The sequence below is a fragment of the Mustela lutreola genome, chromosome 8 (assembly GCF_030435805.1).
Source record: "Mustela lutreola isolate mMusLut2 chromosome 8, mMusLut2.pri, whole genome shotgun sequence".
Lineage (NCBI taxonomy): Eukaryota > Metazoa > Chordata > Mammalia > Carnivora > Mustelidae > Mustela > Mustela lutreola.
Genome location: NC_081297.1, coordinates 12,029,681 through 12,101,769, shown reverse-complemented (window position 1 = coordinate 12,101,769; position 72,089 = coordinate 12,029,681). Strand labels below are relative to the sequence as shown.

Genomic DNA, 72,089 nt, shown 5'->3' with positions numbered 1-72,089 from the left:
TTCTGTTAAGTAGAAATAATTCAGTCATTCATTACAAGAGTACTGTATACCAATGATTTTCTGACAGTGAAGCTACAACAGTGAACAAACTAGAAAAAAAAAATCATTGTTCATGGGAGCTTTCATTTAATAGGAAAATCAGGCAAAAACTAAGGTAGGTAGTTAATGGTATGGGAAATGATGATATGCTACAAAGCAAAAAATAACAGGGATTTTGGAAGGAGGTTGCGGAGCTGCGTAGAAGGAAGTATTGGTTTTACAAAATTAAATAGAGTGGTCAGAAAAGATTTCATTGAGAAAGTGACATTTTATTAAAGATCTAAAGGCAGAAAGGAAATAAGTCATGCAAATATATGAGGAAAGAACATCTTGGGTCCAGGAAAGAGAAGTGAAAATGGCTTCAAGCCCTGAATAGTTAAGAGGTCAGAGTGAGCAAAGAGAGTAGTATTATGTATGAAAAAACAAGACAACAAGCCCGAAATGGAGTTGCTTATGCTAAACCTTATGTCACAAAGCTGCACCAATCCTTAGCTCTTGGTCAGTTTGTGGTTCCAGTCTAGGGCTTAGAAACACAATTTATATCCTAAAGCCTTTTATGCACTATTGAGTTTTTCATTAGCATAGCTCATGGCTAAAATTTTAAAAGTTTTAAGATTTCTGTGGCTGTCTATAGGTCTTTTTGTGATTATGCATATCTTCTAGATCTTTTTTTTTCCCTACCTCTGATGGTATTGCCTAAATTAATTTGAAAGAGAAATTTAGATTATGGTTAAGCTGTTTAATGCCTCATGAAATTTTTATAGTAATCTAAACATAATTGTTAAGAACTAGTAAATAGATGAAAGTAAAAGTTTGTAAAAAGTTTAAATAATAATTATGCTTTATTGTATGTCTACTTTAAAATAGTTTCTATATCTTCAGTAACTTAAAACTTTGAAGTTATACTGATAAAAGTTTAGTTACATTCATTGAATATCTACATAATTTCCAAATAAGATGCAATGTTGACATGTTATTTACTGAATATAGGTTTATCCACTTTTGGCTTGCATTTACAGAGAAACTAAAGATAATTGGGTGTATTAGTAAACATGTTTTGCACCACACTGAAAAATTTACTGAGGAAGAATATGCTTCTAGAAATTATAAAATATATTTATAGATTTGCCAATCCACATAATGTGAGTGTAACCATCCACAATTGCTTACATCTTAGTTTTCACTAGAAATAAAGCATTTTAATCAATATATTTATTTAAAGCTCCTTTAATAAGACTGAGAGGAAACAACTGTGTGTGAAAAGTAGGCAAGGAAAGACTGTTGTTCCAGAAAGAGAAGAAAAAAAAAAGAAAAAGACAAAATCTGAATGAACATAAAAAAGCTGTAGGAAGTCTATGGAAAAAGAATCTTGGAAAAGGAGTTTTATGTGTGGTCAAGCTAGCTAAGATTAGAATGGGTTTATTAAATTTTAAAAAATAATGAGTTTTAATACCTAACCAAATTAGAATTTGGTTTTCTCCCTATTAACAGGACAAAGTTTTTTTGGAGTTTTGGTCTGCTCTTGATTGGAGATTGTAAAAGGTTTTTGTCTGTTTCTTTAACCTTTTGATTAATCTACCTATAAAGCAAAGAATTTTTACCAAATAACTTATTGTGCTTCATGTTATCTCTGAGTTTTTCAAGCTGAGCAACTAGGACAATTGTCTTTAGTAGAGATGGAGAAGAAACAGATTTACAGGGTGTGAGTTGTGTGGTGGTTGATGGGGAGTGACCAGAAAGCTCAAATTTGGGTATGAGGATTTGATAATCTTACTAGACAGTCAAGGAGAGATGTCAAGAAACTAAGTTAATTACGTAAAGAAGATGAGCAGAAAACTGTGGGCTCAAGGTATCAATCTAGGAATTATCAGAATATTTAAAGCTATTTATGTGTTCACCAAAGATTTGATAGACATTAGAATGTAGATGAAAAGAAATTCAAGGAAACAAACATTAGGCACTCCAACTTTTAGAGTTTGGGGGTAAACAGAAGATTGAGAAGGAACTCCTAGAAATATAGTGGAAAACACATGACGCAATGGATAATATAGGACAGTGGAAGAAGAAAGGGAGTGGAAATGAATGATCAAAAAGGACTCACTGGGCAGGTAGAATGAGAATATAAAACTGTTTTTAAACTAAGCCTTTAGTTTAGAATGGACTGAATTCAAAGGAATCTTCTGGGGCTGAATTCAAAGGAATCTTCTGTTATTCACCCCCCCAAAAAAAGTAATATTACAAAATAGAAAGTAAGGGAAAAAGTTAGTTGTATTTTCTGATACTGACCAGATAATTACAGAATGTTGGGACCATTCTTGGACTACATCCAAGAATACTGAGTAACTAATTCTCAGTCTACTGATACAGAAATGAAATTTTTTGACATTTGGAGAAAGAGGACATTGTTCCTGGACCTTTTAAATAGCTCTGAGACAGACATATTCAATTTTTGGTAGATTTGTGCTATACTGATTACCTCATCTGCTTTTTGTGTTATTGATTTTTTTTCCTTTTACTATTTCCCTGCTTGATTTCTGACATTTGCAGTTAAACTCAGAAGTGTAGAGCCCTGTGGCATATTGAAAAATTCCCTATGCCCTCTTAATTAAATCTGAAATTCAGCCTCCTTTCAGTCATTTGACCTCCTTTATTTCTTGCTTTAGTTTTACTGAAACCATCATTTTGAAAGGTATAGCTAGTATTCATATGATTAAATCTCTAGCCAATGGGCATTTAAATCTTAAACTGCTAGGCCCATTCCTTAACTTTCTAATCTTTAACATGTTTTTGTGAAAGAAAGGATAATCCTTTTGCTACACCAAGGCTCTCTCATTGTTTAGTCTCATCATGTGACTAGTTCTGACCAATGAGTTTTTAGAAACAGTATGAACTTCAGGCTAAAGCATTTAATTGCTAATGCAAGATTGTCTGGGGCTTTCCTTATTCTTGTTCATTAATGGAACTTTGAGATGGTGGTTTCTCCATCAATCTGGATACCTGAGAAACAATGATGGGCAGAGAGTACTCTATCCCTTAGTTTGAGATAGTGTTTTTGTTTTTTGTTTCTTTAAAGAACAGCATGATCCAGTGAATCTTGGCTGAAACAGTCCTATAGGAAGTCTGCTTCCAAAATTTGTTTCCAAATTTTTTAGATTCAAAAGGATCTAGGAAATAATGATCAATTGACAGGCCATGTAGGGTTGGTTTTGTCACTTAGAATAATTGTTAAGTGTATTTTCACATCTTTAATTTTTATTTCAAAATACATGTTTATAAAAATATTTTTAATTAAAAAGTATGCAACTCTGCTTGACTTATTTCGCTAAGCATGATACGCTCTAGTTGCATCCATGTTGTCGCAAATGGCAAGATTTCATTTCTTTTGATGGCTGCATAGTATTCCATTGTGTATATATACCACGTCTACAACTATCATATGATCTCCCTGATATGAGGAAGTGGTGATGCAACATGGGGGCTTAAGTGGGTAGGAGAAGAATCAATGAAACAAGATGGGATTGGGAGGGAGACAAACCATAAGTGACTCTTAATCTCACAAAACAAACTGAGGGTTGCTGGGGGGAGGGGTTTTGGGAGAAGGGGGTGGGATTTATGGACATTGGGGAGGGTATGTGCTTTGGTGAGTGCTGTGAAGTGTGTAAATCTGGTGATTCACAGACCTGTACCCCTGGGGATAAAAATATATGTTTATAAAAAACAAAAAATTTAAAAAAAAGTATGAAACTAACAAATTTTAAATAAAAATATCACCAATAATCTCAATGTATGGTTAAGATTCATTATTTTAGTCTTTTTAATATTTCAAATTATTAGTATATTACTTTAGAGTTATAATAAAATACTCATAATAGCTCATCTTGTTTGAGCATTAATTACCTCCTACACACTATTCAAAGACTTTAATATACACTGATTCATTATGTTCACAATAATCTGTAAGGCATTCTCCATTTTAATGGCTGAGAAAATAAGAAGCAAGGAATAACTTGCTCAAGATCACTCAACTAGTGGCTTGTGGGAGATATTTTGTGGAAGCAGTTTGTAGGAAGACCCAGAAAGTCTAATAAGACTTGTACTCAACCACTAGACTAGATTCCTGTGTGATTGAATATTTCTTATTCACATCACTTTAGATGTTTCATAATGCACTTGACATTTGGCTGATACTGGACATTATATTCTTCCAATATTTTGTATGAATAATTTTGAGATAAATATTGGGCAAGCTTTCCTCCTTGTAGTTCAGAGTACTTTTATGACTTAGGTTCCTAGAAATGTCTATTTTGGCTGAAAGAACATAAACATTCTTTGGTATCTGAATAAAAATTTTATAGTAATATTTTTTTAATATATTGTATTAAACAACTGTGAGTAATACGTGAAAGAGTGCCCATTGAATGGACATGGATATAAATCCAGTCCAGAATCATGGGTAAACAATAGTGTAGGATGGACTAAGGGTCTCAACTTTGACACGAGAAGTATGGAAGGGTATAATATTGTATTATACAATTACTTTAATCTGTCTACCACGTGTCCTAAATCCACTTTCTATACCTAAATCTACTTAGATAAGATACTCATATTTTGGTTTCACATTGATTTGAGTATATGTTAAATAACAGTGTCTAGTAACAGTGTTACTTGATTAGAAAATGAGCAACATAACTGAAAAACCCTGTGCAACACTGTATCAGGGCTAAAGGAAATGTCACTGTTCAATTTTAAGAGGACAAAATAAACTCCTAATGTGGTAGATAAATCCAAAAGCATGAAGAAAATGTTTACCAGATTGAAATAACAAAGGAGAACAGATTAACCTAATCCAGGAATGAATAACAGAATTACTATGCTTCTTTTGTTAAGCATTAATGTTTCATAGGCTTTAAAAGGATTTGACTTATTTCTTGTAGTTATAGAATGTACAAAATCCATTGCCAACGACACTCATTATGCACAGTGAACCTGGTGTGTTAGCAATGAAGTGAGACATATTTAAATGTAAAGAGCAATATTTCATTTGCATTGCAAGTAGATTCTGAAAGGTAATGAGAAGTTTCCTAGAAAAAAGAATATACTACATTTTCCCCCTCCTTTTTCCAATTGTAATAGAAGAGCTCTTGTCTTCAAAGTTTTACTGTTGTTTACATGACTTCCGTCTTAGGACTCTACTATTATTATGAACAGTGGACAAAGAGAAAAAAAATAGCTGAAAGATGTTAAGATTATTTTGTAGCTTTTATCTCTAAGAAGACAGTGTGTATCAGCCAATGTCTATAATTAAGTCTGGGCTGTTTAACTGTGACAAGTCACTTAAATTTTCTGGCTTTAGGTTATATGCAAAAAGCTTGGTAGTAGTCATAACTATTCTTTTTTAATTTAATTAAATTAATTTATTTATTTGACAGAGAGAGAGAGAGAGAGAGAGATCACAAGTAAGCACAGAGCCAGGCAGAGAGAGGGGGGAAGCAGGCTCCCTGCTGAGCAGAGAGCTCGATGCAGGGCTCTGTTGGGCACAGCAAAGATGGCGCTGGCCTGCCTTCTCTTCCGGCTAGAAAAGGCGCCACCGTGGCAGTATTGGCGCCAACGTGGCGGTTTCGGTTCCGCATATCTCTGATATTTCCTCCTCTCGCCCAACACACCCTACCCAGTTCCTGACTACGTAACCAAACCCCATAGGCTCTCTCCCCGCTGACCTCATTTCCCATCCCCTACCCAATATAAGCTGCAGCCCCGCTCAATAAAGTGAGATCCTGCTTCGACAGATCCCCCGAGTCTGGTGTGGTACGTTAAGGCACCTGGACTCGCGACACTCGCCATCCCGCTCAGCCCCAAGGGGAGCTACCGGCTGGCCCAGACGCTCTCCTCGTGCCTGTCGGCCCGCAAAACCTACCGGAGTCCGACAACTGGTGCCCCGTGTGAGGACCCTCTCCTCGTTCTTCTCACTGACGGGCCAATCGGTCTTTGGGTGAGTGTACCCCCATAAATTATGGGGCAGTAATCTTCCAAAAGTGACCCTGCCCTCGAATCCCTTCGTTTCCTTTTGAGAAGCCGCGGTCTTTCCCTCACCGATTCCCAAGCCCTTAAGACATGGGAGGCCTTTGTTAAGGTGGCTCCTTGGCTTCCGGAAGGTAACGTTTTTGATTGGGACACGTGGGATCGTATTGAACAGCTAATCCATAAAGCCCACGTAAACAGGGGGGAGATACCCCCTTTGGGTACATATCCTACTCTGGCGGCACTAAAGAGTTGCTTTCCACCCAGACCCCCAAAGGGGCTTAAGGAGTCACCTTGCCCCCCGAAATCTTGCACCCCTCCCCCTTCCCAATCCGAAGCAACCAAACTCCCTTCTGGGACGCCCACTCCGACTATATCAGACAAGCCACAAGAGAAGTCCCCTACTCCCGCCTCAAACATTCCTGACGGCCCCTCCGCTAGACCCAAAAAACTCTATCCCCCTCTAAACCCTTTTTATGAAGCCCCTTGGCCCCCAGATCTCCAACCCAAACCTCGAAGTAAGAGCCCCCCTGTGCGACACCCCTCCACTACCCCTTTATTCAGCCGTCAGCGCCCACTCCTCCGCCTCCTTATTGCCCCCCCCTCCAGAACATCCCTCCCCTGAGCCCTCCAGTTGTTCCTCCCCTTCGTCCTCCCCTTCCTGGGACCCATCTTAACCCTACTCCTCCTAGTTTCCTTTGGCCCCTGCATTATAAACAAGTTGGCCCAATTCGTGCAAAAGAGGATGGAAGCCATTCAATTAATGAATGTCCAAGTACATTATCAGAGATTGGCCGCCCATGATGAAGACACCTACTAATAGCGCCAACGACCTTTATTGGCCAATGACGGGTAAGACCCCATGAAGACCGGGGCAACCTAAGACAGGCCTTAGAGGAAAGTTCCCCTTGTAGCTGCATGATATTCAATGACGGGTAAGACCAATGGGAGGGACAGAACAACCTAAGACAGAGGACATACCTTTGCTGTATGACCCTCAATGACGGGTAAGTCTGTTACCTCACCACTGGCAACCTAAGACAGAAGTCATGCCTACAAAAACAAAAGGGGGAAATGTTGGGCACAGCAAAGATGGCGCTGGCCTGCCTTCTCTTCCGGCTAGAAAAGGTGCCACCGTGGCAGTATTGGCGCCAACATGGCGGTTTCAGTTCCGCATATCTCTGATATTTCCTCCTCTCGCCCAACACACCCTACCCAGTTCCTGACTACGTAACCAAACCCCATAGGCTCTCTCCCCGCTGACCTCATTTCCCATCCCCTACCCAATATAAGCTGCAACCCCGCTCAATAAAGTGAGATCCTGCTTCGACAGATCCCCCGAGTCTGGTGTGGTTCGTTAAGGCGCCTGGACTCGCGACACTCGCCATCCCGCTCAGCCCCAAGGGGAGCTACCGGCTGGCCCAGACGCTCTCCTCGTGCCTGTCGGCCCGCAAAACCTACCGGAGTCCGACAGGGCTCGATCCCAGGACCCTGGAATCGTGACCTGAGCCGAAGGCAGAGGCTTAACCCACTGAGCCACCCAGGTGCCCCATTCATAGCTATTCTATTAAAAGGGTTGTTGTCAGGTTGTTAGCTTTGAATGAGCAAGTGTATGTGATGGGTAAACCATAATAATTATTTTAGGTACAAAAAAATGTGACATACTATAAGAAATTCATATTTCATAGATGTTTATTAACTCTTCCCCATGCTAATCTGCTGTATATTAAAATTCCATTCATAGCTTGACCAGTGGGGCTTTTTTATAATCTTTTAGGCCATATTGCTTTTGTGAATTTCTTAGTTTCTGTGACCCTAGGGGCCACCCAGTGTATGTATGTAGTAGATAGTTGAAGTAAATCGACATTCAGGATACTCACATTTGGAATCCAGTGTTATACTCAATCTTCAGTTGTAATAATTATTTGTTTTAGGTATCTAATACCTCTTACCATCGCTTCTGCTGTGCCTTTCCTAATTCAATGTACGACTATGAAAGAAAATAAAAATTTAAGATAACTCACTCTTAGTAAACCTCTAAAGTGCTTCTTTAAATGAAACCAAATGGTATTATGCTACCAAGTGGAAGGTATTACTTTTATTTCTGAACATTTTTAACATAAAATACATATTTCAGAATTTGATATTAACTATCATATTGTCTACTGAGATATGTTATTTCCTTTTCAACTCAATTGTAAGTTCTTTAGGATCAGGGGACTATATCTTACATGTGATTTTCCTTTGTAGTTTTATCATAATACCATAAAAATAATAGATGATAATAATTTATTTATTTATTATTTTTTATTAACATATAATGTATTGTTAGCCCCAGGGGTACAGGTCTGTGAATTGCCAGGTTTACACACCTCACAGCACTCACCATATCCTCCCCAATTCCATAACCCAACCACCTTCTCCCTAGCCCCCTTCCCCTGGCAACCCTAAGTTTGCTTTGTGAGATTAAGAGTCTCTTATGGTTTGTCTCCCTCCCAATCCCATCTTGTTTCAATTTTTCCTTCCCTACCCTCCAAGGCCCCCATGTTGCCTCTCTACTTCCTCATATCAGGGAGATCATATGATAATTGTCTTTCTCTGATTGACTTATTTCACTCAACATAATGCCCTCTAGTTCCATCTATATCATTGCAAATGGCAAGATTTCATTTCTTTTGATGGCTGCAAAGTATTCCATTGTGTATATATACCATTTCTTCTTTATCTTTTCATCTGATGATTGACATCTAGGTTCTTTCCATAGTTTGGCTATTGTGGACATTCCTGCTACAAACATTTGTGTGCAAGTATCCCTTCGAATCACTACATTTGTATCTTTAGGGTAAATACCCAGTAGTGCAATTGCTGGGTTGTAGGGTAGCTCTATTTTCAGCTTTTTGAGGAACCTCCATGCTGTTTTCCAGAGTGGTTGTACCAGCTTGCATTCCCACCAACAGTGTAGGAGGGTTTCCATTTCCGCATCCTTGCCAGCATCTGTCGCTTCCTGACTTGTAAATTTTTGCCATTCTGACTGGTGTGAGGTGGTATCTCATTGTGGTTTTGATTTGTATTTCCCTGATGCCAAGTGATGATGTGGAGCACTTTTTCATGTGCTTGTTGGATAATAATAATAATAATTATTATTTTTAAAGATTTTATTTATTTATTTGACAGACAGAAATCATAAGTAGGCAGAGAGACAGGCAGAGAGAGAGAAGGAACCAGGCTCCCCGCTGAGCAGAGAGCCTGATGCAGGGCTCGATCCCAGGACTCTGGGATCATGACCTGAGCTGAAGGCAGAGGCTTAACCCACTGAGCCACCCAGGCACCCCGATGATAATTATTTTTATGTATTGATTATATTAAATATTTTCTGAGCTACATGTTATCAACAACTGCCATCTCTTTCTTTACAGTGTTTTATAAACTACCTTCATTATAACTCCTTATGTTATATAACACATACTTTTAAATACAATCTGATGTAAGAAAATGGCTCTTTATAAATGGAAGAGCAATACATAGTTTTTCCTCTGAGACATTAATAGAGAACTATAGAAAGCATTCTTTGGAACTCCCAAATTAGGCAGACTGAATATATTGTAGATAGTGAAGCTGATCTCACTGTAATTCCACCAAGTTCTAATTTGAGAAATGGATCAGGGTGGGAACAGAGCAATCAGCAGGATAATTAAGATGACTATCATAGGATTTATGTATAATCTTGTTGAGGAGTCCCAAGGTATTATTTTTAAGAATTCCTTTGAAATTGAAAGGGACAACTGGGATTCTTTAGAATGAGAGAAAAAACAGATATCTGCTAGTTGGGATTAAAGATGCTGTTATATCAATGGATTCTATAAATAAATAATGATAGAAATTCACTTCTTCTTTCTAAATGACATTCAAATAGTATTTCTATTTAGGTAGCATGCATCTTCACTTCTGTTATAAAATATAAAACTTAATATATCATTAACTAGTTTGACTATATTTAGGAGTTGTTTGGAGCCAGATTTCAGCCTCCATATCTAGATCAAATGTAAGAATATACAGATTGGTGATCCTAAATCCCAAAACTGCTCCGGGAGTACACAGAGTTAAAAGCCATCGTCCAGTGCATGTCTACTGGTTCTCAGACAACTTTGTATTAGCATTTAGTAGTTATTTCTGCCATGTCATGGAAGGCCTTGTTATTTTTTTTTGAATTTTAATTTTTTTAAACTTATTTTGCTTAAATTCAATTGTTTAATATATTGTTTATCATTAGTTTCAGATGATGAATTCAGTAATTTATTAGTTTCTTATAACACCTACTGCACATTACATCAAGTGCCCTCTGTAATGTCCATTACCCAGTTACCCTGTCCCCTTCCCTCCAGCAACCCTCAGTTTCTTTCCTATAGTTAAGAGCCTCTTATGGTTTGTCTCCCTCTCTGATGTTTGTCTTGTTTTATTTTCCCCCCCTTCCCCTATGATCCTCTGTTTTGCTTCTGAAATTCCACATATGAGTGAAACCATATGATAATTGTCTTTCTTTGATTGTTGTATTTTGCTCAGCATAATACCTTCTAGTTCCATCTATATTGATGTAAATAGTAAATTTCACCACTTCTCTTTATCAATTCATCTCTCAATGGGCATCTGAACTCTTTCCATATTTTGTCTATTGTGGACACTATACATTGGTGTGAAGGTGCCTCTTTGGATCACAATTTTGTATCTTTTGGGTAAATACCTAGTGGTGCAATTGCTGGGTCGTAAGGTAGTTCTATGTTTACTTTCTTGAGGAATCTGCATATTATTTTCTAGAATGGCTGAACCGGTGTGACTTCTCATCAAAAGTGTAAGAGGGTTCCCCTTTTTCTGCACTGTTGCCAGCATTTGTTGTTTCCTGACTTGTTAATTGTAGCCATCTGACTGGTGTGAGGTGATATCTCATTGGGGTTTTGATTTGTATTTACCTGATGACAAGTGATGTTGAACATTTTTTCGTGTGTCTTTTGGTCATTTGTTTTCTTCTTTGGAGAAATGTCTGTTTATGTCTTCTTACCACTTCTTGATTGAATTATTATTTTTTTATTTTTATTTTTTTAGTTTGATAAGTTCTTAATAGATCTTGGGTACTAGCCTTTTATCTGACAAGATATTTGCTAATATCTTCTCCCATTTTGTAGGTTGTCTTTTGGTTTTGTCAGCTGTTTGCTTTGCTGTGAAAAAGCTTTTTATCTGGATGAAGTCCTGATAATTCATTTTTGCTTTTGTTTTCCTTGTCCTTGGAGACGTATCTGGCAAGAAGTTGCTATGGTCCATGTCAAAGAGGTTGCTGCCTGTGTTCTCTTCCAGGATTTTGGTGGATTCCTTTCTCACATTTAGGTCTTTCATCCATTTTCAGTCTATTTTTGTGTACAATATGAGAAAATGGTCCAGTTTCATTTTTCTGCATGTGGCTGTCCATTTTTCTCAACACAATTTGTTGAAGTGACTTTTTTCCCACTAGATATTTTTTCTGTCTTGTCAAAAATTAGTTGACCACAGGGGGAGGAGTCAAGATGGCGGAGAAGTAGCAAGCTGAGACTGCTTCAGCTAGCCGGAGATCAGCTAGATAGCTTATCTAAAGATTGCAAACACCTGAAAATCCATCGGCAGATCGAAGAGAAGAAGAACAGCAATTCTGGAAACAGAAAAACAACCACTTTCTGAAAGGTAGGACCGGCGGAGAAGTGAATCCAAAGCGACGGGAAGATAGACCCCGGGGGGAGGGGCCGGCTCCCGGCAAGCGGCGGAGCAACCGCGCACAAAATCAGGACTTTTAAAAGTCTGCTCCGCGGAGGGACATCGCTCCAGAGGCTAAACCGGAGCGAAGCCCACGCGGGGTCAGCGTGGCCTCAGGTCCCGCAGGGTCACAGAAGGATCGGGGGTGTCTGAGTGTCGCAGAGCTTGCGGGTATTGGAACGGGAAAGCCGGCTACAGAGACAGAGCCGACAGTAAGCTCGCAGCTCCGTGTTACCTTGAACCGGTCGCAGGCTCGGTGAGCTCGGAGCGCGGCCGGAGGTCAGGCAGACGGGAGTAACTGGGCGCTGTTCTCTGAGGGCGCACTGAGGAGTGGGGCCCTGGGCTCTCGGCTCCTCCGGGCCGGAGACCAGGAGGCCGCCATTTGTATTCCCGTCCTCTGGAACTCTACGGAAAGCGCTCAGGGAACAAAAGCTCCTGAAAGCAAACCCGAGCGGATTACTCACCCCGGCCCCGGGTAAGGGCGGTGTAATTCCGCCTGGGGCAAAGACACTTGAAAATCACTACAACAGGCCCCTCCCCCAGAAGATCAACAAGAAATCCAGCCGAGACCAAGATCACCTACCAAGGAGTGCGGTTTCAATACCAAGGAGAGCAGCAGAATTCCAGAGGAGGAGAAAGCCAAGCACGGAACTCATGGCTTTTTTCCTGTGATTTTTTTTAGTCTTGCAGTTAATTTAATTTTTTCTTTTTCATTTTTTTTTTTTTTTTCTCGCCTTCGGGTAAAATTTTTTTTTTTTTAACTGTTACCTTTTTCTTTTTTAACGATTTTTTACTAGTTTATCTAATATATATATATTTTTTTTTACATTTTTCTTAGGTGTTTTCTTTTTTAAAAAAAAATTCTTTTCTTTTTTTTTTTTTTTTTTTTTTTTTTCTTTTTTCTTTCTTCCTTTTTGAACCTCTTTTTATCCCCTTTCTCCCCACTCACGATTTTGGATCTCTTCTAATTTGGCTAAAGCATATTTTCCTGGGGTTGTTGCCACCCTTTTAGTATTTTACTTGCCCCTTCATTTACTCTTATCTGGACAAAATGACAAGACGTAAAAATTCACCACAAAAAAAAGAACAAGAGGCAGTACCGAAGGCTAGGGACCTAATCAATACAGACATCGGTAATATGTCAGATCTAGAGTTCAGAATGACAATTCTCAAGGTTCTAGCCGGGCTCGAAAAAGGCATGGAAGATATTAGAGAAACCCTCTCGAGAGATATAAAAGCCCTTTCTGGAGAAATAAAAGAACTAAAATCTAACCAAGTTGAAATCAAAAAAGCTATTAATGAGGTGCAATCAAAAATGGAGGCTCTCACTGCTAGGATAAATGAGGCAGAAGAAAGAATTAGTGATATAGAAGACCAAATGACAGAGAATAAAGAAGCTGATCAAAAGAGGGACAAACAGCTACTGGACCACGAGGGGAGAATTCGAGAAATAAGTGACACCATAAGACGAAACAACATTAGAATAATTGGGATTCCAGAAGAAGAAGAAAGTGAGAGGGGAGCAGAAGGTATACTGGAGAGAATTATTGGGGAGAATTTCCCCAATATGGCAAAGGGAACAAGCATCAAAATTCAGGAGGTTCAGAGAATGCCCCTCAAAATAAATAAGAATAGGCCCACACCCCGTCACATAATAGTAAAATTTACAAGTCTCAATGACAAAGAGAAAATCCTGAAAGCAGCCCGGGAAAAGAAGTCTGTAACATACAATGGTAAAAATATTAGATTGGCAGCTGACTTATCCACAGAGACCTGGCAGGCCAGAAAGAGCTGGCATGATATTTTCAGAGCACTAAACGAGAAAAACATGCAGCCAAGAATACTATATCCAGCTAGGCTATCATTGAAAATAGAAGGAGAGATTAAAAGCTTCCAGGACAAACAACAACTGAAAGAATTTGCAAATACCAAACCAGCTCTACAGGAAATATTGAAAGGGGTCCTCTAAGCAAAGAGAGAGCCTACAAGTGGTAGATCAGAAAGGAACAGAGACCATATACAGTAACAGTCACCTTACAGGCAATACAATGGCACTAAATTCATATCTCTCAATAGTTACCCTGAATGTGAATGGGCTAAATGCCCCTGTCAAAAGACACAGGGTATCAGAATGGATAAAAAAACAAAACCCATCTATATGTTGCCTCCAAGAAACACATTTTAAGCCCGAAGACACCTCCAGATTTAAAGTGAGGGGGTGGAAAAGAATTTACCATGCTAATGGACATCAGAAGAAAGCAGGAGTGGCAATCCTTATATCAGATCAATTAGATTTTAAGCCAAAGACTGTAATAAGAGATGAGGAAGGACACTATATCATACTCAAAGGGTCTGTCCAACAAGAAGATTTAACAATTTTAAATATCTATGCCCCCAACGTGGGAGCAGCCAACTATATAAACCAATTAATAACAAAATCAAAGAAACACATAAACAACAATACAATAATAGTAGGGGACTTTAATATTCCCCTCACTGAAATGGACAGGTCATCCAAGCAAAAGATCAGCAAGGAAATAAAGGCCTTAAATGACACACTGGACCAGATGGACATCACAGATATATTCAGAATATTTCATCCCAAAGCAACAGAATACACATTCTTCTCTAGTGCACATGGTACATTCTCCAGAATAGATCACATCCTCGGTCCTAAATCAGGACTCAACCGGTATCAAAAGATTGGGATCATTCCCTGCATATTTTCAGACCACAATGCTCTAAAGCTAGAACTCAACCACAAAAGGAAGTTTGGAAAGAACCCAAATACATGGAGACTAAACAGTATCCTTCTAAAGAATGAATGGGTCAACCGGGAAATTAAAGAAGAATTGAAAAAAATCATGGAAACAAATGATAATGAAAATACAACGGTTCAAAATCTGTGGGACACAACAAAGGCAGTCCTGAGAGGAAAATATATAGCGGTACAAGCCTTTCTCAAGAAACAAGAAAGGTCTCAGGTACACAACCTAACCCTACACCTAAAGGAGCTGGAGAAGGAACAAGAAAGAAACCCTAAGCTCAGCAGGAGAAGAGAAATCATAAAGATCAGAGCAGAAATCAATGAAATAGAAACCAAAAAAACAATAGAACAAATCAACGAAACTAGGAGCTGGTTCTTTGAAAGAATTAATAAAATTGATAAACCCCTGGCCCGACTTATCAAAAAGAAAAGAGAAAGGACCCAAATAAATAAAATCATGAATGAAAGAGGAGAGATCACAACTAACACCAAGGAAATACAAACTATTATAAGAACATACTATGAGCAACTCTACGGCAATAAATTTGACAATCTGGAAGAAATGGATGCATTCCTAGAAACATATAAACTACCACAACTGAACCATGAAGAAATAGAAAGCCTGAACAGACCCATAACCAGTAAGGAGATTGAAACAGTCATTAAAAATCTCCAAACAAACAAAAGCCCAGGGCCAGACGGCTTCCCGGGGGAATTCTACCAAACATTTAAAGAAGAACTAATTCCTATTCTCCTGAAACTGTTCCAAAAAATAGAAATGGAAGGAAAACTTCCAAACTCATTTTATGAGGCCAGCATCACCTTGATCCCAAAACCAGACAAGGATCCCACCAAAAAAGAGAGCTATAGACCGATATCCTTGATGAACACAGGTGCGAAAATACTCAACAAAATACTAGCCAATCGGATTCAACAGTACATTAAAAAGATTATTCACCACGACCAAGTGGGAGTTATTCCAGGGCTGCAAGGTTGGTTCAACATCCGCAAATCAGTCAATGTGATACAACACATCAATAAAAGTAAGAACAAGAACCATATGATACTCTCAATAGATGCTGAAAAAGCATTTGACAAAGTACAACATCCCTTCCTGATCAAAACTCTTCAAAGTGTAGGGATAGAGGGCACATACCTCAATATCATCAAAGCCATCTATGAAAAACCCACCGCAAATATCATTCTCAATGGAGAAAAACTGAAAGCTTTTCCGCTAAGGTCAGGAACACGGCAGGGATGTCCATTATCACCACTGCTATTCAACATCGTACTAGAGGTCCTAGCCTCAGCAATCAGACAACAAAAGGAAATTAAAGGCATCCAAATCGGCAAAGAAGAAGTCAAATTATCACTCTTCGCAGATGATATGATACTATATGTGGAAAACCCAAAAGACTCCACTCCAAAACTGCTAGAACTTATACAGGAATTCAGTAAAGTGTCAGGATATAAAATCAATGCACAGAAATCAGTTGCATTTCTCTACACCAACAGCAAGACAGAAGAAAGAGATATTAAGGAGTCAATCCCATTTACAATTGCATCCAAAACCATAAGATACCTAGGAATAAACCTAACCAAAGAGACACAGAATCTATACTCAGAAAACTATAAAGTACTCATGAAAGAAATTGAGGAAGACACAAAGAAATGGAAAAATGTTCCATGCTCCTGGATTGGAAGAATAAATATTGTGAAAATGTCTATGCTACCTAAAGCAATCTACACATTTAATGCAATTCCTATCAAAGTACCATCCATCTTTTTCAAAGAAATGGAACAAATAATTCTAAAATTTATATGGAACCAGAAAAGACCTCGAATAGCCAAAGGGATATTGAAAAAGAAAGCCAACGTTGGTGGCATCACAATTCCGGACTTCAAGCTCTATTACAAAGCTGTCATCATCAAGACAGCATGGTACTGGCACAAAAACAGATACATAGATCAATGGAACAGAATAGAGAGCCCAGAAATAGACCCTCAACTCTATGGTCAACTAATCTTCGACAAAGCAGGAAAGAATGTCCAATGGAAAAAAGACAGCCTTTTCAATAAATGGTGCTGGGAAAATTGGACAGCCACATGCAGAAAAATGAAATTGGACCATTTCCTTACACCACACACAAAAATAGACTCAAAATGGATGAAGGACCTCAATGTACGAAAGGAATCCATCAAAATCCTTGAGGAGAACACGGGCAGCAACCTCTTCGACCTCTGCCGCAGCAACATCTTCCTAGGAACAACGCAAAAGGCAAGGGAAGCAAGGGAAAAAATGAACTACTGGGATTTCATCAAGATCAAAAGCTTTTGCACAGCAAAGGAAACAGTTAACAAAATCAAAAGACAACTGACAGAATGGGAGAAGATATTTGCAAACGACATATCAGATAAAGGACTAGTGTCCAGAATCTATAAAGAACTTAGCAAACTCAACACCCAAAGAACAAATAATCCAATCAAGAAATGGGCAGAAGACATGAACAGACATTTCTGCAAAGAAGACATCCAGATGGCCAACAGACACATGAAAAAGTGCTCCATATCACTTGGCATCAGGGAAATACAAATCAAAACCACAATGAGATATCACCTCACACCAGTCAGAATGGCTAAAATCAACAAGTCAGGAAATGACAGATGCTGGCGAGGATGCGGAGAAAGGGGAACCCTCCTACACTGTTGGTGGGAATGCAAGCTGGTGCAGCCACTCTGGAAAACAGCATGGAGGTTCCTCAAAATGTTGAAAATAGAACTGCCCTATGACCCAGCAATTGCACTATTGGGTATTTACCCTAAAGATACAAATGTAGTGATCCAAAGGGACACATGCACCCGAATGTTTATAGCAGCAATGTCCACAATAGCCAAACTATGGAAAGAACCTAGATGTCCATCAACAGATGAATGGATCAAGAAGATGTGGTATATATACACAATGGAATACTATGCAGCCATCAAAAGAAATGAAATCTTGCCATTTGCAACAACATGGATGGAACTAGAGCGTATCATGCTTAGCGAAATAAGTCAAGCAGAGAAAGACAACTATCATATGATCTCCCTGATATGAGGAAGTGGTGATGCAACATGGAGGCTTAAGTGGGTAGAAGAATAAATGAAACAAGATGGGATTGGGAGGGAGACAAACCATAAGTGACTCTTAATCTCACAAAACAAACTGAGGGTTGCCGGGGGGAGGGGGTTGGGGAGAAGGGGGTGGGATTATGGACATTGGGGAGGGTATGTGATTTGGTGAGTGCTGTGAAGTGTGTAAACCTGGTGATTCACAGACCTGGGGATAAAAATATATGTATATAAAAAATATATGTTTATAAAAAATAAAAAAAAAAAAAAAAAAAAATTAGTTGACCACAGAGTTGAGGGTCCATATCTGGGTTTTTTATTCTGTTCTATTGATCGATGTGTCTGTTTTTGTGCCAACCATACTGTCTTGATGATTAATTACAGTTTTGTAATAGAGCTTGAAGTCCAGCACTGTGATGCCACCAGCTCTGGCTTTCTTTTTTGACATTCCTCTGGCTCTTCAGGCTCTTTTCTGGTTTCATATAAATTTTAGGATTATTTGTTCCAGCTCTTTGAAAAATGTTGATGGTATCTTGATAGGGATTACATTGATTTTGTAGATTTCTCTGGATAGTATACACATTTTAACAATATGTTTTTCAATGCATGAGCATGGTATGTTTTTCCATTTCTTTTTTTCCTCTTCAATTTCTTTCATATGTGTTTATAGTTTTCAGAGTACAGATCCTTTACCTCTTTGGTTAGCTTTATTCCTAGGTATCTTATAGTTGTTGGTGCAATTGTAAATTGTTAATTTCTCTTTCCTCTGTCTTACTGTTAATGTGTAGAAATGCAACTGATTCCTATGCATTGATTTTATATTCTGCCACTTTGCTGAATTCCTGTATGAGTCCTGGCAATTTTGTGGTGGAGTCTCTTGGGTTTTCCATAAGAGTATCATGTCATCTGGAAAGAGTGAGAGTTTGACTTCTTTGCTACTTTGGATGACGTTTTTTTCTTTTTCTTGTCGGATTGCTGAGCCTAGGGACTTCTAGTACTGTGTAAAACAACAGTCGTGAGAGTGGACATCCCTGTCATGTTCCTGACCTCAGCTCAGTTTTTCACATTGAGAATGACATTCACTGTGGGCTTTTGGTATATGGCTTTTATGATATTGAGGTATGTTCGTCTATCCTACACTATGGAAAATTTTAATCAAGAAAGTATGTTGTATTTTGTCAAATGATTTTTCTGCATCAATTGAGAGAATCATATGGTTCTTGTCTTTTCTTTTATTGATGTAGTGTATCACATTGATTGATTTGTGGATGTTAAACCACCCTTGCAGCCCCAAAATAAATGTCACTTAGTTATGGTGAATAATCCTTTTAATGTGGTGTTGGATCCTATTGGCTAGTATCTTAGTGAGAATTTTTGCATCCATGTTCACTGAGGATATGGGTCTGTGATTTTCTTTTTTGGTGGGGTCTTTATCTGGTTTTGAGATCAAGGTAATGCTGACCTCATAGAAAGAGTTTGGAAGTTTTCCTTCCATTTCTATTTTTTGAAACAGCTTCAGAAGATTAGGTATTAATTCTTCTTTAATTGTTTGGTAGAATTCCCCTAGGAAGCCATCTGGCCTTGGACTCTTGTTTATTGGGAGTTTCTTGATTACTGTTTCAATTTCCTTGCTGGTTTTGGGTCTGTTCTGGTTTTCTATTTCTTTCTGTTTCAGTTTTGATCATTTATATTTTAATTCCAGTTAATTGATATATGGTATAGTATTAGTTTCAAGTGTAAATATAATAATTTAACATTTCCATACATCACCCTGTATTTATCATAACAAATGTACTCCTTAATTTCCATGATGTATTAAACCCATCCCATTTCCCCACCTCCCCTCTGGTAACTATCAGTTCCTTCTATATAGTTAAGAATCTGTTTCTTGGTTTGCCTCTCTCTCACGCTCTCTTTTTTTTTTTTTCTTTGCTCATTTGTTTTGTTTCTTACATTGTGCACAGGAGTGAAATCATTGGTATTTGTCTCTCTCTGACTGACTTATTTCACTTAACCTAATACTCTCTTGGCCCATCCATATCATAGCAAATAACAAGATATTCTTTTTTTATGGCTGAGTAATATCCCACTGTTTATGTATGTGTGTGTTGTGTGTATGTCTTTTCATTATCCATTTTTCAGTTTTTGAACACTAGGGTTGTTTCCATAGTTTGGTTATTATAGATAATATTACTGAAACTTTGGGTGCATGTATCCCCTCTTTTTGACTCTTTGATTTTAGTTTTCATTATTTTTGAGTTTCACATTTTTATTTAAATTCTAGTTAATTTATAATGTAATATTAGTTTCAGATATAGAATTTAGTGATTTATTACTTACATACAACACTCAGTATTCATCACCAGTGCCCTCCTTAATCCCCAACACTCATTGAACCCATCCCCCTCCACTTGCCCTCCAGCAACCCTCAGTTTGATGTCTATAGTTAAAAGTCTTTGATGATTTACTTCTCTCTTCTTCCCACCATGTTCATTTGTTTTGTTTCTTAAATTCCACCTATGAATGAAATCCTATGGTATTTTCTTTCTCTGACTCATTTAATTAACATAGTACCTTCTATCTCCATCCATGTTGGAAATGAAAGATTTCATTCTTTTTGATGACTACTATTCCTGTGAGTGTGTGTGTGTGTGTTTGTGTGTGTTACATACACATACTGCATCTTCTTTATTCATCGGTCAGTGGACATTTGGGCTCTTTCCATAATTTGGCTATTGGTGACAATGCTTCTTACGACATCAGGGTGCATGAGTCCCTTTAAATCAGTATTTTTTTCTTTTGGGTAAATCCATATTAGTGCAATTGAAGTACTGTAGGATAATTCTATTTTTAAATTTTTGAGGAACCACCATATTGTTTTCCAGAGTGGCTGTACCAGTTTGCATTCTCACCAAAAGTATAAGAGGATTTCCCTTTTGCCACATCCTCACCAATACCTGTTATTTTTTGTGTTGTTGACTTTAGCTATTGTGACAGCTGTGAAATAGTAAAACTTATATGTAAATAGGAAATGAGTCCTGGCTGTGAATTTTATGCGGCCAGGAACCTTCTGCAGGTGGGATGTTGAATTATCCAACCACTTGGTGTGAAACTAGACATACTCAAGATAAATCTCAAATAGATGTCATTAAAATAACATTACCTGGGTCTTTGGTTTGATGTTCTATTTGACCATTTTCTAAAAGGGGGCAGTTAAATTGTTCCATACATTATGCATGTTTGGTTATTGTAAATACATTTATGTTTGTCACTGACTTGTATGTATCTAAATAATGGCAAACTAAAATTGGAAGTACAAGATTAATTTAAATTGATGAAGGCCATATATTTTTTTTAATATATAAGGTTTCAGACTTGACTGAATTTTAAAGGCTTTTTACTCAGATCAATGAATATGGGACCACAAGAGATCATTCAAAGAATATTCTGAGTACTGAGTTCTCTGCATTTATTTAGACATAGGGAGTCTGTGAATACATGTTTGTTTGTTTTTTTTTGTAGTTGTCATAATTATTTAATTTTTAAATTCTATTTTAGGAATGCATTAAAATTTAAAGACATGGAGCACTAGTCTAACAGAAAAACAAGTAGAACAAAGCAAATTGTACTGACCAGTCGCTATGTTCACAATGTGTTAAAATGAAGAAACTCCTTCCCTTTGTTATTTATAAGACTGAGGTTCCTTTGCATTGCTCTCAAATTGTGAGAGAAAATAATTCTTAAGTCACATTGAAAATGTCACCATTCTGACATGGAACAATTTTCCTCCTCTTACTCAGGAGAGCAGGGACTATGAATGATGAGATTTCATATCAAAGGTCAGGAGCTGATGTTCAGGTTTAGAACTCTCTCCAAAATTCAGGGAGAAGGTTTAATAAGGAGAAGTAAATATTAATCACCAAAACTACGAAGTCAAAATACATGGAAAGTCATGAAAGCCAAGCTTTTTAAAAGATTCACCCTAAAGCCATGGGTGAGCTGAAAAGAAGATAGATAAAAGAATAGAAACTGCATCTTGTCTTACTCACTGTAATGCTAAAGACCAAGTTGGAGACAGGCTGGTCAGGGCTTCTTATCTTGTTTAACTTAATTAAAAAGTCCAGGTAGACCAGATACAACTTGAGAAATCTATTATGGAAAAAAAGATTAGTGATGTTTTCAATATTTATTTTTTAAGATTTTATTTATTTATTGGACGGAGAGAGATTACAAGTAAGCAGAGACGCAGGCAGAGAGAGAGAGGAGGAAGCAGGCTCCCTGCTGATCAGAGAGCCCGATGTGGGACTCGATCCCAGGACCCTGAGATCATGACCTGAGCCGAAGGCAGAGGCTTAAACCACTGAGCCACCCAGGCCCCGTGTTTTCAATATTTTTTTTTTTAAATCACAACTGTAGTATCAGTAATAATGGTTAGGAGTGGGTTATCATGGGACAGAAAGGTGATCTTCCTCCTTGTTGGTCCCTCATTTCAATTATTGTTGTCAGTGGAACTGAGTCATTTATGAGCATTGTAAAAGTAACAGTGTGTCACTTTTAACACATTGTTAAATGTGATCAGTGTCATGTCATATAAAGTCAATGTGGTCATTAACTTTATACTTCTTTTTTTTGTGTATGTTAATACTATAATCATATTTCATCTAGGTAATCCCCAAAATATTTTGTGGATAATTGTCATTCGCAGCACTTGGTCACAGGGTTTTGGTTGCGGGGAAAAGGCAGGCTATCAAAATAGAATGGGCAAAAATGCTCCAGATAGTGTATTACTTTTGAAAACATACATTGAAAACAGTAGTGCAATTATAGAGACCAAAAATTCTTACATGGACTTCAGAGTGAAAAATATGGATGAAGTTAAAAAAATCAGGAAGCATTCAAGTACTGAAGATCAAGGAAAAATAATCAGAGGACAAAATGGCATAATTGAATGGGTATAGGCATAAGCTATAAAGATAGGAGATCAAAATTATTTCTACTTCTTACTAGCTGTGGTGTATAGACCTCAGTTTAATCACCTGAAAGATGGGATTTATAATGTCTAATTTACTGCTTTTTGACATATATATCAAATATAAAAGCATATAAAAAGTATGTAACAAAATATCTTACTAAATGGAGCAATTGACTGGCAAGCAGTCACTGAGATAGGGAGTGGAGGTAGATCAAGCCAATAGTCAGGCAAGAAAGTGAGATGTAAAATTCAGGTAGTTGGTATGTGTGCAAGCCATTTGCTCAGTTACAAGCAAACTCCGAAATGTATTTTTCTTTATTTTATATAGCTGTAGATAATTCTGTTAATTTTAGTATATTTCTGCAGTATTCTGTAGCCTTGAATACTTTGTCTAAAATAGAGTTGATTAATAAATGGGCTGATTGAATAAATGAATAAAATAAGATGTAATGAAACACTGGACTTTCTGATGCACTGATGTTCCTCGTTCCAGCTTTAGGTTAGTTACTAGATAGCTGTGAGAGCTTAAGCAGGTGATTTAACCTCTGGAAGCAGCATGGTCAACTAGATTAAACAGTCTATAAAAAAATGTAGCTGATTTAATTTTTCCAAGTCATAAACAAAATCTATTTTTTATTTTAGCCTTTTTTTTTTTTCTTAACTGTGAACATATTCTCCCAAACAGTTATGGCTTAGGGCCAATTGCCAATATTGGCAGTAAATCCCTATGGCATCATTAGATGTGCTATTTAAATAATATAAATTTACTACTAATTTATGTAAAAAATAATTTAAAAATGAAAACGTTACAACCAAAAGATGTGGGATCTTAAAGCAAATCTACATGCCATTAATGTTACCTATACCATGTTTTGTCCCGCCTAAAAAGGAAACTTGATAATGGATAAGTCAGTCACTGAGAGAGATTATCTTTCTGTTTTAAACAAAACAGGATTGATTACTGCTATCTGTATAATTAGCCACTGTTTGGCTGAAAACAAATGATAATCCATCTGGCAGTATTTTAAACCTTGTACATTTTATGTTGTGATTGGTGGGCTTCATCATGCTAAGAAAGATTCACCTAGTTACCAAAGAATTAGTAAATAGGAATTTAAAAACATCATACCATAGACATAGCATCATATAACTTTTTTTATTCCTTTATTCAACAGAATATTATTGAGTACATATTATGTTCCAGGTCATATTTTACATGCAAGTGTGAATGAGACACACATGGTCCCTCGAGCCTTCTTTCCAGGAAGTGATACAAGCAAGCAAGCATTAAATACATAAATAAATACTAATGACTTCCCAATAACGATGAGTACAAGCCAGTAATGATGTAATGGGGAATAACTAGTCACTTTACCAGATAAAGAACAGGTGAAAGAATAAATGGCAGAATAAAAGTGATGATAGCTGATAAAGGCTTTTGCAATGTTTAGCTGCAGGGAAGTGGTGGTTCAGAATTAGGTGTAGGTCAGTAAAAAATGGACAAAATATTGGTGACATGTTTGGGGATATTATTGACAAGTTTTGCTCATGTAGTCAATGAGGGAACTGAGAAAACAGGGATGCTAGGATCCACCCTAGCTATTTGTCTTAAGCTTCTGGGTCTATAGTTCTAATTACAGAGCTAAACTGAGGGAGAATGTAAAGGAGAAAAATAAGGGTTTTCTTGGGGAAATTAAATTAAATTTTGAGAATCTTTTATATAGCTCCTGGGGAGGTCAAGAAGACAGATGGATGTCTAGAAAAAGTACAAAACTGTGGATACAGATTTTAGTGTAGCCCGTATAGCTTTGTAGTTCTGCCTGTGTTGACCGTCGGGGTTTTGTCCTCCTCCTCCTGGTTTGGCTTTCACAATCTGAAACATCATTGATTATACATTTTTAAACTATGTATTCCATAGACTATTCCATCACTTTCATTGGCTTTGTATCATTAGCCTCAGGAAATTTACAGAACCTTTCCAATACTTAGACTGTAGTATAAAAAATAGTTTCGTGCATGAATTAAACTGAAGAACATTTATGCCTGAATCATGGGGCTCTCTCCAACCTGGAATTTTGGTCCTTTATCTGTAAAGAATACAACTTAGAAGCGTTTTAAATTTAAAAAAAAAAATCAGCTCTGTTTGGGGGGGGGGGGAAGTGTCTCAAATGGAATCACAGGAAATAGAAGAAACAAAGCAGAGATGTTCAGTTCAGCCTTCCAGGCCAACACTGTGTGCTTTCACTGGTATTGAGAGCCGTCAACTTAGGGCTCTGTTTATATGCCATAGGATTAGATTGTATCGAAGGTCCCCACTGGGACCAACTTATGATTTTATTAAGTTGTTGCCTCAGGATGGAAATATCTCCTATGGATTCTGCTGGGTCTGAATTAGTTTTAGACTGCTGCCAATTCCAGAATTTGCAGGTGGTAACCTACACATGTGGGAACACCTGGATAGGCAGAGGTTAGAGATGGAGACAGAATCTGACAGTCAGAAATGTTCTGTGTAGTGCAGAGCAGTTATTCTGTGATTTGAAACACATGGTACAGAATCCGCAGACTGGAAAAACTATACACTGAAGTTTACCTCCAAGCACAGTAAATTTTTGTGGATTTGTCAAGAATTCAAAAGACATCATTAAAAATGTTAGCTATGAACTTAAATTAAAAGCACATTTATGAGTGTACTTTTATGTATTTATTTTAAATTACACTGGTTTAATAATACATTTGCAGCCAATTTGCAACCCTGTATTAGACAACTTTAAAGAGTTCTCAGTGGGGAAAAAAAGAGTTCAAGTACATTGGTCAGGGTTAAAAAGAAACTACCTGATAAGAAGTATACCAAAACATGAAACATCTCTGGGATGAAGGGCATTATGAAAATCTAGAATTAAACTCATGACTCTCTCAGATTCCTAGATCGTTTTCTAGGACATTCTCTAGGAAGTATATAATTGTTCCAGAGTAAATGAGTGTTTTTTTGTTAGGCTTAGGATGGTCTTCGAAATTTACTGATGAAATTATTAAGACTTAATAAAATGTTTGTAAAGTTAACAGTCGTAAGTAAAGCTCTGTCCACCCCTAAGGAGAAATGCATACATATGTTCACCAAAAAACATAAGAGATATTCACAAGAGCACTCTTTAGGCCAAAACTAGAAACAACCCAATGTCTACCTAATGGAGAACACAAACTATTGTGATTCACAGAATAATCTGCAATGGGGATGAATGAAGTAAAACTTCATGTAAAAACATGGATGGATCTCATAAACATCATGTTGAATGAAAGAAGTCATATACGCTACATGTATTATGTTTATGTAAAGGTCAAATGCAGGCCAATTAATATATGTTATGAGACAGAACAATGAGACGCTTGAAGTAGGAAGAAAGGGACACTAGGAAGTTTCTGGTAACATTTCACTTCTTGAGCTGGATGCCAATAATATACTGAGTTCACTGTGTGAAAACTTACTGAGGTACAGATTTGTGATTTGTACAGTTTTGTGTGAATGCTAAACTTCAAAATTTATCTTTATAAAGAGATCTGGGGGGCTCAGTCAGTAAAGCAGCTACCTTCGGCTCAGGTCATGATCTCAGGATCCTGGGATCAAACCCTACATCAGGCTCTCTGCTCAGCAGGGAGCCTGCTCCTCCCTCTCCCTCTGCCACTCCCTCTGCTTGTGCTCTCTGGCACACACTCTCTCTTGAACAAATAAATAAAATCTTTAAAAAAAATAGCATCCCCCCAAAAAATAAAAAAAATATGTATATAAAAAGAGATCTAGCCCTTTATCCATTAAAATACATTTTTTAAATATTCAAAGATATCCATATACTGAAAGAAGGCCAATAGACATTTGGTCAAGGTAATCAATAACTTTAAACGTTTAAACAGATTAGATGTCATCTACTACTAAAGCTACATTTTCTCTGCCCAAACTTTCTGTCAAGAAAATTCCCAACTGAGGTACATAAAATCTATATAGAATGGAGTTTAGGGATCAAGACAATGAATGGAGTTATAAAAGCCCTTTTTAGTATTTTTATGGCAACTATATGTAAAATTATTCTTATAGAACCAGAAACTCTAGGCAAGGAAATGAAATTCCTATACTAGCTGTTTAAGAGTTGGTAAAACTGATCACAGGTACCACCTACTGACCCAACTATTTTGGTAAATGTTGTAAATTACATTGGTCTATATAAATTTAGATTCTATAGCGATGGTGGCAATATAAAATTGTAACATTAATTATAGTATTTGTTTAGAATAGCACAGAAAACTTCGTGATAATCTACAAACTTTGGGATGAGCCCTTTCTAATATTATCGATGTCTTCTTTAACTTCATAATCAGAATTGGATTCATTCCAAAAGTGTAGTCTATTGAGCACTGAAGTAAATACACTGCAAGGAGAAAGGAAGAACGCCTCGCTGACCATAATCTCAGCACAGTTCAATGGAGAGTAGGCTGACTGCACATCTTAAAATGGGCAGGGCCCTCTGCACTTACCAGTTTTCAAATACCACACCAACCTCTTCCTCAATTATTCTCTTTCCGCATTCCGACAGAGTTCACAGCTGTTTAAATTGGCAAGGGAGGGGAGCCTGGGTGGCTCAGTGGGTTAAAGCCTCTGCCTTTGGCTCAGGTCATGATCCCAGTGTCCTGGGATTGAGCCCCGCATTCGGCTCTCTGCTCAGCGAGGAGCCTGCTTCCCCCACTCTCTCTGCCTGCCTCTCTGCCTACTGTGATATCTCTCTTTCTCCCTCTGTCAAATAAATAAATAATATCTTTTTTAAAAATTGCCAAAGGAAGGGAAGGAGTACTTGGTATAAAATTATCATAGTGACTCCTGATACTTTATTCCCTAATAGTTGAGGTTGTGAAAAGTATTTATGCATAGATAGGGAACAGAGTGTGGAAAGAGTAGGTGCTTTCATTCTACTCCATATTGTGAGTGCTGTGAAGTGTGTAAACCTGGTGATTCACAGACCTGTACCCCTGGGGATAAAAATATATGTTTATAAAAAATAAAAAATTTAAAAAAAAAATAAATAAAATAAAATAAAATAAAATAAAATAAAAAAGTGGACTTTTGACTGGTCAAACAAGTCAGGCACATTAATTCTCAAGATCTTTGCTCTCTCTCTTCTTCTGGCTAGAAGTGTCTTTTGCTCAAATACATACATGGTTTAGGTACACCTGGCTGGCTCAGTCTATAGAGCATGTGATTCTTGATCTCAGGGTTGCACGTCTGAGCCCCATGTTGGGTGTAGCGATCACTTAAAAATAAAACCTTAAAAAAAAAACCACATGCATGGTTTACTCCATCATCTTCAAATCTTCACTCAATGTCACCTTCTCAGTCAATCAGAAACTGAATATCCCCATTTAAAATTGTGATCTTTAGGGGCGCCTGGGTGCTCAGTGGGTTAAGCCTCTGCCTTTGGCTCAGGTCATGATCTCAGGGTCCTGGGATAGAGCCCCGCATCAGGCTCTCTGCTCAGCAGGGAACATACATCCCCCTATTTCTCTCTCTGCATGCCTCTCTGCCTACTTGTGATCTTATCTGTCAAATAAATAAATAAAATCTTTAAAAATAAATAAATAAAAATTAAAATTGTGATCTTTCTCTCAAAACTCCCAGTCTTCTTCATGCCACTCCATATTTTTCCTATAATGCTTCATCACATTTGAGCATACTCTATTATTCCCTTATATGCAATATCATGGTTTAGTTTCTGTTAGAAATGACAGCAGAGATTTATTTCTTCTTTCCCAAAACCTAAAAGAGGGATGGAGACTATGCAGTGAAGCTAAAACTTCCAAGGTTCTAATCACGGCTCATTTTTTCTAGTGTCCAGCCCCACCCAGGAGCCCACCAGAGTGGCCTCGTACAAATGACAGCGCCATCACCCAGGAAATTCCTAGGGATTTAGAAGCCCTGTGTCAGATATCAGCATCAAAGACCATGCTGCAGAAGCAAAGATGCACTTAGTACTCTTGTCATTTAGGGAATTACAAGAGTTTTAGTGCCTCGACCTGGAGGTACATACCAATATATATATTTTCTATTTTATATCTTTAAAATGAAATATTGGCCTTATATAATTATATAATATTTGAAGAGTGCAGGGTAAACTTTAATTTAAATTTATTTTTTGTTTATTTTCAGCAAAGCAGTATTCATTATTTTTGCACCACACCCAGTGTTCCATGCAATCCGTGCCCTCTATAATACCCACCACCTCGTACCCCGACCTCCCACCCCCCACCCCTTCAAAACCCTCAGATTGTTTTTCAGAGTCCATAGTCTCTCATGGTTCACCTCCCCTTCCAATTTTCCCCAACTCTTCTCCTCTCTTATCTCCCCGTGTCCTCCATGCTATTTGTTATACTCCACAAATAAGTGAAACCATATGATAATTGACTCTCTCTGCTTGACTTATTTCACTCAGCTTAATCTCTTCCACTCCCGTCCATATTGCTACAAAAGTTGGGTATTCGTCCTTTCTGATGGAGGCATACTACTCCATAGTGTATATGGACCACATCTTCCTTATCCATTCGTCCACTGAAGGGCATCTTGGTTCTTTCCATAGTTTGGGGACCGTGGCCATTGCTGCTATAAACATTGGGGTACAGATCGCCCTTCTTTTCAGTACATCTGTATCTTTGGGGTAAATACCCGGGAGTGAAATTGCAGGGTCATAGGGAAGTTGTATTTTTAATTTCCTGAGGAATATCCACCCTGTTCTCCAAATTGGCTGCACCAACTTGCATTCCCACCAACAGTGGAAGAGGGTTCCCCTTTCTCCACATCCCCTCCAACACATGATGTTTCCTGTCTTGCTAAGTTTGGCCATTCTAACTGGTGTAAGGTGATATCTCAATGTGGTTTTAATTTGAATCTCCCTGTTGGCTAGTGATGATGAACATTTTTTCATGTGTCTGATAGCCATTTGTATGTCTTCATTGGAAAAGTGTCTGTTCATATCTTCTGCCCAATTTTTTATATGATTGTCTGTTTTGTGTATGTTGAGTTTGAAATTTCTTTATAGATCCTAGATATCAACCTTTTGTCTGTACTGTCATTTGCAAATATCTACTCCCATTCAGTAGGTTGCCTCTTTGTTTTCTTGACTGTTTCCTTTGCTGTGCAGAAGCTTTTGATTTTGATGAAGTCCCAAAAGTTCATTTTCGCTTTTGTTTCCTTTGCTTTTGGAGACATATCTTGAAAGAATTGCTGTGGCTGATATCGAAGAGATAACTGCCTATGTTCTCCTCTAGGTCTCTGATGGATTCCTGTCTCACATTGAGGTCTTTTATCCATTCTGAGTTTATCTTTATGTATCGTGTAAGAGAATGGTCTAGTTTCACTCTTCTACATATAGCTGCCTAGTTTTCCGAGCACCATTTATTGAAGAGACTGTCTTTTTTCCACTGTATATTTTTTTCCTGTTTTGTCGAAGATGATTTTACCATAGAGTTGAGGGTCCATAGCTGGGCTATCTACACTGTTCCACTGGTCTTTGTGTCTGTTTTTTATGCCATGTTGTCTTGGGGATCACAGCTTTGTAGTAAAGCTTGAAATCAGGTAACGTGATGCACCCCATTTTATTTTTGTTTTTCATTATTTCCTTAGTTATTCGGGGTCTCTTCTGATTCCATACAAATTTTTTGGATTAGTTGCTCCAGCTCTTTGAAGAATGCCAGTGGAATTTTGATCGGAATGGCATTAAAAGTATAGATTGATCAAGGCAGCATAGACATTTTAACAATGTTTATCCTTCCAATACAAGAGCATGGAATGGTCTTCCATATTTTTGTGTCTTCTTCGATTTCTTTCCTGAGTGTTTTGTAGTTCTTCGAGTACAGGTCCTTTACCTCTTTGGTTAGGTTTATTCCCAGGCATATTATGGTTCTTGGTGCTATAGTAAATGGAATCGATTCTCTAATTTCCCTTTCTGTATTTTCATTATTAGTGTATAAGAGAGCCACTGATTTCTGTACATTGACTTTGTATCCTGCCACATTGCTGAATTGTTGTATGACTTCTAGTAGTTTGGGGTGGAGTCTTTTGGGTTTTCCATGTAAAGAATCATGTCATCTGCGAAGAGAGAGAGTTTGACTTCTTCATTACCAATTTGGATACCTTTTATTTCTCTTTGTTGTCTGATTGCTATTACTAGGACTTCTAATACTATGTTGAACAAGAGTCGTGAGAGTGAGCATCCTTGTCGTGTTTCTGATCTCAACAGGAAGGCTGCAAGCTTTTTCCCATTGAGGATGATATTTGCTGTGGATCTTTCATAGATAGATTTGATGAAGTTCAGGAATATCCCTCTATCCCTAGACTTTGAAGCGTTTTAATCAGGAACGGGTGCTGGATTATGTCAAATGCTTTTTCTGCATCAATTGAGAGGACCATGTGGTTCTTCTCTCTTCTCTTATTAATTTGTTCTATCACATTGATTGATTTGCGAATGTTGAACCATCCTTGTAGCACAGGGATGAATCCCACCTGGTCATGGTGGATAATCTTTTTAATGTGCTGTTCGATCCTGTTGGCTAGGATTTTGTTGAGAATCTTAGCATCCATATTCATCAGTGATATTGGTCTGAAATTCTCCTTTTTGGTAGGGTCTTTGCCTGGTTTGGGGATCAAGGTAATGCTGGCTTCATAGAAAGAGTCTGGAAGTGTTCCTTCTGCTTCAATTTTTTGAAACACCTTCAAGAGAATAGGTGCTATGTCTTCTTTGAAAGTTAGGTAGAATTCCCCAGGGAATCCATCAGGTCCTGGGCTCTTGTTTTTGGGGAGGTTTTTGATCACTGCTTCAATCTCTTTACTAGATATTGGTCTCTTCAGGTTGCCAATTTCTTCCTGGTTCAATTTTGGGAGTTTATAGCTTTCCAGGAATGCATCCATTTCATCTAGGTTGCTTAGCTTATGGGCATATGACTGTTGATAATAACTTCTGATGACTGTTTCTACTTTCTTAGTGTTCATTGTGATCTCTCCCTTTTCATTCATAATTTTATGAATTTGAGCTTTCTCTCTTTTCTTTTGGATTAGTGTGGCCAGTGGTTTATCGATCTTATTGACTCTTTCAAAAAAACAGCTTCTAGTTTCATTGATACGTTCTACTGCATCTCTGGTTTCTACCTCATTGATCTCAGCTCTAATCTTGATGATTTCCCTTCTTATGTGTGGAGTTGATTTGATTTGTTGTTGATTCTCCTGTTCTTTGAGGTGTGGAGACAGCTGCTGTGTTCTGGATTTTTCAATTTTTTTGAGGGAGGCTTGGATGGCTATGTATTTCCCCCTTAGGACCTCCTTTGCTGTATCCCTTAAGTTTTGGAGCAAAGTGTCTTCATTCTCATTGGTTTCCATGAATTGTTTCAGTTCTTCTTTGATCTCCTGGTTGATCCATGCATTCTTAAGCAAGGTGGTCTTTAGCTTCCAGGTGTTTGAGTTCCTTCTGAACTTTTCCTTGTGATTGAGCTCCAGTTTCAAAGCATTGTGATCTGAGAATGTTCAGGGAATAATCTCAGTCTTTTGGTATCGGTTGAGTCCTGATTTGTGACCCAGTATGTGGTCTATTGTAGAGAAGGTTCCATGAGCACTTGAGAAGAATGAGTATTCTATTTTTTTAGGGTGAAATGTTCTGTATATATCTATGAGGTCCATATAGTCCAATGTGTCATTCAATGCTCTTGTTTCTTTATTGATTTTCTGCTTCAATGATCTGTCTATTTCTGAGCGAGGCATGTTAAGATCTCCTTAAATTCGTGTATTTGTATCAATATGACTCTTTATCTTGATTAACAGTTTTCTTACGTAATTGGCTTCTCCGATATTGGGGGCGTAGATATTTACAATTGTTAGATCATCTTGGTTGATAGTCCCTTTAAGGATTATGTAGTGTCCTTCTGTATATCTGACTACAGTCTTTAGTTTAAAATCTAATATGCCTTATATGAGAATCGCTACCCTGGCTTTCTTTTGAGGCCCATTGGCATGAAAGATGCTTCTCCATCCCTTCACTTTCAGTCTGGGTGTATCTTTAGGTTCAAAATGGGTCTCCTGTAGACAACATATGGATAGGTCCTGTCATTTTATCCAATCTGCAACCCTGTGCCATTTTATGGGCACATTTAGACCATTCACATTGAGAGTGATTATTGATATATACGTTTTTATTGACATCGTGTTACCTTTGAAGTCTTTCATTTTGTAGATTGTCTCTATATTTCTGTTCAATGCTATTCTTTTATAGAACCCCTCTTAATATTTCCTGCAGTATTGGCTTGGTGGATGCATAGTCTTTTTTTTTTTTTTTTTTTTTGGTGTATGTGTTTTGTTTTTGTTTTGTTTTGTTTGAAGTGGCATTTTTAAAATTTTTTCAATTTATTTATTTTCAGAAAAACAGTATTCATTATTTTTTCACCACACCCAGTGCTCATTGCAATCCCTGCCCTCTATAATACCCACCACCTGGTACCCCAACCTCCCCCCCACCGCCACTTCAATCCCCTCAGATTGTTTTTCAGAGTCCATAGTCTCTCATGGTTCACCTCCCCTTCCAATTTACCCCGACTCCCTTCTCCTCTCTAACACCCCTTGTCCTCCATGATATTTGTTATGCTCCACAAATAAGTGAAACCATATATTAATTGACTCTCTCTGCTTGACTTATTTCACTCAGCATAATCTATTCCAGTCCCGCCCATGTTGCTACAAAAGTTGGGTATTCACCCTTTCTGATGGAGGCATAATACTTCATAGTGCATATGGACCACATCTTCCTTATCCATTCGTCCACTGAAGGGCATCTTGGTTCTTTCCATAGTTTGGGGACCGTGGCCATTGCTGCTATAAACATTGGAGTACAGATGGCCCTTCTTTTGACAACATCTGTATCCTTGGGGTAAATACCCAGGAGTGCAATTGCAGGGTCATAGGGAAGCTCTATTTTTAATTTTTTGAGGAATCTCCACACTGTTCTCCAAAGAGGCTGCACCGACTGGCATTCCCACCAACAGTGTAAGATGGTTCCCCATTCTCCACATCCTCTCCAACACATGTTGTTTCCTGTTTTGTTAATTTTGGCCATTCTAACTGGTGTAAGGTGATATCTCAATGTGGTTTTAATTTGAATCTCCCTGAGGACTAATGATGATGAACATTTTTTCATGTGTCTGATAGCCATTTGTATGTCTTGGTTGGAGAAGTGTCTGTTCATATCTTCTTCCCATTTTTTGATATGTTTGCCTGTTTCGTGAGTGTTGAGTTTGAGGAGTTAATTATAGATCCTGCATATCAACCTTTTGTTTGTACTGTCACTTGCAAATATCTTCTCCCATTCCGTGGGTTGCCTCTTTGTTTTTTTGACTGTTTCCTTTGCTATGCAGAAGCTTTTGATTTTGATGAAGTCCCAAAAGTTCATTTTTGCTTTTGAATACAGGCTTTTCCCACTGCCTTCAGCCGCATGCGCGAGCAAGTGAGTGACAAGAAGCTGGGTAAACTGGTGCCCATTAAGCCGCTTCTAGCAGAGCCTGCCTGCACCTGCCCAGGGTGAGGCCTCCGATCAGCGAGTGAGTGGATCATGAGAGTTGGAGCTTCTACTCAGGCCTCCCTTTCTCTCTTTCCTGTACAAGCCCCTTCCAGAGGCTGTGGGGAGCAGAAGCACAGATGTTCCCTGCATCTGTATAAATAGGTACAGCCTTGCAGAAAATGGTTTGTTGATACTGGTCTGTGCGTGGAAGTGGTTTGTGTTGCAAGGAGGTGAAGCATCATACACGACTGTGAGCAAAATGAATTTTGTCATCTCAACTTTTTTTTTTTTTTCTTTTAGGATAGCAAGACTGTGTCTGGCAGACAAAGGAACTGACTGGGAGCTGAAAATAGGTTATGATAGCAGCAGGGATTTTTAATTGGCCAGAAGAGACAGCAGAGATCTGGAAGGTGAGGCTCGGGCTGAGCTCAGAAGAGGTGCAAGAGTGCAGCCTCCGACGACAGCAGGGGTGGCCCTGGTACTCATGGCGGGGACTGAGTCCAGGCTCCAGGATTAGGATGGAAGGTGAAACCGCCCATTGCCACGGGATGTAGGAACGTTGGTTTTATTTCTGCAGGTCTTGGCTCATACAATTCAATTAAAAATATCCCCATCCGCCAGAGAGTTATTTTTCTGAGGCAGAACTCAAAACATGCCCAACAAAGGTCAAGGATTTTTGGAAAAGTGTGATGTGGCTCAGAAAATAGAACAGAGGGAAGCTGACGCAGGAGGACCTGCCAGCATCCCTGGTGACGACATGGGGACAAAGAGAGTCTCATCTGGGAGGTCCTCAAAAGGGATGGCTGCCAGTCACACGTTGGAGACTCAGGAACCAAAAGAATGAAGTTGAAACTGCCCGAATGAACTCAAAGCCAGTGTGGATGCCTGGAGGGGATTCTTCCTTCACTGGGCCAGCCAGCATCCCCGCTTGCCAGGGATTCTCCAACTTGAGTGTGCCTCCGAACCACCCGGCTGGCTTGTGAACCCACTGTTGCTGCCCCTGGAGTTCTGACTCCATGGGTCTGGGGTCGAGCCTGAGAATTGATATCTCTAACAGTTTTCCAGGGGCTGTTGCTGCTGCTGTTCCGGGAACCCCACTTTGAGAACCACTGCCCCAGGGAATTAAGAATGGGCAGCATGGGAAGTCAGGCCTTTGGTGTCAGACACCCTCAAGGCTGAATCTTGCTTCCATCATTGAGCCTCTCGGATCAGGTCACCTAGACTCTCCATGCCTCATTTTTCTCCACCTATAGAAGGGAGCTGACTCCTAGGACCTCTAGTGGATAGGTGGTTCTGAGTTTTAAAAGAGACGGTGTATGTAAAGCTACATAACAAAGCTTCAGAGATGACGGTTTTCATTATGTACCTGGACACCCAATCTGAATTGACATATGAAGTGAGTCAGTGAATTTGAAGTCCCTTCTAGCATAGGGATTGAGACCTTTTCCATCATCAGCAGTTAACTCTGCCTGAAATTTCACCTCTAGATGTTCATTCACTAACTCTTGAAAATATCCACCTATCGGGGAGAGAGGAAAGTTGATCCAGCTCAGACCCGAGATGTACGGATCCATTTCTCAGTTTTGCTTTCTTCTCGAATGAGCAGAGCCAACAAATGTGGGTCAAGAGTTGTAGGAGTACCTGATTTTGTTCAATTTGCCACTGGCTAGGGGACTAGTCATTTCTTTTCTCTGGTCCTCTCTTCCTGCTTGGGTGAAATGAGAGGGCTGGACAAGCAGGCCATGTAAGGCGCCTTCCTGCACTGCATTTCACAACTGAGGTCATCTGCCTTGAGATGAGGCAGAGAGGAAGGATGGTGTCGGGCTATGAGTTCAGGTTGTAGACCCATTCGCCTGCCTTCAGATCTCAGCCATTGGTTAGCTCTGTGACTGTGGGCAAGTTACCTACCCTCTCTGTTCCTCGGTTCCTTCATTTGGCACAGATTAATAGCACTCACCTAACAGAGCTGCTGAGAAGATGGGATGAGATTTTGCACGTATGGGTCTTGGCCCAGTGCCAGCTGGCACACAGTGAATGCATGATATATGTGAGCTGTCACTGTTACATCTCACAGCCTACTCACTCACAGCTGACCCTCCTACAAGCCCCAGAGTACTGTAATCCTAGGACGCCCCTTTCCTAGAATCCTACTCCCTAGAAATCCCACTTAAAAGAGTGGCCAGGTGAAGGCACACCTGAATGTCACACAGGGACTGAGAGAACATTCCAGAGCTAGGGCCCAAAATATCATGAAGGTACTGGGTGGTATATCTTTGTGTGAAAGTCCAACTTATACGCTAATGTGACCAAGCCAAAGGGAATCTTAACATTGGACTTGTTTGCCCCACACTTAAAGTCCAGAGATCTCTACACACAGGAGCAAGTGGGTCTAAAATGTTCATTACTCTTTATTGTTAAGGAAAATCTCTTGTCTGTGTGTGTACGTGTGTAATGGTTGGGGAGACAACAGGGGAACGGGCACTGGAGAGGTGAGGGGTCAAGGCCATAAACCTAACGCCTTATCTTTTAGAAGAAACCCTCTTCCACAGAGCTGGAACAAATAATCCTAAAATTTATGGAACCAGAAAAGATCCCAAATAGCCAAAAGAATGTTGAAAAAGAAAACCAAAGCTGGGGGCATCACAATGGCAGACTTCAAGCTCTATTACAAAGCTGTTATCATCAAGACAGTATGGTGCTGGCACAAAAACAGACAATACATCAGTGGAACAGAACAGAGAGCCCAGAAAGGGACCCTCAACTCTATGGTCAACTAATATTTGAGAAAGTGGGAAAGAATATCCAATGGAAAAAAGACAGTCTCTTCAACACAGGGTGTTGGGAAAATTCGACAGCCACATGCAAAGAATGAAACTGGACCATTTCCTTACACCACACAGAAAAATAGACTAAAAATGGATGAAAGACCTAAACGTGAGTCAAGAATCCATCAAAATCCAAAGGAGAACACAAGCAGCAACCACTTTGACCTCAGCCACAGCAACTTCTTGATAGACCTATCTCCAAAGGCAAGGGAAACAAAAGCAAAAATGAACTATTGGGACTTCATCAAGGTAAAAAGCTTTTGCACAGCAAAGGAAACAGTCAACAAAGCCAAAAGATAATCGAAAGAATGGGAGAAGATATTCGCAAATGTCTTAACAGATAAAGGGATAGCATCCGAAATCTATAAAGAACTTAGCAAACTCAACACCCAAAGAAAAATAATCCAATCAAGAAATGGGCAGAGGACATGAACAGACATTTCTCCAAAGAAGACATACAAATGGCCAACAGACACATGAAAAAATGCTCAACATCATGTGACACCAGGGAAATAGAAATCAAAACCACAATGAGATGTCACCTCACACCGGTCAGAATGGTTCATGTTAACAAGTCAGGAAATGACAGATGTTGGCGAGATTGTGGAGAAAGGGGAACCCTCTTACACTGTTGGCAGGAATGCAAGCTGGTGCAGCTGCTCTGGAAAACAGTGTGGAGGTTCCTCTAAAAGTTAAAAATAGAGCTACCCTATGACCCAGCAATTGTACTACTACCCAAAGATACAAATGTAGTGACCCAAAAAGGCACCTGCACCCCAGTGTTTATAGCAGCAATGTCAACAACAGCCAAAGTGTGTAAAGAGCTCAGGTGTCCACCCACAGATGAACAGATAAAGATGTGGTATAAATAAATAAATAAATACACACACACAGAGAGAGACAATGGAATATTACTCATCTATCAAAAAAATGAAATCTCATCATTTGCAATGATGTGGATGGAACTAGAGGGTATTATGCTAAGTGAAATAAGTCAATCAGAGAAAGACAATAATATGATTTCATTCATATGTGGAATCTAAGAAACAAAACAGTTCACGGAGGAAGGGAAGAAAAAATAAAACGAGGAAATCAGAAGGGAGAAAAACCATAAGAGACTCTTAATCTCAGGAAACAAACTGAGGGCTGCTGGAGGGGTGCTGGGTGGGGGGATGGGGTAATTGGGTGATGGGCAGTAAGGAGGGCACATGATGTAGTGAGCACTGGGTGGCATATGTGACTGATGAATCGCTGAGCTCTATCTCCAAAACAAATAATACACCATATGTTAATTAACTTAATTTAAATAAAATACAATTAAATTAAAAGAAAAAAGAAGAGACCCTGTCCTTCTAACCTGCTGGGTGGTGGCAGTGTCGAGTTTTTAAAGCAGTGGAAATAAACACAGAGTCTATCCCGGCCTGCCCTGGGCCTCTTTCCACCCTCCTGCAGACTGATAAGGGCCAGCCTGGGCCCCAGCCTGCGCTCTCCTTCCTGGTGGAATTCCCCAGAAACAAAGTAACCATTCTGAGGTTACCCATGGCAGAGTAGGCAAGACATTCTCAAATAATTCCTTCCTAACCACGAAAGGCTAGCACCTCCCAGCCTGTTGAGTTGGATAGGCAATCTGTCTTCATTTCTGAATGTCCCCTCATAAGAACAAATCTGTTACACTCTGGCCAACACATTTCCAAGGAAATGAAATAATGTGATCTGACTAAAATGTCAAATTCTCTTTTTTTAAATTTTTTATTTTTTATAAACATATATTTTTATCCCCAGGGGTACAGGTCTGTGACTCACCAGGTTTACACACTTCACAGCACTCACCGAAGCACATACCCTCCCCAATGTCCATAATCGCACCCCCTTCTCCCAAACCCCTCCCCCCAGCAACCCTCAGTTTGTTTTGTGAGATTAAGAGTCACTTATGGTTTGTCTCCCTCCCAAATCCCATCTTGTTTCATTGATTCTTCTCCTACCCACTTAAGCCCCCATGTTGCATCACCACTTCCTCATATCAGGGAGATCATATGATAGTTGTCTTTCTCTGCTTGACTTATTTCGCTAAGCATGATATGCTCCAGTTCCATCCATGTTGTCCCAAATGGCAATATTTCATTTCTTTTGATGGGGGCATAGTATTCCATTGTGTATATATACCACATCTTCTTGATCCATTCATCTGTTGATGGACATCTAGGTTCTTTCCATAGTTTGGCTATTGTGGACATTGCTGCAATAAACATTCGGGTGCACGTGCCCCTTTGGATCACTACGTTTGTATCTTTAGGGTAAATACCCAATAGTGCAATTGCTGGGTCATAGGGCAGTTCTATTTTCAACATTTTGAGGAACCTCCATGCTGTTTTCCAGAGTGGCTGCACCAGCTTGCATTCCCACCAACAGTGCAGGAGGGTTCCCCTTTCTCCGCATCCTCGCCAGCATCTGTCATTTCCTGACTTGTTGATTTTAGCCATTCTGACTGGTGTGAGGTGATATCTCACTGTGGCTTTGACTTGTATTTCCCTGATGCCGAGTGATATGGAGCACTTTTTCATGTGTCTGTTGGCCATCTGGATGTCTTCTTTGCAGAAATGTCTGTTCATGTCCTCTGCCCATTTCTTGATTGGATTATTTGTTCTTTGGGTGTTGAGTTTGCTAAGTTCTTTATAGATTCTGGACACTAGTCCTTTATCTGATATGTCGTAAAATGTCAAATTCTAATATTGAACAAGAAACGGAGTAGACGCAGCAAGAGAAGGAACATCCAGGAAACCCTTCTGGCAATTCAGCCCAAAAGCTGCCCTCCGTGCACTTCCACGGAAATGACAGATACCCACACCCACCCTGCGTCTGTGATTCCCCTCAGAAAAGATAACCCAGCCCACCCCCCCTTCACTGGCCTTCAAACTGCTGAGGTGAACATTTCAGAAGGGAAATAGAGCAGAGCCAGATTCCCCAACCATGTGAAAACTGAGAGGGAGAAGCTTCCAGCACCCCAGGATCCTACCCCAGCTGATGTCTGGCTCCTCAGGCCAGGCTGCCAGGGCCCCTCTCATCTCAGCACCAGAGAAGATTTCCTCAGAGTGCAGGATGGCCCCCAAATGAGCTCCCCTCCCTCCCTAGCAAGCCCCAGCAAGTTCTTGCTGTCTGGGGAGTGGACCTGATCTCCAACCAGACCTGAGGCATCTGAGGGATCCCCCCACCGGGCCAGGGCCAGGCTGGGGAGGCATCTACCGACCTGTGCTTTCAAGTGAGAAAGATAATAATGGAAATAGCTAATATTCGTAAAGAACTGACTTAGCCTCAGTCACTGACATAAGCACTTTACATGCATTTTAAAACTGTAATTTGCATGACGTGGGTCCTATTGTCCCCATTTGACAAGCGAGGCCACAGGCCCTTTTCTCCTTTATAAAAAAAACCAAACACTTCCCAGGTAAACAGTGGAATGGACATGGCCTCTTGAGCTCAGGATGCCTCCTACTAATTCAATACACCCTGATTCAATACATTTCTTCTTGGAACGGATCTGCTAAGGAATCAGGGCATTAAGGGACGAAGAGATCAGCTTCCTAGAGCAGCAAGAGCCCGATTCCGGAGGCGACGTCACGGAATCCATGGCGCTCAGACGTAGGCCAGCAGCTGAGGTGGATTCTGCTTGGCCCCTTCTATCTTCCTTTTCTCCACAGGCCTGTAGATGGTAGGGGTCAGGGTCTCGCCCCATCCCCTCCTAGAAGCTTCCACCCTCTCCCCTTCCTGCCCAGCTACATCTCGGAGAGTGCAGTGGCCGGGGCTGTCTCAGTCTCCAACGGGATGGGTGATTTATGTCCTTTTATTCAGCAAGCAGCTTTGTACAGAATGGACGAGACATGCTGAATGTCACCAGGTGGGAGCAGAGACGCTGTGCAGAATCCCAATAAAGCCTTTTCGGCCTGGACAAAATGGCACCGGTGACTTTGTTATTATTGTGTGTGTTCTCTGGTGGGCATAAGGAAGAGGCAGCAGATGCCCAGAGGTGTTGGGAGAGCTGGCCTGAGTAGCAGGGAACCCCCCCGAACCCCAGCATCTGGCTCCCCTGTGAGTGCCTGCCCCCTTCCTGCCTCCCATCTCCCACGGACACCCTACAGGAGACAAGCCAGGCAGGCGGCAACTCGGACTTGGGTGAAGAGGTTCCCTTTTGGTGCTGTTTCCGCACAGAGGCTGGGTGTGCCGGCGAATAAAGCACAAGGGTCCGAGGCACCCACTGGGGCGGAGGGGGCTCAGCTCTACACTCCACTCTCCTGACACCCCTAGGCCTGCGGAAGTTCCGTCTCCCTGTCCACCCTCCTCTGCTCATCTCTCCCACTGACACCAGGTGTGTGAGTTCCCCTGAGGCCACGGCCACGCCTGCTCCTCCCTGCCCCCATCCTGTACTCCCAGGGATGCCCGGCACAGCCTCATTCCCAGCCCGGAGCAGGCACTGCGTGTTTGTGGCAGGAACTGTGAGCTCCCGGCTCTGGAGCCTGCGGGCTGCTCTGGGATGGCCTGGTGGCCTGACAAAGCATGGCCTTGACCTTTAGGGCAAATGATTCTGCAACCATCCCAGTGTGAGACAGTGACACTGAGGAATACGTAAGATCTCAGAGTCACCGGAGTTGAAGGGATCTTAGAGATCGCAGGGCTCGACCGTCTCGCTCGCTTTCCCGGTAAGGAAGCCGAGGCCCAGAGGAGGCCTCCCAGCAGGAGAGGAGCAGAGCCAGGCTTCAGAGCAGGCCCTGTCAGGAGCAGCTCTCTCTTGCCACCACACTGCCCCCTCATCCCTAGCCTGCTCCCCACCTCAGCGGCCAGCCTGGTCCCAGGCTCCCAGCGGCGCCCCTCCCCACGGGGGCTGCCTGTCTCCAGCCCACACACTCGGTCTCCCAGGGAGGATGGCAATTAGTTAGCATCGTGCTGCAGGGCGCCCGCACCACTGGGGCTGCCGGAAAACTGCGCGTTCCCAGTGTGCCAGGTCACTGTGGACCTCGCAGGTGAGAATTTCAGGACCAGGCCACAGGGCGACTGGGGAGGGCAGAGGAGACACAGTCAGTCAGGGCTGGGAGTGAAGCAGGAAGCCCCAGAGCGGGGAGACAAAGCAGGGTCCCCCAGGGGCACGGGGAGCCAGGAGAATGAAGCACTGAGGAGAGCACACCCCCACTCACCCTCCCACGGAAACAGGGCGGTGGGGGGTGGGGGGGCGGGAGTGGAATGGGGACAAAAGCAGATGAAAAGGCCGGAGAGATGAGCTAGATGGAGGGAAAGCCTGTGTGAAAGGAGACAGAGAAAACTTGATCTTTCTCCTCTTTCTATCATTTCCTCAGGGTCTCCCTTCAGGGCACCCTACCCAGCAGGGCTGATGCTGAGGAGAAAGGGGGGGCGAGGGAGAGGGAGAAGAGAGGAGGAGGGAGGAAGCACACTGATCCTTTCAGTTTCCTCTGCAAGACCCTCCCTCAGAGCAGCTCAAGCACTAGTGGGGGAGGGTCTGGTTGTCCAAATGGGGGGGGACTGAGTGCCGTCAACTACGGGGCATCCTGGGATTTCAAGGTCCCTCACATATGTCCAAGCCCCTGCTCTTCGGACTGTACTCAGTTAGACTGAGTGGATTCAGGAGCGTGACAGGGATTCCAGAGGACAACGGGATGACCCCTCATAATCCAGCCCCCTCCAGTCCACGGGCAGAGAACCGGAGGCCCCAGGGCAGGGACTTGTCCAAAGACACAGCACCAAGACTACTGCGTAAACAGAAGCCAGATCTCCGAGCTCCCTCTCCGGGCACAGTGACAATCTTGCCAGTCAGGCTACTCCCAAACCCTCGGGCAGGAGACCCCTGTCCCTCCTACAGCAGCCCCTTACTGCTCCAAGAGCAAGACGAAAGGGAGAGATTGTTTCAGAACCCCCGAGAAACAAGTCTGCTGACTTCCCAGGGAGAGGCTTCCGACAGCATGGTGACCTTCAAGAAGGGGGTCTGGAGCAGACTTTATGGGGCCTCAACTTCTCTCTCTGCCAGGGGCAAGGTGGCTTCGCGGCCCCAAGGATGCCACCCCAGACCTGGGGGCTCTCACCTGCCCACGCCTCCACGTGAACAGAGCCAAGAGCACTAGTGAAGCCAAGCCCACATCCTGCCCACATCTGTTGATCTTGGTGGTAAACGTATGTTTGTGGAATCACTGTATTTTCTTGCTCTGAAACCCTTCCATCTAACTCCCTTTTCCTGACTTGTGTTTGCCTCCACCAATATGAAACTGAACCCACATGGGGAGCAAGCCAGCCAGTGGGGGCTCAGGAGCTGGGCAGACGGCAGCAAGGTGGTGGGCTGAGGGTCTGTTCACCAGGCAGAGACAGTCCCCGTGTAGACCCAGTCCTCCTCTCTGGCCCCACAGGGTAGCAGGAAGGAGGCCTTTTCGTCTCCTTCGACCATTTCTATACCCCTGGTGCCTTCAGTGGGACCCAGCCTGGAGCCCGCTCAGTAAATGCAGGACCCCAGGAGGGGGAAACAAAGGCTGGTCAAGATACAGCAACGGGCCCAGACTCCAGGGGTCCTGTTCCCTCCCCTGTGTCCTGTGGGACCCTGGGCCATGCGTGGGGAGAGGGGCACTCACTCCAGCACATCGCGGTTGAACTGCTTCTTGCTGTTGCCTAGGAACTCCCCGATCATCTGCCGGCTGAGGCCCTTGCGCTGGAGCAGGAAGTGGGCCACTCCGATGGGGGTGTCGGGGATGAAGCCTCCAGAGATCAGGAACTGGATGCCTTTGTCTGGGTTTCTGGGGGTGGGAGTGGAGGTGGGAAGAAGAAGTAGAGAGTGAGCCAAGGCTGTCCACGACTTCCTTCCTCCCTTTCTTCCAACCCAGGGAAGCTACAGAAGTGCCTGGAAGCTTCTGGGAAGAATTCCATCAAAAAGTCAGGATTCCTTCTGCTGCAGACGGGCTCCTTGTCCCAGGGGCTTCACCTAGGAATTTTGTCTTCCTGAACACCCCCACCCCCCCCACCCTTATACACACACAGGAGTGAAGATAGCATGGGGAGAGAAGGAGTTAGGTCTGGCAGACGAAGAGAATTCCAGAGCAAGTGGAGAGGTTTCTTTTTGTCTTCCCTGAAAGGCCCGGAGGCTTGCCACGAAGGCCCTTCCACCCAGTCTGTGTTCTGTCGTCTGTATGCAGTACTCGCCCCAGAAGCAGGGCTCTGGGGAGCAGAGGGGAGCTCTCCTACCGCACTGGCCACAGGGACACATGAATCCTGCTCTCCATCATTCACTTTCTCAAGCTCTAGTCTCTACGTGTGGATGTAGGTACTGTGTTTTTAGGAAATGTGCTCACAGTATGGCCTGCAAATCCATGCTGTTCCCTGAACTGTATCTGACTGGTTCAGGAGAAGCTAAGTACAGAACCAGAGGGCAAGCGTTTAGAACCTTTTATAGCACTCTGACATTTTTGGGATAACCAAGCATGTGATTGTTTTTCTAGCAACTCATTTTTATTGCATTTCACAAAAGTATCAGCCACCACTTAGTCCGTGAAAACCCAGACTGGTCCTTTACTACAGAGAGTTTGAGAACCACTGTCTTGAGGGATCCCAGGGTCTGCGTGAGTGTGAGCTCACAACTCCCCTTACTTGTGTGAGCCTGCTTCTTTTCTGTAAAATGGCATAATAAGGCCATCTCTAGATATTGTTGGGAAGTTTGCAGATGTTTTATGTAAGGTGAGCCAGGAACAGTAGCTGTTCCTCCCTGGAATAGAAGTTTCTGGAGACCAGGGCATGTGTCCTCCTCATCTCCATGGTCAATGCGCCCGGCATTCAATAAGTGACAGTTGAGTGAATAAGTGAACGGACACGTGGCTGGGAGAGATGTTCAATCTCCTGGCTCGGGGCTCTGAAGGAAGGGGTGAACGCAGGGTGGAGATGGGATTTCCACGGGAGGGGTGCGTGTACACTGCTGGCCCCCGGCTCTCTACATTCTAGTTGCAAGGACAGTTCTGGCTGGGGCTCTGGCTGGGGACTCTGAACCAAAACCCTTGTTCATTTTCCTGCTTTCCTTCTCCTGTTCACTTCTGTGCCACCTCTGTGTCCTTGTCGCCGCCCCCCTTTTATCCCCGCCCCTCTCCTGCCTTTTACCTGGATTCCTTGTGCTCCTTCTCTTCCTTCTCACCCACCCAGACCCTCCCTTGCCTTTCCTCGTTTTCCTCCGTGCTCCCTCCTTGACGTCATCCCCCTGAGACGATGCTGATTCCTTGGCCTCGGGTCTGCCTGAAGGATTTCGTCTCAATCCTCATACGACCTGGACTATTAGTTAATACTGCATTTTCTTTTCAATTCCCTCACTTTTCAAGCCCTAGTAAGCAGGAATAGTGCTGAAAGCATGGGCTTGATGTGTTGTTTTGTCCCTAATCCTGAACATAAATTTGTGAACCATTAAAAAGAAAACGTGCATCCCTACCCAGCACCTCCAGGAGCAGGTGCGGCACAAATGTCACCAGGCAGGGCGCTGGGATGATGCCATTGTAGCCCCTGCCCCCTCCCCGCCGACCAAGAGATTCCTGGGTCTCCCCAGAGCTCCCGAGTCGGTGCTCACTCACATGTTGGAAAGGTTGAGGCCGATGCGGTAGAACCGTTTGCATAGGATGTCCGTTGAGAGCGTGGGCGACTTGCCGCTGGCGGGGTTCTCTCAGTGGTAGCGCGGCAGGCTCAGAATCATGGCTTGCAGGGCCTCCTGGGAGGCTGAGGCTGATGCTTCCGAGCCTGACTTGGCCGACTTGGTGGACGTGCTGCTGCTGCTCAGCGGCTCCGAGTTGTCGCAGCCTCAGCCTCAGTCCCTTTCCCCACCTCCCCAGTCCCCTCCTCCGCCACCTCTGCCTCGGCCGCCACCGTGGCCCCCTCCACCAGCGCCTCCACAGCACCCCCAGGAGGGTGGGTGCTCGGGGACCCGCTGGCTCCAGCCTCTGCGCCAGTGTTTTCGGCGGGCCCGTCCCCCTGAGCCGCGGTTGTGGCCACCGAGGCCTCCTGCCCCGGGGCCTCTCCCTGCTCGGCTTTGCCCACCGTGGGCTCCGCCAGGGCCTGGGCGGTCTGCGTGCCCAGACAGTTGGCCACTGACAGAGCCGTGGCGGAGAAAACAGAGATGTTCTGGTTGGCGATTTGCACGGTGATGTCCCGGAAAGCCATCATGAAGGTACTGCCGTGGCCCTGGGGCAGGCCGGCGGCCTCGGCGGCGGCCTCTTACCCCGGAGCGGGCGCGGGCGCGGGCGCGGGGCGGGCACTGCAGAGCTCCGGCATCTCGGCCTCTAGGCCTGGCGGCCCCGCGCCCGCGTGCAGGGCCTGGTGGAGCTGGTAGGCGCTGCTCTCCTGCGGGGAGCACATGGTCTTGAGGTTCCAGGTTCTGAGCGCGTCGTGTATGGACTTGGCCAGGGACTGCACCTGCTCAGTGAAGGAGTCCTCCAGCTCGGTGAGCGTGCCCGCGAAGGTGGGCGGCAGGGAGGGCGAGCGCACCAGTGGCAGCCCCATGAGGCCGTAGCCCTCCATGAGCGCCTTCTCGGCCGCCAGGCTCTCAGCAGTGGGCGCGCGGACTTTGCGCAGGGAGATCCGTCGCGGCAGGCGGCTCTCCAGGAGCGAGTTGCGGATCTTCTTGAAGTTCTTGTTGAGCTGGTACTGGCGGAAGGCGGTTTGGATGGTGCAAGCGGCGCGCCGGGACAGGCGGTGGCCCCCGTACTTGTGTTCTAGCATTTCCATCTGTGGCAAGAACAGGTAGGAGAAAGAGCGCGGTGAGGCCTGGGGCGGGGGAAGGGAGGGGGTGCGGGGGGACTAAAGAGCCAAAGTCTGAAACTCCTGCATGTCACGGCCTGGGATACCAGATGCTTGTCAAGACTCCTAGATGTGTAGGATATAGGACTGGCTTCCCAGCGGTTGGCGATTTCCGGGGGGCGGGGGGTGGAGCGGGTAGAGGTCAGGGCGTTGCATTTGGGGATCAGATAGCTGTTTGTTCCAAAGCGTTCATATCAGAGATCTGTATGTAAGTCCTTATGGGTGAAATACAGGGGATCTTGAGTTTGTATTAAAATACTCCATCAAAAAAACTGGAACCATTAGAGGAAACAATATTAACGAAAATTGTTAGAACTGGGGGGTGGTTATCTGAAAGTTTACTACACTATTCTTTCTACTTGTGTGCACATTTAAAACAATAACAAATTAAAAATTAAACAGGAATGTGTAAAAAATAATGCTGCTCCTCCCGTTCACCTTTCTTCCTCATCACTGAATTGCGGAAATTCCCAACCCTGGGATCATCATAAGGGGATGACTGGGGATTGATCAATGTGTTCCTGATACCCAGCCCAAGGGCTGGCACATAGTAGATGCTCAATAAATGTGAATTTAATAGATGGAGGACAGAGGAGTGGGTGGACGGATATTTTAAGAGTGGGAGTCCCTCCAGGCTACCATAATTTGGGCGCCCCATATTATGGGTGCCCCATAATTTGGGCCACCTCTGTTCCCAACAACACAATAACCTTTAGCCACATTGGCTCACCAGCCACTGCAGGTGGAGTGACTGCCTCTCACGACCTCAGCGATCCGCTGGGTTCCCTCCCCATGGGTGCCCCCCTATCCCCGGACCAACAGAGGCATCCTTCTAGCCCAGGAAAACTGACAGGCACAACCCCAACCCTTAGGGATGATCCCGGGTAAAATGGCATGACATCAATCCTATCTTCGGTTCTTCTGTCTCACCATTCAGGGCCCTTCCCCATCCCCAGACCTAGTGGCCGTATGCTTTCTATCTTCCTCAGTCTGGCTGTCCTCTCTGAAAATAGGGGGGAAGCTGAATCTCACTAAGATTTGAGTGGCCAGTAGGTATCCTAAGTTCAGCTGCTTGACATTCCACGCTGAGGCCCTTAGTCACAGCTACCTAATGTTCTCTGCCATATGATAGTTTGGCCCTTTGAGGCCAAGAGGAGAGTGACTCTGATACTTCACCTTCTTTTAAAGGGTTCACCTGATTAGGTCAAGCCGCCTGGGGTGATTTTCCTTTGATTCACTTAAGGTCAACTGAGTGGTAACCTAATCACAGGAGGGATTCCTTATTATGCCCTCTAGTCCCACAGCACTTCCCATGGAAGGGAATTATACGGATGTGTGCACTAGGGGGGCGGGAATCTCGGGCTGTCTGAGTTCTGCCTCCTGGAACGTTCAGACAGTTGCCTACAGGGTTTCATCATGTACCCAGGATCTCCAGAGAAAGAGAAACTCCTGATATCTCAGAGGCATTTCATTGTTGCTTTCACAGAAATCACATCAGAGGGGAGAGATCACTGTGGCTCAGCTCAGTGTCCCCGCAGAACTCTGGCAGGCTCCCTGAGGTCTGGAATGGCCAATCGGCCTTAACGAGGCAGGAGAGCCCTCCAAGGTGCAAACTGAGGGGAGGTGACCACTTAATTGCCTCCTTCTGTCCATTTCTGTCTGGAGGACCAGGAGAAACAGACACCAGGCAGAGATTCTTACTTCTTTCTAACCTGGCCTACTCACGCTTTGAGGGAAACGCTAGGCCCAAGAGCATTCTCTTCAGGTTATGAGATGCTATTGGCAACAGAGGGAAGTTATGAAACCCCATTGCCTGAAATGCTTCCAGAATGGGAAAGATGTCCATTTCCCTAGCACAGTATCATCCTTCCTGGAGAGAGAAGGCTGAGCTAAGCCTAGGAGACTTCTACCAGCCTGTGTCCTAGTGTCCCAAGCAGAGAAGAAAACCAGATTTTGAATATCTTTAATCTGTTCCCATCAAGTTCTCCACTAGACTGTAAGCCCCACGAATGCACAGACTCTGCCATGTTCACTCCTTTATCCCCAGTGCTTAGAGAGCACCCAGCACACAGTAGGACTACAGTGGATATTTACTGAATACATTAAAGAATTAATTGCAAAGTTATCTTTGTGACTCTCAAACCCCCCCCCCCAACCTAACCCATAACTTTCTTCTCCTGGAACTGATGTATTTCACTTGCATTTCCAAACTCTACTGTGTCACTGGCTCCTTTCCACCTGCCTACAGACCCTCCCAGATCTCCCCAGGATAAAACATAACTCCTCTTGACTTCACTGCTCTGGGGCACTGGCCCAGGCTCTTTTTCTCTGTTTGCCACCAGACCTCTTGGAAAACTAGTCTATACCCTCTGCCTCCTTCCGTGAACAAGTGCCAAACAGCCAACCCAACCCTGTGTGCGCCGACTCCTCAGGGTCTGCCTCCTGCTCCCACCAGTCTTCTAAAGTGACTCTCAGGAAGGTCACCAGAGACCTTTAATCATGAAACCTGATGGTCCGTCCTTCACTCTCCCTCTGCCCCTTTTCCACAGTTCTTGGTGTGTTTATCACCTTGAGACTCTGTCCTCAGCTCTCACCACCCAGTCTACCTTGGTCTGCCTGCTTCCATAGCCCTTTCATCCTACATTCTGACCGCGAAACCCCTACGCATGTCAGTTACGAGTCCCACGTGGGCCATCTTCCACTCTGCAGACACATCTGAGCCCTTCCGGACATTCCATAACTGCCGTGTTGGACATTGTCAGAGCAGCCTCTGGTAACTGATAATTAGGCACCAATTAAGAGGGAAGCTGTCTCAGGCAGAGCCTTTGTGGCAACATCTACAGGCTAATGTCTTCTCACCTCTTATGTGAGAACCTTGTTTCCTATCATAACTTCACTCTACTTTAATGGACCGATGAACAAGCCTTAGGAGAGATACTCAGGCCCAGATCTGCTTCTTCCCGGCTGGTTGACCTTGAGCAAGTTTCCTAACATCTCTGATTCTCCACTTTCTTATCTGTTAAATGAAACTAATCCTGCTTATCCTGTACCTTGTTATGAGATTTGAACTGTTCGTATAGTGCTTGGCACATAATAGGTATACAGTAAGTGGTAACTTGATGACAATGATGATGATGGGAATGACTCTCAAATTTCCGTTCCTAGGCTTGATCCGAGACATGGATTTCCAACAACCCACAGATCCCCCTGTACTCCTATACAAAGCCCCTGTCTTCCCCCACCTCCCTTAACCAGCTCTAGGACTTCTTTTTTTGCATACAGAGCCTTGGCTGTTACATTCTCCAGGCTGGGAAACTTGCATTTGACCATGGGTTCTCCTTCACCCTTGCCTCTGCATTTGTCAGCCTCAAAGCCTTTATTCCACACCCCCCACCCCAATACCTTTTGCATCAACCTGACCCGACTGTTGCCATGTGAGGCTGTCTTTGGCTCCCCACTTGGACCCTCTGGCAACCTCCCCACTGCCTTCCTGCTTCTTGTTCACACCTACCATCCACCCTACATGACCGTGATCAAGGGTCTTGAAGAGCCGATGTGATGCTTTGTGTTGCTTGAGAGCATCACCCAGAATAAGTAGAAGTGTTTCCTGTTGGCCTTGTGTTGCTTGAGAGCATCACCCAGAATAAGTAGAAGTGTTTCCTGCTGGCCTTCCGATCCTGATCAACCTGGCCTCAGCCTCCCTCCCATCGTCTACTCCTACGCCAAGCCTGCATACACACTGGCTGGACTCCTGCGCTTCCCCCAGCCCACGCTAGGCTTTCCTGCCCTGAGCATTGGCTCAGCCTTGTCACTCAGTCTGCTACATTCTTCCCTTTCTTCGAGACCTGCCTCCAATGTGCTTCCTCTGTGAAGCCTTCTCAGTCCCCCAACCCGACGGGGGGCTCCTCATTTCAGGTGCCCATGGAGAACGTTGTTTCTTACTTCTTTCCAACACTCAGTTCTCTCCACTCACCTTTGGGATATTTATCTAACCCACCCTTCTCTCCACCTCACTGACCCCAACTCAAACAGAGCAGAAGTAATTCGAGCCCTCTGATCCATGCCCAGCACCCAGCACAGAGCCTGGCAAGGAGCAACTGCTCATTGTGGTATTTGAATTCAATTGTTGGATCTTCTCCATTTGTTCCAGCGCATTTAACACAACCATCTCCCATTTATTCCAGCCTTGTGCCTGCTGCAACCCCAGCCTGCACTGTCCCCCACTGTTTCTTTCCCGACCTTTATGGCCCACGCTCTGTTGCCCCACAAACTGTACCTTACAGACAGGACGGTATTATGTCTCTCTATTCCTGGGGCCCAGCATCAAGCCGGAGCCATGGCTGGGGCTTGATAAATGTTTGCAGACAGGAACTCAACTGAACTCTCTCCTATATCCCAGGGAAAATAAAAATCTAGGCTCTCTTCCGGATCTGGGCTTGGAGTCAAATGCTGCATTCTCCCCTTTCCCTCCACTATCTCGCCCCCAACCAGGGCTCGGGAACTTGGCAGGGTCCCAGATCAGCTCTGTCTACCCAGCCAGGTCCTCCCAAGCGCCCTAACACTTTTCTTTTTTTAACCGGTGCCAGATTAGAGCTAAAAGAGATGGACACGGGGGTGGGGGAAAGTGGGGGGTGGGCCCAGGGAGGGAAGGTCTCTGGGCCCACCGGCCTAAGAGCAGCTCAGCTCACTTCTCTCTAAACCCCATGAATCATGGGTAATTGTAGCCTCGCCTCCTCCCAAGAGAGCAATCTCTCAGCTTCTGCCAGGAGAAGGGGTGGAGGGGAGCTTGGGGGGCTCTGTCTGTCTAATGAGCCTCTTAGTGTTAATTAGAACACGCTCCCTCTTTTCAGGTTGCTGCCGCAGCCGGGCCCGAGGAAGGCAGCAGAGAGAGGGCCGCCAAGTCAGGCTGGGAGAGGAAGAGCAGCTAGCTGCTGCCTGGGGGTGGGAGGGGCGGCAGTGCTGGGGAAGGAGGGAGCCAGCCCGAGGTGGGGGGTGGCTTTCACACGTGAGCGAGGATTTCCTCTGATCCAAGATTTCCCAGCTGAGAATGTTTAAACATTACGTGGAATGAGCCTGCAGAACTTGGCAAGGGAAGGCTTCCAGGAGGCTTAGGGGCAGACAGTAGGGGTGGGAGCGGGGAGAAGCTCGGAGATGCTAATGGCGGCCCCCAGGGGAAGCTGGCCTGCGCCTGGCACCTGTCGGGATGGGACCCCTGCGTCTTCCCTGTGTTCCCACCTCCCTGTCTGCTGTCCAAAACACAGAAAGTGCTCGACACAACAGGGTACTGAGGCCTGCCTAGGAGTAAGGATGCTCTTGGGAAACTCTCTGGGCCCCAGCCAGCTAGGGTTGGGGGCTACTAATGACTCTGCTCCTCCTCAGTCACAGAGACTGCCTCAGGGAGAGCTACTGCTATGGGGAGCCTGCTTTGAACCCCAGATTGGGCTCCTCGCTGTCACCAGTGCTCCCACAACACGCCGTCCACCGCTTCCTTGGAACCTACCCCTTTGCTGCCCTTGTGAAAGACTTGGGATAAAATCAAAGACTGTGAGTCCCAGTCTTGGCTGGACTGCAGACATACACTTAGGGACGTGTCCTTGGGTGAGTTACTTGTTACGGCTAAGCCTCAGTCCCCTCATTCCTCAAATGGGGGTAGCAGTAGTCCCTAGCTCACCGAGATATCCTGCAGATCTGGGAAGATAATGCATAAGAAATGCTTAGAACCTCATCTGGCCCAGATTAGGGCTGTTAGTGCTACTTAGTACCCACTACATGTCAGTGCCCACCCCTGGAGTGAGCTCCTTGAGGCCTGGAACTTCGTCTTTTGTAGTGCAGTGGCCCAGGCCTTGCACATAGCAGCTGTGCGGTAGTGCTCGCTGAATTGGATGCAGGTGGACAGAAGGACAACCCTTGACTGGCACTGCCTTCACCATCATCTGAAGGCTGGCCCCTGATGCCATCCAGGGCCATGGTGGGACTCTCATCTTCAGAGGAAGAACAAGTCTTAGATATTCCAGAATAATCTCTTGTTTCTTCAATGAGGAAACTGGAATGTTGGAAACATAATCAACCACCTCTCCCCTTAAGAGGGTGATCACCTCACGGATGAGGCTGGACCCCAAGGCTCGGGTAGGGGAGATCACTTGTAGAAAGTACTGCTGTCCAAAAAAGAAAACATGACTTCCACCCAGGACCTGACGTGGGGTCAAGGCCTGGCTGCTACGGACCACCGCCACATGGTCCCCTGGTTTGGATGGCACAGAGACCATGCCATTTGGATATCCCACACGGGCTCCAACAGGGTCCTCCTCAGCAGTGGCACACAACAGGATCCGAACTCCCTCGAGAGCAAGGATGAATGTGGAACTCACTCAGCTGCCCTATGCATCCTCCCCACACCACTTTCCTAAAGGACCCCCCAATAGGACCTGCATGTTCTTTGTCCTGGGAGGTTGTAACCTCAAGGACCACTGTGAGATAAAGTGACAGAGCTGAGGGCAGAGGGAATGGAGGACAGGAGAAGCCAGACTGGAGGACCTCCCCACTGTGTGAGTATGAGGAGAGGCCTTGGGGGCTGGGAAGCAGGGATGTCTGGAAGGCGGACTCATTCATTCTTTCGTTCATTCGTTCGTTCTTTCATTCATTTGTTTGTTCTTTCACTCCTGTGTTCGTCCAGTGTGAAGCATGTCTTAGGCACCAGGGACTGTGCGGGGTGCTGGGAAGCAAAGGTGGGCAAGAGCTGTATATCATCTAACACACAGCTCTGAGCAGTGCTCAGTCCCCACAGAGACTACAAAGGTGTTCTGTGCACAGTCTGCTCGACTCCGTGACAGCCCTGAGGACGACATAGCCCCTGCCTTTATGGGTGGGACAGCTCTCAGGAGGCACAGAGTCATCAGAGGGGCACTCCGTGAAAGCACACAGCCAGGCTCAGGGATACTGAGCTGAGATGCGGAGTATGAGCAGAGATCTCCCCAGTGACGTGTGCTGGAGGGACAAGTGGGGAGTATTCCCAGCAAAGGAAATAAAATCTGCCAAGGCCCAGAGGCAAACGACAGCACAGAGGTCTGGAGCAAGGCAAGTGGGAAAGGCTGGAAACCCACTTGGGAGCGGGGCAGGAGATGGAGTTGTGTCTGGTGATAGGAGACCTTGGAGAAGTCTTTGTCCTGCACACAGAGAGGAGCCATGCAAGGCTTTCAGACAGATACCGTGATCAGATGTGCTCTCCAAGAGGGCTCAGTGGCAGCGTGGAGATCAGTTTGGAGGAAGCACAGCTCCAAGTAGGGGAATGTGTGGCCTCCCCCGCCCAGGGGCTCAGGCAGGAGAGGATGGTGGCCTACCCTGGGGTGGGAGTAGTGGGGGTGGCAGGAGGGGGTGGGAATTGGAGAAATAGTTAAGATGTAGCAGCAGTGGAGGTTGGGTTGTAGCAGATGTGGAGGAGCGAGAAGCCACAGAAACTGCCTAGGATTCTGGACTGGCTGATGGAGCAAGACTAGCAGTTGGTGGACTAGGGAGATAATGACTGTCCAAGATCCTTCCAGTCCAAGTGCGACAGTATTTGTGCAACTGTTGGGACTGACAGAATCAGAATACCATATCCTAGGTCTCAAGGAAACCCAAAGCAGAGCCAGGTCCTGGCCCCAGGTCTTATGCCCCTCTCCCTCTTCAGCTCCCTTAGTATTTTCCCCTTTTCATCCCTGAGCATCTTCTTCATGCCAGGAACTGTGTCAGGCACTGGGGATATAATGATGAATAATAAGTCATGCGTCCTGCCTTCAAGGAGTGGTCAAATCAACAGGGAATGAGGATATAGGACTGAAGGGCTATGACTGGGAACGGCTGGGTGCGGGAGGGTCACAGAGAAGGGACATCCAACACAGGCTTGGGAGGGCAGGGAAAGCTGCCAGGAGGAGGAAAGAGAACCACCATTCTGTCTCAAAGTAAAATAAAGAGTAATTGAGGCCAAGTGCCAAGTGAGGAGGGGAGCATGAAAGTTAGCGGTAGAGGCAGAGGGAACAGCATGTACAAAGCCCCAAAGAGATAGGAGGCAATGGAGGCCAGAGAAGTTAAGCAGCTTGCCGGAGGTCACACAGTTCATTTGCAGAAGAGACAGAAGTTGAGTTCAGTCTCTTATGAATGTGTGCCGCATTTTTAATCACTTTTCTCTAGCCCCTCACTTTTTGCCCTCTTCCTACCTCCCTCCCATCTATGCTTGACCCAGATACTCAATCCAGGGGAGTGGGCTGTTCCCCGAGGCTGGGTTCACTCAACAAAGGCTCCTGTCACACCCTCTGCCAACCCTCCCGCACATTTCCCACCCCACTCCTGTTGGTCCGACATGCAGAACCGTCTATCAGAATGATGTGCACTATAAAAAGGTCCATGATACCGATCAGAGCAACTCTCCATCTGCCATCGTGGCTCAGAATTAAACTAATTCTCCCGCCCAAGTTGAAGCACAGATTTCTCTCAGTTTTATTGGCCCGATAATCCTTAAAATGAACTACACTCTCTTTGGGGGTCAGTAGGGACCATTTTCTTCTTGTTACCTCACTCTCTTGTTGCTTTTCACACCATAGTTATCCAAATATTATTCACTCAATGAGCTCTTCCTATGTCCAAGACCCTCTGCTAGGTGCTGGGGGAACGGTACGAAGATGGACGGTAGATGGTCTCTGTCCTCAAGGAGCACAGTCTTGTGGAACTGGGAAGATGTCTTCTCTGGGCCAACTGACCAGCCACATCATACTGTAGTGTTCCAGATGGACTGTCTGCCAACCCCTGCCTGGGCATTCCCAGGAACACAAACTCACTACCTCACAAGCAAGGCCTTCTATATTTTTAAGAGCTCTGATTGTTAGTTGAGCTAAAAGCTTCCTTTCCTGTAGCTTTCTTACGTTAGTATCACTATTTTTGTCTGGAGTGATAGAAAATATATCTAATCCCTTTTTCACATGCCAGCTCTTCCATATTTAAAAGTTGTTTTCGTGTCTACAATTTCTCCATATGGATCCAGTCAATCCTCTTTTCCTTCTTGGGAGAACCTTGGAATCCTCGGCGTTCTTACCTGCTTCTTAAACACAGCCCCAAGAATCAAGGACGGGCTCCAGATAGGCCCTGACCAGGAACCAGTGTGGGGCTCTAGCCAGCTGCTTCCTTATCCAGGGGGCTTTATCTACCCTGCTGTGCACTGCTGGACTCACTTTGGCACCTGATTTCCTGGTTATTGACTCCTTTTGAACTTACAGTCAACAGAAGCCCTAAGGTCTCTCTCCCAGGGCCAAGCCTGCCCATCTTGTACGAATTCTGTGGGCTTTTCAAAGCTAAGAGAACTTTAGATGTTTTTCCCTATTTCATTTGGACTTTTTCATTTAAATCTTTATGTCTGGATAAGATTTTTACAAAATCTTGGATTCTGTCACCGAGGTATTTTGCTGTCCCCTTTCAGCTTTGTGTCATCAGAAATTAGTGCCTTGTCAAAACCCGTCGAACAGAACAAGACCAAGGACAGCACACCACTCACCTCCCCCAGGAATTGGCCTTGATGGATAAACCAACTTTTTTTTTTTTTTTTAAGAATTCTGTTTGAAAAGAACCCGCTTGACTATATTGTCATCTACTCTGCTTCCTCTCTTGCCCATATATCAATCATGGGGGATTTTTTAAATACTTTGCTGACAGCCAGATGTTCCACCTACAGCTGACCTTGATGCAGAAGGAAAGAAGGGAGGTTAGTATGGCCTGACTCAGTCTTAGTGATCTTCCCACTAGCTTTCCTTCCCAAGACTGACTTTGCCCATTGAGTTAAATAATGCTTCTTTAGAACCTACACACTGTAGAGCTAGAAGGGACCTTGGAGATGATTCAAGGTCTAATGCCCAATTTTGCTGATGAAGAAATCAGTGCCCAGAGTGCATAACTGGCATTCCCAAAGTCACAGAGTTAACTAGAGCAATACCAAGGATTGGATCCTATGTCTCTGGCTCCAAGTTCAATGCTCTTTCTTAACAATATCTAGTCACAGGAGACCTGGGTGGCTCAGTGGGTTAAGCCTCTGTCCTGGGATGGAGCCCTGCATCGGACTCTCTGCTCAGCGGGGAGCCTGCTTCCCCTTCTCTCTCTGCCTGCCTCTCTGCCTACTTGTGGTCTCTCTCCCTGCCAAATAAATAAACAAAATCTTAAAAAAAAAAAAACCCAATCTCTAGTCATGATGTTTTTCTCTAAGTATATGCACATAAGTACACACACACACACACACACACACACACACACACATACACACACGGGATTTGTTCTCCAGGAGGGGAGCTTTGGTTAATCCAGGGAATCCTCAATCTGCTTGGAGGAGACCATTCTCTTGGTACCTCATTTTAACCTGTGTGTGCCTACACACAGAGCTTGTCCTTTGCATGGACACGTAAGCGAGGCTCTCTCTTCATTCCCAGAGAACAGTGGGCCACCTGGCTCAGGGTCTGGGGCAGTTTAAGCTTCTGGCTCACGTCGAGAGGAACAGGGTCCTGAACACAGTACCGAGGGGACTGGCATTGCAAAGGTGTGACCCCTGCCATGGAGAGGCTGGTTCCTGACAAACTGGGCTCCAAGGAAGGGCTGAAGACAGCTCCATTTGGGAGAATTCATGGTGAAAGAAGTGTGCCTACAGCAGAGGTGGGCCCAAGTGGGGAGATCCCTGGTACCCTGGATAGCCCCCGAAGGCAGGACCCCCTCATCACCCTTCCCGCCCCCATCAGAGGCCTTGGGTACCTGTTTATTCTTTAGGTCAAGGGAGAGCTCGTAATCAGAGGCGTTAGGGTCATGGGAGCAGGCTGCTGCCGGCCAGGGGAGGCCACACAGTAGGAGCCATCCCTTGGGGAGGCACTCCCCTGTCCCCGGCCGCTCCTCCTCATGCTGCAGCTCCTGGGCTTGAGCCTTCAGGGCATGGGCACTGGGTCTGCCGGCTGCCACCGCCGCCGCTGCCACCATGGAGTCCTCCATGCCCCCACCGGCCTGGGTGCAGGAGCCATCGCTGTGAACAAAAGGCAAAGGTGCTCGGTTGGGGGAAAGTGGGACAGGGTGCATGTGGGTGCGGGGGTGAGGAGAGAGACTGGGCACTCCGGCCTGGCCTTTGGGGCACTGATGGGCCTTTCTGGTGGTGGGGACTCGTGGGGGTGCCTCCTGCCATCGCCTCTAGGGAGGGGCTGCCTTGGCAGGGGAGAGCTGTGAGCAAGGAGAGAGAACCTATATTTGAGAAGGGTAGCCCAGGAAGAGGGAAGAAGCAGCAGTGCTTAGAAGCAGTGTGGCACAGTGGGGAAGAGCAGATCACCTGGGCTGGGACCTGGACTCTGACTTATCAGCTGTGCGAACCTCAATAGGCTATTTGACCTCATTGTACCTGTTTCCCCATCTATAAAATGGGCACAATGATAGTATCTACCTCATAGGGATGTTGGAAGATTTGAGTTAGTTAAAGTTCTCAGAAAAGTGCCTGACTCATGGTCCCTCCTATATCTCAGTGTTAAGGATCATCATTATCAGTCATCTAGTTCCCGGACCAGTGGCTTAAGCAACTGGAAAGAAGCTGGTTTACACTGAACCCGCTCCGTCTTTACACCGTCCCAGCAGCTGTGGGGGAAGGAATGATCCTTACGTTGAAAGACAGAATGAAAGGGTGAATAGCAGATGATTGTGAACGGCACTCTAAGGCTCTCTCTGCTGAAATCCCCTCCCTCTTCTGCCTTTTGAACCTTCCACTCTGGTTTCCAAAGTAGGGCATTGCATCACTGCCCTGTCTAAAGTTTTGCCCCTATGACTTCCTATTAGCCTCCCAGAGGGGCAGAGGGGCAGAGGGAGAAGTGGACTCCCCACTGAGCAGGGAGCCTGGACCCTGGGATCACGACCTGAACCAAAGTCAGATGCTTCACCAACTGAGCCATCTAGGCACCCCCTAGCCCGGTTTGTCTTAAGATCAAAATCAAACTCATCACAATGGACGTCAAGACCCTATCAGCGTGTCTCAACAAAGAACACTGGTATTTTGGACAAGAACATTGTTCACTGCAGGAGCTGTCCTGTGCTCTATTGGCTGTTTGGCATAGCCTTTGCCCCCAAATGCTGGGGGAGCGACACCTCCCCCTCAACCTAGCCAGCCATTGTGGCAACTAGCATATCCCCATACATTTCCAAACACAGCCCAGTGGATCCCATTTGTAGCATCTCTTACAAGATTTTCTGCACCCCTGCACTCTACCACTTCGCAACCCTTCACCAACATTTCTGATTTTGCCTCAGACTATTCTCCATGGGTTCCCTCTGTTCCTGTCTTACTTCAAAAACCAGGCTGTTCCCTCAGTCCCTCAAGGGGGCTTTGACTCTGCCAGCCTCACTCCCCCACCCAGATTTCTCAAAACCCCAACCCCCAGGCTCTGGGTCTTTGCCCAGGTGTTATCTTCTCAGTGAGAACTTCCCAGGACTCCCTGTTTGAAACTGTGGTTCCCCTTTACTCCCAGGTCCCCTTCTCTGTTTAATTTTTCTCCACGACACTCACCCCATCAGATGTAACTGATGTTCTCTTTCTTAATCTTGCTATTTTTTTTTTCCTGTCAGCTTCCTGACGAGAGTCGAGGGTTTTTTTTGTTTGTTTGTTTTTGTTCACTACTGTACCCCAGTGCCTGGAACAGTAGGAACGGGCTCATGGTAGACGACCGAGTATTATTTAGGTGGAAGAACAGACATATCATGACTATATACTTACACAGAGAAGAAAATAAGCATTTTTAAACCAAGGAATAAAGAATTGACTTCATTCTTAGCCAGGCCTGGATTAGGCTCAGCCTGAGGTGGTAAATAGGGGGAGATGTAATGGGAAACTCCGTTTCCTCCTCAGATCAGTTCAGGAAGACTTCCTGAAAGAGGTGGTGTTCTCGGACTCATCTTTGGCTGGTGGGAAGGAGACTATATACCTTGGCAGCTCCCCAACCTTGTTGTCTATAGGCAACAAAGGGAGCCAAGCTAAAAGAGTGGCAAAGACTCTTCAGGGAAGAAGGCATGCTTCCGGAGTCTTCTTTCTACGGGAACTGATCTGGTGTCTGGAGGAGGCTGCAGGAGCACACCTCAGCAACTGGAGGGCCAAGTTCAAATGGAACTCCTAGGTCATGTCTGCCCACCCACCCACCCCTCAGAGAAACACCTCCAAATGATTACACGGCTGGGTTACCCAGAGCTCACCTTCCAAACTCTCAGTAGGCAAGAAGGAACCTAGATTTACAGCCAATGGCATACTTCACAGCTATTAAAAAGAATGAGGCAGCTTTCTCTATACTGCATATGGAAGGATCACCAAGACAGATTATTGGGGGGGAAAAGCAAGATGCAGAACAGCATGTAGTTTACTGTTATTTGTGTAAAAGATAACACACACACACACACACACACATATATCTATATGTGTGTGTGTGTGTGTGTGTGTGTGTGTGTGTGTGTGTGTGTGTGTGTTTGCTTGAAGGTACATAGAATAACCCTGGGAGGTTGCATGAGAATTCATTAACTTTTCTGGGGGGGTGGTTTCTGGGGGGTGACAATGGGAATAAGTGGGTTGGAGGGATTGTCAATGAGAAGTCTTTCTGTTCTGAGCCCTCTGGAAGACACAGGGGGATAAGGAAGAGAGCCCTCTACCTTCGAAAAGCACTTTCTGGCCTCGAAGGTCCCCAAACAACAGCAACTAATATACCTTCTTGAGTGCTCACTGCCCGCAGGCACTCGCCTTGCCTGGCGCTTTCTTGGCCTGACCTCTTCATTTCCCAGCAGTCCTACGAGATTAGGAGTATGCGCATCCCCATTTCAGATAAGAAAACCAAGACTGTCACTGCTGAGTATGGCAGCGAGCACGTGACCGAGTGAGGGTTCAAACCCAGTGCCACTTTCGGAACAATTATGCCTCATCATAGGTTGCACCAGAATTCTAAGGCTAAGTGATTCTATAAAATACAATATAAACCATGGGAAGGCTGAGATACAGCTGGGATTCTCTTGCCAGGTCCTTGATGCTGCCGCAACCTCTCAACAGCTCTGTCTCTAGTGGACTTAGTGAGTCTAGGGGAGACAGTCCAAGAGTGGAGCAAAGAGTGATGGTCCCCCCCTTGATCTGGGGGGAGACCAAGGCCCAGAGAAGGGGAGGGGTTTGCACCAAGCTTACATTTGGGGTCTGTGAGGATTGCACAGGCATCAGGACTGAGGGGCCTGGCTTCTGGGTCAGGGACCTGCCTAGTTCTGGAATTCCCTTCAGCCTTCCATGACTGGCTCATAAGAGGGAAATAGCCCCAAGAATGTCAAAGATGCCAACCTAGCCAATTTGGAAGCATCCGGGACATCTCTGTAAAGACCAGACTATGCCAGGAAACACTGAAACTACACACAAGCAAGAGCTTCCCAACCGCTTTGTAGAGTTTTTGTCGCTGTTGCCGTTTTAAAATAATCATTGTGTTGAATTCATGTGTTGAATGAAAATTGTGGTGCATTGGAATCATTTATCAAGGAAGAGATTGTGGAATTCCCTTGCCTCTCTGCCTGGGGTGGGAGTGCATTCCTCATAGCAGGGAGACAGCTGGTAGGACCTGACAACTCCAGAGTCCAGAGAAGTCATATGGTGCCACTCCCTGGCCAGAGCTAGGCCAACTCTGGTCCAGGGAAAATCACAGCGCAGCTTTCCATGCATCACCCTGCTGCTGGGTGGCTGAGCTTCCAAACACAATACCTTAATAGAGAGTCTCTGATCCCTGACCCCTGCCCTTGCCCACCCTTCAGGCAACCTTCTTCCCAGGAGCTAGCAGCTTCCAGAAACCTGGCCCCCGTCACTCCTGCAATGGGGTGAGAGTGGGAGCATGTAGACTCACCCCATTTTACAGAGGGGAAGACCCAGAAGGAGCTGGCTAGCCAAGAGAGACGAAACGAGTCATGCAGAGAAAGGAGAGAGAACCCAGAGTCTTGACTGTGTAACCAGACCACGGAGTCATGGGGAAGCAGAAGGAAGATCTATGCTGAGTTTTGCCATAAGGTCCACACATCTTTTTATGGTGTGTGCTGTGATCCCTCTCCCCCACCCCTAGTAACACATTCACCTCTGCACAGCCGTAACCATGAACACATCTGATGCTTATACACACCTGCTCACCCTCCCTTCAGAGTCCTAACATTTCCCTGAACAGAGCTGACACTGCCTGGTCAGGAAATAGGAGTAAGAGGCCTGGAGCCTGAGGCTGGTTCCTGTTTCATCCCTCAGGCCAGAATCCAGTTCTCTCTCTCTTCTCTTTCCACCTGGAGACGTGGCCAAATCTTGGGCTTCCTTTCCCTCCCATCATCATAGACCAGTTACCTATTCCTGGTTCAAGCTTCTGACAAGGCCATGGGCCTGGGGCAGGGTCACTGAGATGAAATACTCAAAGGGCTTTCTCATGCTTGATCCTTAACACGGTTTCCCACACGAAGGATTGCACTGGTCTGGGGTTAGAGGCTGGCGGCAGAGGGAGAGGAGACCTTTGCAGGCTCGTGGAGAGGTTTGGGGTAGGAGAAGCCCTGATGTGGCTCTTACTCCCCAGCTGGCCTTAAGAGCTGAATCTCTCATCCAGCTTCTCTCTCTTGTGCTCAGCTGCAGACTTCAGGCTTTGGGGCCTAACTAAGCACAACCTCCTCCCCCAGTAGAGATTCCCTCCAGCTGAGATCTTCTTCAGCCTGGACACCGTGTGCTTACCTCCCTCCACCCAATGATTGCTGAGCCTGCCTGGGACCTACATATTAAGAAATTGTTTCTTCAAGCAGGATTTATCAAGCTCCTACTAGATGTTGAGTTAGCCCCTCTTCCCCCAATCTCTCCAGGCCCAGGTAACCCCAACCTCTACCACCTGTTAACGCTCTCGCCCACCTCTTCCCAACCTCACAGCAGAGCCCAATAGAATCATGTGAAATTTTGCCATCTAGAGAATTATTCTAAGATCCTAGAAAGGATCAAAAGAGATTACCCTGTGTCAGGATGCTCCTTAAATTCCTGCCGAATGATTTTTAGCCAAGAAGCTCATTGGGCAAGTATCCCTTCTACAGCCAAGACAATCACTTTTCCGAGGCAAGCCAACGTGGGAGTGCCCTGGGTCCCCCCGCCACTCAGCTTGCCAGGTCCAGGCCAAGCAATTCCAAATCCCTACAAAATATGGCAGAGATAAAAATCATTTAGGCTTTCAACAGCCTCCCCTGTGAGCCTTTCCACTCCTTCTGAGCCTCCTGCTCTGTCTCTTAGTCAACCAGTGCCACCATGGCACCCCCCTCCCTTATCAAATCCTTTCTCGGACACTTCTCACATCAGAACTCTTTCATGCTGAAGTGTAAAGGCTGATAGAGCTAAATGGGTTGTTTTTCTCCTGTCCTAGGAGAATTTGCATTTTAACAAGGGGGATAACCTTGAAGTATTGAAAGGAATCTCTAATTGTGGAATTTCTGGCAGAGGCGAGCTATTCTGGATGGCAGAGACCCCCCTGGGACCCCTGAGTTCCCATAACTAGCTGTAGGTCTGGCCCCATACATCCACGGGACAGTCCTGACCAGCTACGGGGGCCTGTCACTGGATAATGTCAAGTGCACCAGGGGAAGAGTTCTAGGTCTCTTTCTACCACTAACTCATCTGGAAACACCAGTCACTTCTCTCTCCAGCCATAGTTGCCTCACGTGCCACAGTAAGTTTGGAGCCACGGCCCTTTTTGTACCTTTCCAGCTCTGACCTTTGCTTGACCTCCCAGTGGGGCTGGAGGACCTTAGCCCAGCTCCGAAAGCTCTCCCACCCCTGCAGCTGTGGCCTGGAGAGAAGGGCCCAGTGCCGGCACAGAGCATGGGGAGGCGCTCGGACAGCCGTGCTTGGCCTCCGTCCACAGTCGCCTGCCTGCCTGCTGGGCACAAATGGTACCCCTCAGCATATACAGCGGGGCCTGCATAGTTACATAACCCTCCCAGATGGGATATTCCAAGGAGCCACCGCAAAGCAGCCCGTGCCTCTGCTGCGCCCAGGGCCACCCGTGGCCGCCTATGCCTGTTGTGGCCTCATAGCCACAACCACCCTGGGAGGGAATATCAGAAGCCCATTGTCTGTTCTGTTTTTGTTTTTTTGTTTTTTCTTAGATGGCATTTCATCTCAGGAAGTCTTAGGAGAAGAAACTCTTTTATCTTTTGACCCTAGAAAGTAGAATCCTCCCGTAACCTCCCTGCCTTCCCCCTCAACCCACCACCCCAAGTCCCACAACACATCAGGCTGTTCTCTCCTCAGGCAAACCCTGCTGGGCTTTGTGTTTTGTTTTTGTTTTTGTTTTCAACTTTCAGACCTCAGAAAGAGCTGCAAAGAACAGGGCTGCCCTTTCAAAATTCCCAGGATGGAAAAATTTGGACAAATGGATGTAGGTTTCATTCCAGGGAACTGGGACACATTCTCCTGGCCCAGACTCCATTCCACTCACCTCTTACTTTTATCCTCGACAAGTTCATATACTAGAGGAGACTGTGGCTTCCCCATTTGGAAAACAGGCAAGATCATTCTTATCACCACGGGGCACGGGGTGCTCCCTTTGATGTCCTTAGGAGAAGTGCAAATCATCTTAAAATGCAACAGAAGACATTTCAGTTGAGCTTAAGGAGGCATTTCTCAACAATAAAGTTGTGAGGCCCCATCACAGATCACTAAGGGATGGTGGATTTGTCCTGCTTGGCTGTATTCGAAGGTAAGCTCTACAAGCGTGCAAACGAAATAGCTTGGGTGCGCACTGACTGAAGAGAGAGGGGCAGATGACAAAAGGGCACATGTAGGAAGCTGGCTTGGAAGCAGGAAAGGGATCTTGAACTTGGTTTCAGGTCTTTCACTGTGGTGAACGACCCTGGGTTCTTTATCTGGGGATGAGCCCTGGGTTCTTTATCTGAAGAAATGCTACAATGTCTTGAGCACTTATTGGGTTTCCAGAACAATATTTTTAAAATGATACCATTTAATTTTTAAGCTTTACAGCAACCCTTCAAAGTATATGTTACTTTTTATTTTATAAATGAAAAAACCAGAGGCTTAAAGAAGGTAAATAATGACTATAAAGTCTCACAGCTGGTAGGGGATAGAGCAGGACTCACACCCAGGGATGCCTGACTCCAAAGCCCGTGTTCTTAACTACCTAGATCTTGAAAATTCTGTGATTATTTAGTTCCTTAAGTTCCCTTCAGCCTGAAAAGTCTAAAAATTTCTCCCTCATGCTGCTCCTCACCCTTTTTGTTTGTTAGTGCCCTCACTCCTTGAAATGGAGATGACCACAACTCTCCTCCCTCAAAACAAGAAACCCTTTGCAGCCTGGGTGAGAACCTGCCCTTTGTGATTTTCCAGGAGCAGAGGAAGAAGGTGCTGCAGTGGCCCAAGGCTTGGAAATCCTGCCAGATGGCCTTGCATTTGGGGGTGTGCCAGGTGCAATGAGAGTGTCCCCAGGACCTCTTACTAAGAACCCCCACACCAAGCTGCTGCTTAGCTAATGTCCAGGGCCACTGAGAGTATGTTTGGGCCCCAGTGAGAAGTGTTGAGGCTCCCCAGCAAGGTCAGTCTGTCTACAAATCTTTACCTGGGATTTAAATTCAGGATCCAAGTCTCTTTCCAGACCACAGGTCCAGCTGTTGGACCCAGCTCTCCCCTCTTCTTCAGGATCATTCTCGCTTTTGTTGGCTCTCCCCCCACACCTGACTCCATCTGCCTTGTCTCGTAAGTGACCTTTGAAACTCGGGCCACACAGATATATGCTGCATCAGCAGAGCCAACTACGGCTCCTCTTGTTGGGTTTCAAGCCAACAGGAGAATGTTCCAGGATGGTCTCATGGGGCCCTTATGGTGTTTGCTATGTGGGCTCAGGAAGGGCCTTGGAGTGAGGAAGGAGAACGCGAATGGAGCAAGGCACCGGGAGCTGGTGAGGAGGACAGAGAACAGTAGATTTTCCCAGAGGCAGGGGTGACTCGTTTCTCTTGAGCTGTGTTCTTTTTGGATGAAAGGGAGGAAGGTCTGGGCTCTTGGGCAAGCAGGGAACAGAAAATCTTTACAAGTGCCCACTTTGTGCCAGCTTCTAGGTGAGCAGAAAGATGCATACACCCTCCGCTCGGTGAACCTTCCTTCTGGCCCCATTTCCCAGCTTCCCAGCTGGAATTCCTCTCCTTGCTGGGGGCAGAGGAGAAACGGAGGGTAGGCGGGCAGTTTGGTGAGCACTGGCCTTCATGTTGCTTCCGCAGCAAGCAGGCCTTCCAGCCCCAGGTAGACAAGGACTCTGAGTGTTAAGGCCCTTCTTACTCTGCTGATAGGGTTTAGCCTGGTGGGAAGTGATTAGGGTTGGAGGTACTGTACTGTCCGAGGATGGAACGATATGCATATGCAGCACAGGTCATGAGTTGAATCTCTGGGTCTCCACCCTCCTTCCAGCTGCCCTTGGCCCTTACTCCTCCTGACATAAGCCCTTGACTCCAACCAAGAAAACCTCCTCCCTGGGCTCTCAGTATGCTCCTCCTTGTCCCCCTGTTCTTTTCTGATCCACTGAGCAGCAATCCGCTTACACTTGCTTGGATGGTTCTAGATATATGTTTCAGGTATGTTGACAGAGACTGCTTGCTTCTTTCCTGTTTTTCCACTGACAGACAGACCTTCACACTCTCTTAGTAGCTCTCAGAATGGGCCACATAGGAGCCACCATCTCTAGGCAGACGAGCCTGACTCAGTGGGGACAGAGACACCTGCTCCAATCAGAGTTTTAGACAACAGGCTAAAAAGCGCATCTAATGATTGTCTGTCCTTCAGCCTGCAGTCATGACACCGTGGAGCTCAAAAAGTGACCCAAGATTTGTTTTATGCTTAAAGGGTGAGAGCAGAGAAAAGGAGACTTCACTGGGCTGCGGAAGTGGAACCAAAGGAGAGATAGGAGGAAGAAAATATGGGAGAGAAGAAGAGTTTGAGGGGAGAGAAGAAAGGTGAAAGAGAGAAGGAAGAACAAAGAGAAGGGGGAAGGTAGGGAGGAAGAGAAAGTGGAAGAGGAAGATGAGGGACAAAGGAAGAGAGGAGAGGACAGGAGCTACTGAGGTGGGGGGTTTGGAGTAGGAGCAGAATTTGAATTATAATTCAAGAATCTTATCCAGCCTCCAGTAATCCCCTGCCTGGGGCTGGAGAACATGGGCTGTAAATGCATGGCTGGCTGGGTGGGCATACGTGTTCAGACAGAGAAGCTGTGGTCCCAGGGAAGCCAGTAGCCTCCGGTAGGATCATGTGCTTCCACGGCACGAAGTAGGCTTTGCCAGATCAGGCTGAGGCTCTGACTCCAGCCAGGAAAGGGATAGTCAATTCTGTAGATGCTGTGAGCCTTGATTGAAAAAATAAAGAGGAGGAAGCTAGATAGCTGCTTTCATTAAGAGGCGAAAGCAGTGGGGGCTGGAGCTTAGCAAAAGCCAGGAAGCATGCAGAGAAAGAACGTTAACCCCTCCAGCGTCTTTCTTCCGTGATATCTTTGCACTCACCCACTCCTTCATCGTCACTTCCTTGGCCTGACCTCTAAGACCACCACCTTCCTATCGCCCTCAGCTAAAGAAGAAAGAGAAGCAAGGCTGCATAATAATGCAGATCTGATGACAATTAAATGATGCACTGTTCTCTGGGCCCAGGTTCCCCGGGGCTCTTGCCTCTCCTGGATTTGGGCAGGAAGAGGAGCTCTGGGTACCAGAGACAAACTGTGTGGGAAGATAATGCATCTAACACAGTGCCTGGCCCCATGTAACACTCGCCCAACCCTCAGCAACCTCCCCAGGGCCCCATCTTTACTATAATGAGGCCAGAGAAGGGCAAGTAAAAGAATGAGAAAGGATTTCAGTAAAATTATGATCAGAAGACCTCATCTGCCATGTCTTCTTCTTACTTCAGCGTGCCCAGTAGAGAACTGATTCAGCAGGGAGCTCCCCAGAAGAAACAAGGAGAGGGCTGCTGGCTCTGTTCTTCCTCTCCTCACCCCACTCTACCCGTAAAGATCTCTGCCTGCTGGTTTCATCCAGCCCTGCACCACTGAGAGATATGGGCAGAGGAGAATACCCATACAAAATGGGGGTCAGGGGTAGAATCTAGATGGGACCAAATGTAATCAGCAACAGTGTGTCATTACTGAGGTTCTGTGAGGGAAACTTGGATTGAAGTTCAGCGAAACAGTGTGGAGGAATGAGTGGCACAAAAGGCACAAAAGGTGTTCAGCGAGCCAAGATGTCCATGGTTTCACATCCAAGGGGAGAGAGTGTTGCAGACAGGAGGTGAGACACTCCCTCTGTCTCTTGGTGTCCAGGCTCCGGGAGCAAGGGGAGACACTGGAGGAGCTGGAGGAAGGAGGGGGCTACTTGGGGTATTAACCTCTTAGGTTCCTAAGTGAGAGATTTTTAACAACTTCCTAGGTGAGAGATTTTTAACAACTTTCACTCCCTCTGCCATTCTAATTATTTCTTATTTTTGTTTTGCTCCTATGGGAAGCAAAAACAGGACAAAGGAGAAGGAAAGATGAAGACGCTATGGGCAGAAGAATTGGGGCTCTCCAAGCTACTTTGGGGGCCACAACAAAGTCCTTTTCCCAGAAAAAATGATCTTTCCTCAACCCTTTTTGCTCTTAGTTCCCTGAAGAGATGCAGGGAATGTGGGGAAGAGAAAGGAGATACCAAAGGGCATGAGGAGAGGAAGCAGGTGAAGAATCATAATTATCAGGAAGCTGTATCAACCCCCAGAAAAACAAATGAAATAGGTCTTTCCCCCCTACTTAGGGGAAAGCCACATAACACCTTGTAAGAACATTGTCTTGTTGAATCCTGGGCACTGAGGGAAACCTGACTTTCTGCTTTTTATGTCAGATAAGGAAAGAAAACTGAAACTGAAGGAAGGACAGATGAGCCATTGGGGGAGCTGGGGAAAAAGGCTTCACCTTTTGGGGGCTTAACGCAATTGCTATAGGTCTGCCAAGTCAAATCATCCTGGGTCTTCACCCCTAGGAGACCATGGTTCCAGTCAAGTCTATTCTCTAGGAGTTAACATATCCTTCCCCAACTTCTCTAACTACATAGATATGAGGAGAAAATGAGTTTTGAAGGAATACACCAAATCCCCACAAGTATCCGCAGACTTGAAACATGCCGAGACTAGATGAGATGAGATTCTTGGCTCTCCTCCCTGCCACCCCACCCACCTCCTCCAGTAACATCACCATTGTCAGTGTCAGGTGCTGACTAGGTACTGATTTCCCCTGAGCTGTTCTTCCATGCAGTTCTCCCATCACCTGTATACTCAGAGGAAGGAAGCTGATATGTCACAGCCTGCCCAATACAGAGGACAGAACATTCCAGTCCTCTTTCATCTCTTCTTCCCAAGTCCCTGGTTCATAGACATTGAAAGTAAAGAAAGAGCTTGAGCTCCTAGAGTACCTCACTGGGGGCTAATGAGTATCTTTCTCTCAGGACCAAACAGGAGATTCCTAATATCACCAAATAACCAAGTGGAAACAAGAATGCAGTCACCAGCCATAACAGAGAGAGACTTAAACATCCAAATGCCAACAACTCCGTTTGCCGACTCTCTCTCTCATCATTGTTCCCCTTCCACAATTGCCAACCATCCTGCACAGAAATCCCCCTTCAGTCAGAGGGAAAGAGCTATAGCCAGATTGAGTCCTCATGCTGTAACTGAGTCCTCCATTGGCTTGGTGCGTTGTGTCTTTGCACCCCTTTGGTTCTGTGGGGATTCAGAAGAAAGATGCCCACTCAGGTCAGCAGAGTAAGCTTTCCCTAAGAGCCACTCCTGGCTTTGATCCCACTGCATCAGTGAAAGAGCTAGACTCATTCCCCTGGGAAATGTTTTCTCCCACCCTTTCTCTATCCCCAGCACCCCTGCCTTCTCACATCATTCCTTCTTTTCAGCCTTATCCCCTGCCTCCTAAATTTTCTCAGACCCCAATTCTACTCTTCCTGGACCCTAGTCCTTTTAAAGCCCTTAACATGCATCTTTGCCAAGCCTCTGTCTCTTTCCATTCAAATAATTTTACTACCTAAACTCCCTTCCAAATTCCTCTTAACTTAAAAAAAAAAAAATCAGCTCTTCTTTTTTCTTTTTCAATGTAATCATCACAACTTCCTCTTGATCTTGTCCTCTTTAAAATCTGTCAGTTTCTGATATCCCCAATCACTTAAAAACCCATTTCTTCCCTTCTTTGCCCCTCCGTAAGGGTCTGGATTCTCTCTTTTGCTCCAACATCCCTTGAAACCTCTCAAACACTGATATCAATCCCTCCTTCCCCCCAAATCTCCTTGACACACTTCTACCTCCAAACATCTTCTCATCTCTTCACTTCAGGTTGTCCTAGTCCTTCAGACTCTTAGGGGATCCCAATTTCCCCCTTATTTCCTCCTTACACCCTTTTGCTTCTCTTTCTATCACTACAATCCGCCTCCCTTCTTCCCCACTCACTCGGGTCTCCTGCTCAGGACGCCCTTGCCTAGGGCGGCAGGGGGATTTATGCTGAAGGAGGGTTCCAGCAGCAGTGCAACAACTCGGGGGCTGCTCCTTCTCTTTGTCGGGGACGGCCCCAGGCGCCACTGGGTGCTGGTGGGCGACTGAGGTGCGTGAGCCCTGGTGCTGGGGTCCGGGTGGGGCCGCGCCAGGAGCTGTCCGTGGTTCTGAAGCGGTGGCTGCTCCAGCGCGGGCTGTGGCGCTGCGGGAGAGATCTGTCGGTGGTTCTGGAGAGGTTCCTGGGCCCCGGCGACGGCAGCGGTGGCCGGGGTGGCAGGCGGCAGGGCTGGCGACGGAGGGATGAGCCCGGGCGGAGGCTGGGCTTGCAGCAGCTGCTGGTGCTCCCACAGGCTGCGGTTCTCGGCGCTTAGCTTGTCCAGCCGCCGCTCCAGCTCGTCTATGCGCGGGCGCTGGGTGTGGATGAGGCTCTGCTGGTTCTGCACGATGGCCGTGAGCTCCTTGAGGTAGAGCACGGCACGCACCGGGTTCTCCAGCAGGCTCTCCATGCCGCCCGCCGCCGCCTGCGCCCTGCCTGCGCCTCAGCGGGCGGCGGGGAGCGCGAGGGCGCGCAGGAGCCGAGCAGCCCCAGCAATCCGCTGGCCTCCCTCTCCAGTTGGCCCAATCTCCCTCCCCGCCGCCGCCGGCGCTGCGTCACGGCCACACGGACATTCACACAGGCACCGAGGGGCGGGACCGCCGCGCCAGGGTCCACCCAACTACCCTCCCACCTCCAGGCTTCGTGAGGAGTCTCAGCTTCCTGCAGGGCTGACAGAGAAGGGAGATGAGCGAGGGAGTGGATAGGGGAGCAGGATAAACGAAGGGGACCAGAGATAGATAAATCGGGAGACGAAAAGAAAGCGGGTGAGGTGGACTTAGCGCTACTGTGGGATGGGTAGAAGAAGAAAAGCAGATAAGGAAAGAGGAAAAGAAGAGGAAGAGGCCAGGAGAAGGGGGGGGGGGGCGGGCGAGAGAGAGAGAGAGAGAAGGTGGCAAAGGGAAGAGAAATATATTTGAAACGAGGAAGTCATGGGACTCTGAAAGGTCGCATTCTTCTTCCTGTGTCCAACCATCCCAGGGGTTATGGGTCATCTTAAAGGCCTTCTGAGAGAGGCCACACTTGCCTCTTTTGTACTCAACAACTTATTCTGCTAGGGAATTCCCTGGGACACAAGGATCACAGAATTATAAGGGACCCTAGAGAACATCTAGTCCTTCTTTATTCAGCCAAGAGGGAACTTAGAGTGCGAAGTCTGTTTATGCTGGGTTTTCTCAGGAAATGAGACCTCAGGACAGTGTCAGCCACTCTAATATGAACATTAACTAAATAAACTCAGGTCCTGTGTGTTGGGTTGGCGGCTCTGGGAATGCAGGAGAAACAATAGAAATGATCGCTGGTCCACCATTATCGAGGCCCCCCCTTTCTTAACCCTTGACTCTCCCGCCATAAGGATGTATGCCCAGTTCATGTCTCCACAAGTAACCGGATACCTATGCAAGAAACCGGAACATCAGGACGCCCACAACCCTCCAATCCCCCGAATACCATACCTTATATGGCTGTGAACCTATTCCCTCTCTTAACCCAGATAAAAGACCCACTCGACCCCCTCCCAGCGCGACTTCCCCACTCCTCCTTCTGGAGTCGGGGTGTCTC

At 44.8% G+C, this 72,089-nt stretch overlaps 1 protein-coding gene across 1 annotated transcript; it reads right to left on the bottom strand.

Moving 5' to 3' along the window:
- Nucleotides 1–39,927: 39,927 nt before the first annotated feature.
- Nucleotides 39,928–70,970, bottom strand: LOC131838326 (IQ motif and SEC7 domain-containing protein 3-like). The gene is given in 9 exon segments (XM_059184284.1): nt 39,928–43,859; nt 45,669–45,883; nt 45,886–46,815; nt 46,935–47,058; nt 52,654–53,225; nt 57,646–57,907; nt 60,553–60,686; nt 70,394–70,536; nt 70,539–70,970. Coding segments are annotated over 9 exon segments (2,949 nt in total). The 5' UTR covers nt 70,942–70,970; the 3' UTR covers nt 39,928–43,693.
- Nucleotides 70,971–72,089: the final 1,119 nt, after the last annotated feature.